The following is a 69,059-nucleotide window of genomic DNA, read 5'->3' on the forward strand; positions in this document are numbered from 1 at the left end:
CTTTCCTAGAACAGGTGCTCCCAGGTATCAGGTCCTGCTCCAGCCTGGATCACAGAGCCACTCGTCTTGGCTAGTATGGATGGACTCTTGGAGGGCCTAGAGGGATGGCAGTAAAGACTTCTGTGGCTTTGGGGGCCTGCCTGTGGAAATGACCTGAGCACCTGCCCTCATGCCCATGTGTGGCTGGCTGGGTTCCTGCACCAGACCCGCAGGGACTCCTGCTCATCCAGACTGCCACAGGCTGCATCCTTCCCTCCAGTCCTGGCCACAGCTGGCTTGGCTCCAGAGTCCTCCTCAGACCGTAGGGGGGCCCCGCCTGGTGCCTGGGAAACCTCGCCTTACCCTACCCTGCTGTCCCATCCTCTGGTGTCTTCCTAAGTGCCACTCCCTTTTCTACCTAAAAATAGGCCTCCTCCCCACTTCATGCCCTATCCCCAGGCCGCCGTGAGCACACATCTGACCCCTCTCACTTCCCCCGGCAAAGCTCAGGACCTCCCATTGCAGAGCGCCGGGCCACATAGTCCCCAATGAACTCTCCAGGCCCAGAGTGTAGTGCAGCCAGCCAGGAACGCGCGTGGTTGAGCCAGCAGGGCGGCGTCTGCGGCAGGGACAGGGACCAATCCCCACCCCGGAGGTCCGGTCACAGCGGGCCAGGACCGCTCAGGAGGGCCAGGGGCAGGCCTCCAGTCTCCCTGCCTGGGAGGAGCCCTAGACCACCACGGTCCTCGGGCACCGGCGCGCGCAGCCGGCTCCCACCGCCCTGCCGGACACACCAGGCCAATCTGGAGGGAGACCCGAGAGGACAAGCGCCTTGCCCAAGGTCACACAGCGGGTCGCAGGCCGGCCGCAGCCGCCCCTGCCAAGGTCACCGCCTGCATGCCCGACCAGCCCGGCGTACGGCCCGGGAGTGGGGACCCTAAATGACCCTTCACGCCAGCCGTGGCTAGGCACCCCCACTCCCGCCGCATCCGCAGGTCATGGTCTCTGCCAGCTTTTACCGCGAGGTACCAGGACGTCACTTCCCCTGCAAGCCAGCATGCGCGGTGGGCGGAGCTCCGACTGGGGTGGTGGTGGTCAGGCGGCGCACGCGCCCTCCGGTAGCCCACCGTGGATGCGCGCTCCCGACAGGGCCGACGGTGGGCGGAGTTGCGGGCGGGACGCCGAGAGGCCGCGCCCACGCACCGGCGCAGGGCCCGCCCCCGTGCGCGCGGCGCAGCTGAGGGGAAGGCTCGGCGAGGGCCGGCTGACGGGCGCGGTGGCGGTCGCGGCGGCCGCGGCGGCCAATGAGCGGGGCCGGAGGGGGCGGGGCGCAGGCCGCGGTTGTGTTCTGACGCTGCTGAGGCGCCCGGCTCCTCGCTGGAGGGACGCGGCCTGCGGGGCGCCCGCGCCTCCCGCGCCTCCCGCGCTCCGCCGGTCCAGCCGTGGTCGCGGCCGCTCGGCCGCCCTCAGGTACGCCGCCCGGCGTCGGCCCGTGATGCCCCGACCGGGTGCGCGTGCCCGCGCGCCCCGTGCGCGCCCTGCACGGGGCCGCGCGGGAACTGGGGCCGGACGGTCCCAGCGTCTGTCGGCGCGCGCATGAGCGCTTTCGCTGCTGGACTTGGGGGGCGCGGCGGGCGGGCGCCGCGGAGCTCGGGACTCAGCTTGGGGTGTTCCGGCCATGCCGGCTGCAGGGGCCGTGTCAGCTGGGGCTCCTGTTCTCCGGCGCGCGGCTGTCGTCCCGTGGCGGGAGCGGGCTGCCGGGCGGCCGGGCCGGACAGCCGGCGGGTCCGGGGGAGGCCGGACTTTCGCGGCTTCGGCGGGCGCGGCGCTTCTAACGGGGTTAGGGCCGGGCTCGCGGGCTCCAGGGTGCCCTTTGTGGCTCATGTGGAGCCGGCTGTAGGGCGGTCTCCGAGCGCTGCGAGCTGCGGACGGGGGTTCATAGGGCCGTGGGCTCCGTGCACGACGCTGGACACGGCGTAGATTCTGCCGTTGCCCCAGCGCTCCCGCGCCGCGCGTGTCCGGCGTGTCCCCAGGGGAGCAAGTCCGGGATTGCGTGTCCGGTCGGTGGAGGAGCAGGAGAGTGGACATATAGACGCCCTGGCTTCTCCCTCAGCTGCGTCCGTGGGTGCGGGGTCCAGACCACGGTTCGCGGAGGCAGCCCCACCTGCAGCCCCTCGTCTGGCTCTTCGTGGCTGGGCCCTGGCACCTGAGCCTGCCCCGCGGTTGTGCGGCTCGGGCCCTCTGTTGGGTTCTGGGGTGACCCCAGGAGGGTGCCACGATGGTGGTGGGAGCGAACGGTGTCAACGGGCCGTCCTAACATTCTGCCCGGGGTTCTCTCGACTGAGGTTGAGTGCGCGAGCCTTAGAAAAGAGAGCCGTTGGGATGGCTCCTGCAAGTATCGGATGGAGGAAACACCAAAGTTATCGTCGTTTTTTTTTCTTATTATTTTTTAAACGTTTACTTATTTGACAGACAAGTAGGCAGAGAGGCATGCAGAGACAGAGAGAGGAGGAAACAGGCTCCCCGCTGAGCAGAGAGCCCCGTGTGGGGCTCCATCTCAGGACCCTGGGATCATGACCTGAGCTGAAGGCAGAGGCTTCAACCCACTGAGCCACCCAGGCACCCCGAAACAAACTTTTAAAAAAGTTATTTTATTTTTGTGAAAGATTTTATTTATTTATTTGAGAGAGAGCCCAGGAGAGAGCAAGCACAAGTTGGGGGGAGCAGCAGCAGGAGAGGGAGAAGCAGACTCCCCACTCAGTAGGGAGCCCCACGGACCCCAGGATCACCACCACCACCACACCACCACCCCCCCACCCCCCGCCCAACGGCAGTTGCCCAACTGACAGAGCCACCCAAGGGCCCTCAAACGATTTTTTTAAAAAAGCAAGTTGAAATTTTTATAGAAATTCCTTTGGCTTTTTCTGCAATAATGTTTCTCGAAGGAAAGTTGACTCACAATCTTTTGAGCCTCTGTTACGAGTGGCCACCATTTTAAACGTGTCCCAGGGACCTGGGCATATTCATGTATGTTATGGTATTTGATTCCTTGTGGCCTCATGAAGTGTGTGAATCTTTACTGTTTTCAGTGTAGGAAGATAGGCCCAGGGAGGTGTGGTCCCCTGCTTGGGGGAGCCCAGCAGGGCTGAAGTCAGGCTTCCTTCCCGCCCACCAGAGCCCGCCATACATCCCTCCTCTCAGAATGAAGTTTGTTTTTCTTCAGTGTGCTATACTTTCCCCATAGTAGTTGGGGGAACAAAGATGATCTAGTTTACAATGTGAGTCTTCTTTGTTGACTTGTGGACGTGGTTTTGTTGCACCTATTTATTTATTTGAGGGGGAGAGAGAGAGAGAGGGAGTGCAAGCAATGGGGAGCGGGCCGGAGAGGGAGAGAGAGAAGCCCAAGCAGACTGCATGCTTGGCGAGGATCCGGAGGCAGGGCTTGACTTCACGACCCTGAGATCCTGACCTGAGCCAAAGCCAGGAGCCCAACACCCAACTGACTGAGCCTCCCAGGTACCCCTTCTTTGCACCTTTAAACCTCACGTGTGGCTCTCCAAACTATCTAGTTGCAGGTGTTAATATTAGCTATTGGTTCATCAGGATGGGTGATGCTGGTCTTTTTGTTTTGAAGTCTCTTCAAAAAGATGTCATGTGTTTCAGTAGCACCAGTTTTGTGGGGCCAGCACAGGGTTTTGCCTTAGGGTTTTCCAGGAGCTACTGAGTATGGCCCCTAAGCGTGCCCTGTTAGGAAAGGTACGGACCCCTCCAGTGGAGCTGGACCCCAGACTCCACCAAAGGAAAACAGTTGAGTGATTTTGGTGGTCTGCTTGTGGCTATCCCTTGTGGCTTGTACCCAGGAGTGTGCATGTAAGGACGTGGCCCCTTCCTCTTGGTCCCCAGCCTCTGTGTGTTGCAGGAATAGTGCTGAGGCCTGCCTCCTGCACGCCAGAGGGGTGTTTGGCCCCGTCTGGCTTTGTTAGTTGTGTGGCAGCATTAATGGAGCCTCCAGAAGTGGTGGCTTCAAACAACAGGAACCACTTACTGTTGCTCACAGGCTCAGAGGTCCAGAATTCTCAACAGCTGGTCTGACTGTCTTTGCTGGGGGAAAGGGGGCTTGTGCAGGTTGGTCCAGTGCTGGCTGGGGCCCGAGCGTCTCCTTGCGGGCATCCCCCTCTTTGCCTCCAGTACCTGGGCTGGGAAGGCTTGAGCAGCGGGGCCCCTGGGGCTCTTGGTCTCCATGAGTGCAGCAGCCTTGGGACGCATCCTGCAAGAGCCGGGAGGTGGGAGGGCTTCTCCCACCCAAATCTCAGAAGTCCCCGTTGAAGGGGAAGTTGAAGTCGGCCTTCTTGTGGGAGCTGTGCCAAAGAATCTGCAGTCATGTGCTCAGACCCGCACGGTACTGAGGGCTGGTTCATAACGAATGTCCAGCCAGACCATGTGGTTGCCTGGGTGCTCCTTGAGAGCTGTGTGGTGGGGAGTCCACATGGTACTCCTGGAGTCTGGAATGTGCTCTGTCTCACAGTGTTGGTGGGCCTACTTCCTATGGTTTTCTGTGGAAACCACCTTGGGCACTTGGTGGTTCTGGGCTGGGAATAGGGCCCGGCTCTGGCCTTTCATTCCTGGGGACGCTTCCTGTGACTGAGGACACCCACTGAGCGTGTGCTGTGTGGCAAGCTCTGGGCACAGCACACTGACTGGGAACTTAGAGCTGTTCTCCCGGTTCCTGCTCCGGAAAGCAGCATGGAGAAGCTGGCCTGTCTTGTCCAGGACCCAGATTTGAGCTCAGGGGTCTGACTCACGGCCAAGGCAGGGCTCCAGGTTGCGGGCCAGCCAGTCCTCTGCCTGGGACTTGGGAGGCTGAGAGGCTGCGTGTGGATCCAGCTGGATCCACACACCAGGCTCCTGGGGCTCTGGCGTCTGGCTGTCAATGCAAGCTCCTGGGTTTGCTTATTTTATACATATTGTTAAAGATTTTACTAGATAAATTTATTGGAGGGAGAGAGAGTGTAAACACCAGCGGGCGAGGGGCAGAGGGAGAGTCAAGCTGACTCCCTGCTGAGCACAGACCCGGACTTAGGGTTTGACTTCAAGGCCCTGAGGCCATAACCTGAGCCGAATCCAAGAATTGTTCGCTCATCAGACTAAGCCCCCAGGCGGCCTGTAGATTCCTTTATTCTGCAAGTTTCTGTGTGGGACAGCCTGCTGCTGCTGGCCTTCTGAGGGGGCATGGCCCTGGTCATCCCTCTGCCGTGAGACCAGGTCATGCAGAGCCCCTCTCAGCGTGAGCTGGAAGGCAGAGATGACAGGCATGGAGGAAGCCACCAGCCTGAAAGCAGAAGCCAAGATGGGCAGAGAGGACTGAGGGAGAAAGATGGTCCAGTGCAGGGAGCAGAGAAGCTGGGGCTGGGTAGCCGCAGAGGCCAGGGAGCCAGGGGAGGCTGGCACAGGCAACTCATACAGATGCGGTAGGTCCTTGTGGGTCCTCGGTGGGCACACTCCCAGGGCTTTTGAGATAAAGCATGTCCCCGGAAGGCTTGCAACATGAGGTCGGGGGCCACTCCTGGAAGCCAGTCAGTAGCAGCAGAGCGGCAGAGACTGAAGGCAAGGGAGGGTCAGCCTCGGTGTCCTGCGTCCAACCACCAGCTGGTCTAGAAACAGACCAGGGGATGTGGGTGGGCAGCCCTCCACAGTGACACCAGCAAATCCTATTAGGAAGACCCCGTCCCATGTGCCCCTGCGAGTTTTCTGACCCCTGACTTGGGGAAAAACAAAACCCTGTGAGCCCCGCAGGCATCTAGGGAGGGGGACGGGTTGTGGGCACCCCCCCAGGCAACCCCCCACACCGAAAGCTGCCAGATCAGTGCAGTTCCGGGCTGGGGGGTGGCCCCCCCTCACCTGAGTGGAGGCCGGGGGTATGGAAGGGCTGAGTTGTTTTTTGAGTTTTATTCTTCTGGGGAGGAGTTTGTATTGGGCAGGGACATGGCATGTGAGAAAAGGCGGGTTGTTAACTTTGGGGAGCGACTCTGTGCAAGCTCAGCCAGGAGTGCTATTTATGGGGACATGATAGTGTCCGTGGTGGCTCGATAGAGTGTTCAGACAGCTGTTATGGGAGGTTTGGAGGTGGAAGGTGGGGGGACTCTGGCCCTCACTGTGTTGGTTAGGGGAGGAGGGCATCCTGGGCTTGGGCGGGTCGGGTCACATAGGACTGGGTCGTGTGCAGGAGCTATAGGAAAGGTCTAGTCGTTTGTGCTCCCAGAGGTGCCCGTGAGCCCAGACACATGTCCTCTGTCAGACCTCCTGGTGGCTCCTGCGGAGTCCCCATCCCCCACCTTTCACCTCTCTGTCCCTGGGGCCGACCGGTCTTCTCACCTGGTCCCCAGCTTCTGGCCTGCCTGTGTCTGGGATCGGTGCCCAGAGTCCTGGCTTTGCCCGTTTCCTAGCGGCACCTGCTCAGTCTGTCTTGGCTTTCTTCTCTGAGCCCCCACACCGGCTGCCCTACCACTTGCACCTGCCCCCACCTGGCTTTGTTTTGCTTGTCTCTTGCCTTTGCTGCAGGCCGTGCATTCCCTCAGGGCCAGGGCACTGTCCTGAGTGGCTCCATCTCTGGCTCTCTCTGCTGTGACTGTGTGCTAGGCTTTGTGACCATGACGTTCTATCCTGATGGTTCCATGAGGAACTGGCATGGCGTTGTGGATTGAATTGTGTCCCCCAAAAGAAAGATTCAACAGGACCTGTGCATATAACCTTATTTAGAACTAGGTCTTTGCAGATATAACTAAGATATAAATTAAGGTGAGGCCACCTACTACTTTGGAGTTGGGGTGTCCTTAAAAGAAGGGATGTGGGTACAGGACAGACAGGAAGAGGGCCGTGGGAACATGTGGGGCAGCTGCAAGCCGAGGGCACCAGGCATTACTGGCCACAACCAGGAGCTGGGGGAGAGACAGGGAACCCGTCTCCTGTGGGGTGCCCAGAGGAGCTAACCCTGCCCGTATCTCGACTTCCCACCTCTGGCCTCCAGTTCCCGGCAGCCCCAGGAAGCTACTACACTCAGATTTCAGTGAATACCCAGTGGTCCCCCGAGCCGTGGCTTTGTCTTCATGGTTTCAATCGCTCACTGTCAGCGCGGTCCAGAGGGTGGTGATCCTCCTCCTGACTGGCCAGAAGGTCAACGGTAGCCTGACACTAGGTCACGACACCCATGTCATGCTCTTTCTCCATCTCACATGGGCAACTACATTAGTTCTTATTTTTTACATTTTTTAGAGAGTGGGGGGGAAGGGCAGAGAAAGAGACACTGGCGCGGACCCTCGGCTAAGCGTGGAGCCCCATGCAGCTCGATCTCAGACCCTGAGATCATGATCTGAGCTGAAACCAGGAGTCAGCTGCTCAACCGACCGAGCCCCCCAGACGCCCCTCATGATAAAATGTGGGCACTTTATCACCTCACGTTGTCACAAGAAGAAGGGTGAGTGCAGGACATTTTGAGAGAGAGAGAGACCACACTCACACTTGTAGCACAAGGGTATACATTACCCTTGTGCTAGTATATTGTTATTCTTTTTTTAAAAAAATATTTTGTTTATTTATTTGACAGAGAGAGAGATCACAAGTGGGCAGAGAGGCAGGAAGAGAGAGAAGGGGAAGCAGGCTCCCTGCTGAGCAGAGAGCCCAATGTGGGGCTTGATCCCAGGACCCTGAGATCATGACCTGAGCCGAAGGCAGAGGCTCAACTCACTGAGCCACCCAGGCACCCCATATTGTTATTCTTGTTAATCTCTTGCTGTGGCAATGTGTGAATTAACTTCATCACAGGTACACATGCGTAGGAGAAAACAGTACAATTAGCCCTTGAACAATACAGGGGCTGAGGGGTCGAAAATCCATGTAGAACTTAGGAACCTCCCCAAAACTTGCCTGCTGATGAACTCCTGGTGTCTGCAAGTGTTACTGATGGCATGAACCGTTCGGGAACACCCGTCTGTGTGTTCCCATGTCTCGCGGGCTGTGTTTTTGCAATCAAGTAAGCTGGGGAAAAGGAAATGCTACTAAAATTGTAAGGAAGAGACATTTCCAGTGCTGTCCTGTGTTTATGGATGAAAAGTCCCCCGTAAGTGGGCTTGTGCTGTTCAGACCATATTGTTCAGGGGTTGACGGCATCTGTAGGGTTTGATACCGTCTGTGGTTTCAGGCATCTCAGGGGGGCCTTGGTATCCCCTGTGGGTGCGGGGCACGCCCAAATGGCCGCCCGATACTATGCATTTCTTCTCACAGGAAATGAAACTTGCATGCACAGCACTCCTTCCCCATCTCGGTGGCCTCTGGAAGGTGCCGCCAGCTGCCCGGTGCCATCCCTTCCACACGCAGGTGCACCCTGTGCCCCACTTTGGCCTCCACTCGCCAAGGTCACGCTGGCCCGCCCTTGCATTTGGACACCGTGCACTTTGTTTTATTCTGTTCTTTTGAACCTCTGTTGAGAGTTGTGATAGAGCCGTGTTTGCTGCTCCACTGGCCTGTGCCGGCCGGGGCCCCTGCTCCTGTCTGACAGGTGCCTGAGCATGTATGGGAGCGTGTGCCGGTCTCCCCTCTGTGGGGCTCCTTCACATTGCGGTGTCTGCCCTGGAGTCCGCTCTCTGACCGGGGCAGGAGTTGGGGGAGGTCATTAGGTCCCTTCTGTCCCCTCCAGGCTGGCCCCTGCCCCACACCTGTGTTTCGTGCCCCTGACACTGTGGGAGAACAGTGACCAGTTCTTTCGTGCCCTCTATCTCGTGTGGGTCTGTCGGGCATTTCCTCAGTCCGGGTAGAACCCCTGGGTGTAGGCAGCAGCTGTGTCCCACCCGCATGCCACACGCGGTCACCTCTCCATGGGACTGCCTGTTCCACTGTTCCAGGTGCCGTCTGCCATCTCTGCAGACGCAAGACCAATTCCCTCTGTGTCATTAGTCAGTATCTTGTTGGGGGAGGCTTGGACACCATGTGAGGACACCAGGGTGGCGTTCACGATGACTCTTGCCTGAAGCAGCATGAGGTGTTGGTTATACGCTGACCTGAGTAAGGACAATTCCTCCTTCCCTCTGCACTCCTTGGTCTGCACCCTGCCTGTAGGACCAGCTTCCCTCCCCTACTTACGGATCTTTCCTAGCTGTTCATGTCAGATTCCTGGGCTCTCATTTTATTCTGTAGAGCAGAGCACTCACGTCTGGGAGCCCTGGCCCCATTCTCTGCACATATCCTGGCTTCCTGGTGCCCCAAGACCCCCGGGGCCTCTGTCCGTGCCCTAGCCCTGGAAACCAGTGGTCTTCCCAAGGGATGCGCGACCTGGTTTTCCAGTGAAAAGTTGGTCATGTTATAGTTTCTTCAAATTTTGCTGTGGCTGCTGTAGTTTTTCCAGGGTTGCACATGCCTTGTGCTGCTCAGAGGGTCAGATAGGAGGCTGGGAGAGCCCCTGAGTGCTGGGCATGGCGGGCACAGGAGTTGGAGGGTAGGGCCTTGGCCCTTGTGGGTGGGTGTAATTGCAGCAGAGTTGGTCGGCCTGGAGGGCCCCTGGTAGTGCCCCTGTCCTGTGAGGGAGGTTCTGAGTTGGGGCTCCAGGAGAATTTGTGGGGAGAGGCAGAGAGAGCCAGGCCAGTTTGCAGGCTCGGTAGGTCCTGCCCAGGGGACTGTGGGTGAGTGGTGCAGGTGTGAGGATGGGGCAGGATCTGAACTGGCTCCCTGGAGATTACCTTCTGTCACTGTTCTCATTTCTTAATTTCTTTTCATTTTTCATTTTTTAAAAATACTCTTTTCATTTTTCTTTAAATACTTAAAAAAAATTTTTTTTTTAAAATTTTATTTATTTGACAGAGATCACAAGTAGGCAGAGAGGCAGGCAGAGAGAGGGGGGAAGCAGGCTCTCCACTGAGCAGAGAGCCCTATGCTGGGCTAGATCCCAGGACCCTGGGATCATGACCTGAGCCGAAGGCAGAGGCTTTAACCCACTGAGCCACCCAGGCGTCCCTGAATACTTGTTTTTAAGGGCATTCTGATCTTATTCTGTGGACTGGGTGCCTTCTCCCTCTGAGGGCAGGCCTGATGCTGTTTCTCCTGGGTGGCTGGGGCCCTCCTGTTAGGCTGGCGCTCTCCATGGCTTCCAAGGCAGGTGGTCCTACTCACACTAAGCAGCAGGCCGTTGAGAAGGGTGAAAGCTGGGGTTCTCGAGTGGGTGGCAGGCTGCACGGGTGCGCAGGAGTCTCCTCCTGCTGGTGTCTGTGGGCAGCCACGTCCCAGGTGCAAGCTTGAGTGCCCACTCCTGGGCTTGGAGGCCCCCTCAGCTGCCCCTACAGCCTCCTCACTGTGGGCCTGGGGCGGGCCCTGCACCCCCTGTGGCCTCCCACATGGGGCCAGCTGGATGGACTGGGGGAGGACTGTGTAGTCGCTGGGGGGACCGTGGTGTGCAGGGGTTCAGTAGTTAGTTCTCATGTAGCTGGTTCTTGGGGTAGGCTGTGGCTTCCTGCTCCTGCCCAGCTTCCCCATGTCTCCCCTCCATCACCGTCTGCTCTGTCTGATGTGGTGGTTGGGGGAGGCGGGTTGGCCTTCAGGGCTGCTTCCTTGGGGCTTCAGGAGCACTGGACCTCAGCTGTGCATGTAACTTACCGTCCTTCGACCAGAACGGCGCTTTTAGTGGTTTCTGGGCACTTGTATGGTGGTTGTGAAGCAAGAGGGTTTTTATCAACCGGAGATAACAGAAATATTCTGCACACAAGGTACTCAGCGTAGAGTAGGAGCACTGACCCAGTGGTTCTGCACATAATTACTTCTCTTTCTTCCCCACAAACACAGAGTCCTGAAGACTACCTGGAAATGGATCACTCCTCTGTAAAGCGGAAATCCATCTGGAGGGTCAGCTCTGACCCAGCAGTGGCCCAGGCCTCCTGAAGCTTGCTGTTGTGCCCCCCAGGGCCCCGTGGTACCGACACAGGCCCCTGACCATGGTCACACTCATTACTGAGAAGCTGCAGAACCAGAGCCTGGATGACCTTGCCCACAAGAGCTACGATGCCAGCCCGGTAAGCTGGCTGTGACGGCCATAGGCAGGACCCTGTGCCTCGCCAGTGGTCTGGGGGTGACTGGCCGGGCTGGACTGTGCAGCCAAGGTCTATGGGGACGTGGTAGGAGGAGGCTGGAGGGGTCTGTGTCCTGGGGCCATGCTGTGCACACGCAGCCCCACATCTCAGCGCCCTCATGGTGGGTTTCTTAGCCTCATTAAAAATAAATCCCAGCTTTTAGTGAATGTCCACTCAAGTCCTGGAGGTGTACCAGTCCTGAGTGTGCAGCATGCAGCTCTCCGTACCCATCACACATCTCTGAGCACGCGGTACCCACACCCTGACACTCCTTGTGCCAGTGCCATCCCTTCCGATGTCCTCTCTCTCGATCCGCCCCACAGCTTCCTTACCTGGCTTGAGGTTCGCATAGGTGGAGCCGGTTTTCCAGGGTCGCATGAGCGCAACCTTCAGGACTATCTGGGTTGGGCTGTAGGTGCCGGTGGAGGTGGCTGGGTGTGCAGCCCACACGGTGCTCACAGGCCTTGAACAGTCTTGCTGATGCCAGGTGCCCAGAGTGCTGTTGGTGCGGCTGGGCTGAGAGTCAGGGCTCCCTGTGGTGGCAGGAATCTGGATCTCCAGGCCTCTGCTCATGGCCCACCATCACCATCACCATCACCATCACCATCACTGTCACTGTGGGTGGTTGTGAGGTTCCGAGTCTCAGTGCTGCAGACGGGACTGCCGGGGCCGGGGGCGTTGGCCTGTGTCTGCAGCCTGGGGGTTTAGGGGCACCCAGGGGCCTTTGTGGGGTGTGACTCTCCTGCCTGGAGCTTGGGGCCCTATGGGATTCTGGCGGCATGCCGTGTGCGTGTTCTCACCCTCCCCTGTGCTCAGTGCAGTGACTGTTTCCTGGACAGTGACTGAAACCCAGGCATGGTATCCAATGGCCACGTGCCCTTCAGATGGTGTGGCTGGGAGCTGGCGACCAGGTGCTATGTGGCTTTGCTGGGGAGAAGGGTGACAGATCGGGCCTGCAGGGCCCCCGTGGAGGAGTAGACATGGCTGGTCCTACCACGTTTGGGGAACATGTCACCCCTCTGGGGGAGAGAAGGGCCACTGGGAGCACCCTGCCCAGGAGGAAGGCCCACATGGTCAGCCCGTGGCGCTCCTGGCCCCGTTCTCTGCCCTTGGGGGCGATCTGTGTGTTTCCTCAAGATGTGTGTGTTTATTTTTTTTTAAAGATTTTATTTATTTATTTGACAGACAGAGATCACAGGTAGGCAGAGAGGCAAGCAGAAAGAAAGGAGGAAGCAGGCTCCCAGCTGAGCAGAGAGCCCAATGTGGGGCTCTATCCCAGGACCCTGAGATCATGACCTGAGTCGAAGGCAGAGGCTTTAACCCACTGAGCCACCCAGGTGCCCCAAGACCTGTGGTTTTGATGAGATAGCCTGTTAATTACGTGGTAGGTCTTTCTTCCTGAAACAGGAGCACAGGCCTTTCCTGTCCCCAAGACGAAATCTACAGCAGCCGTTTTGCTGTTGGAAATGGAGGTTTGGTGTGTGTGGAGTGAACTGTGGCCCAGTCAGGGCCACTGTGGGGTTGGGGCTACGAGCTGTGGGTCCACGGGGCCCGCACGCAGGTGTTCATTTAGAGAGAGGGTGACGGCAAAACAAATTTTACCTGTGAGTCTTCCCATCATGACGCAAATAGATTTACTTGGTGTCAGTTCCCAATGGAAGAGAATTGCCTCATTACCAGTGGGCCTTTGGCCGACCTCCTGGGGAGGCTGGTCCCTGCGTTTGCAGGGTTTCTGCCCACATCTGCTGACGCTTTATTTATAGAAACCTGCTGTTTTAAACTGTTCACTTTTAAAAAACCAGATGTAATTTATAGGCAGGGAAAGGCATGAGTGGTCCTGTCTTTTCGAGCCAGAAGTCTGTTGTCTCTGTCATGTTTGACGTTGGGCTTTAGTAAGGCTGGTGCGGTCAACTCTGCAGAACTTGTCAGGGTCCCTGGAGGTCAGCGACTTACCTGGGGACCATCTCCTCATGCTGCCTGCGTGCATCTCAGTACATGATACTTCTAACGTTCACGGAAACAAATCGACAGTTTTAAAAGCCAATTTGTTGTCTAGGAATAGAAATCCAAGTTTTTGAAGGTGACTAACGTTCGTATTTTCATGGCAAAATCAGAACACAGGTAAGAGTAGAGCGTTAGAGACCTTGAGGTTGTCACTGTCAGGCCCTGGCCTCTTGTCCTGTCTGTGCCGTCCCCTAATAGCCCACCTGCAGTTGTCTCACAGTGAGTTCTAGACTGTTCTTCTCGGACTGTTTCTGTGTGTGTCTCTATAGACGTCTTTTTGGGTGTCTCCTGTCCCTGGTGTGTTGCACAGATGGCTGGTAAGAGCCAGGCTGCCCCATGTGACAGCCCCTAACCTGTGTGGCTTTTTAAATTGAAATTAAAGCTAAATAAAATTAAACACATGCTATTTTTTTTTTTTTTAAAGATTTTATTTATTTACTTGAGAGAGAAACAGTGAGAGCATGAATGAGGAGAAGGTCAGAGAGAGAAGCAGACTCCCCATGGAGCTGGGAGCCCGATGCGGGACTCGATCCCGGGACTTCAGGATCATGACTTGAGCCGAAGGCAGTCGTCCAACCAACTGAGCCACCCAGGTGTCCCCCCCAACATGCTAATTTTTGTTTGCACTAGACACATGTCAGGTGCCCTGTGTCTTGATGTGGCCAGTGGCTCCCACAGCAGGCAGTGCATTGGCGGCCCCTCCTTCCAGGAGGACCTCCAGGACAGCGCTGCCGGGTGTGGCCAGAGACCTGTTGGATAGACTGCATTCTGTCTGTTACCAGCACCACTGCCTTAAATGTTTGTGTACAGACGTCTTTGTTTCTCTTGGGCGTACGTCCAGGAGTGGGACTTGTGGGATGTGTTGTGACTCTGTTTACCCTGAGAAACCGAGCTCTTTCCTGTAGTGATCACACCATTGTGCACCAAGAGTCCTCAATCTCCTCATACTCCTTAACACCTGCAGCCATCCCGCTGTCTGACTCCAGCCGCCCTGACAGCTGCTGTCTCCTTGTGGTTTGATCTGCACTTCCCTCCCAAGTAATGATGCTCATCCTTTTCTCATGCCCTCTGGCCATCGGTGGCTCGTCTTTGAAGAAATAGGTCTTCAAGTCTTTTCCCCATTGAAAAACTGGGTTGACTGTTTTTTAATTTTTGAGTTGTTAGGATTCTTTATATATTCTGATCCATAATCAGATATGTGATTTGAAAAAACATTGCTCTGTTCTGTGGATGTCTTTCTTGATAGTGTTCTCTGAAGCACAAAAGCTTTATTTCATCGAAGTCCAACTGATCTCTTTTTCCTTTTGTTGCCTGTGCTTTTCGTGTTGTATCTAAGAATCCTTGGCTAAATCCAAGGTCATGAAGATTTACTCTTCTGTTTTCCTCTCTCAGTTGTATATTTTTAGCTCTTACATTCAGGTGTTTGATCCCTTTGTGTGGTGTGTGGTGTGAGGTAGGGGTCCAGCTTCGTTCTCTTGTGTGTGGATCCTAGTTGTCCCAGTACCATCTCTTCACAGGACTCTTCCTTCCCCCTGACTGGTCCTTGGCGCCCTTGCCAAAAGTTTACATTTTTAAAAACAAAGTCCCTGAAACCTACTGTGTACTTTACACTTAAAACAGATCTCAGTTTGGACACCAGGTTCTCATTACAGAAATGTCTGATCTGTGTTTAGGTCTCATGGAATTTATCGTTGAAGAAGTAGATTTCACACACTCCAGTTGTTCTAAGGGCACTGAAAAGTTTTCCAGAAGTTGAATCATTTGTTTTAAAACTAAAATTCAAGATACTTGTAAACAAAATTGGAAATCACTAAACACTCGGTGCCTTTGTCTCTCCAGCCATGTGCTGCTCTGGTCACTCACTCATCCCTCCCCAAGTACTGCCATCTGCTGCGTGGTCAGAAGTAGGTAGTGGGAGTGGAAGGCCTAGTGGGGGCACCTTGTCCAGTCTCGAGGGCTTGATCCATTTGAGGGTCTCTGCCCTGTCAGAGAGCTGACATGTATCTCGAGGGTCAGTGCCCCTGTGTAGCATGGTTCATTCAACACAGATGTGCTGAGTGCTCTGTGTGCCTGGCCATGCTCTGCTTAGTGCCTCCTCGTGGGTGTTCTGGTCGACCCCATGGCCACTCTGTCCTCACCCATTCAGTGGGGATAGTTCCTTTTTTTTATATTCCTTTTTCTCTGGCCTCAGATGCATTCCCACTTCCCGCCAAGGCCCCTAGTCTCTTACAAAGCCTTCTGATCATGGGGGTGGGGTCAGCTCTTCTTGCTTTGCCTCTGGGACTCTTGGGGGACAGAGGCTAGTCTAACTGTGACCAAAAAGGCCTAGAAATACATGAGTTTGTGTCCGATTCCCACTGTCCCATCCCTTGCCCAGACAGGACTGTGTCTCAGGTTTCTGGTGTTTTCCGTAGTTGGTGCTCTGGGTCATGTCAGCAAATGCTGTCTGTCCCCATGAGTGTGGATGGGGGGCCTGGAGCAGTCCATCCAGGGCCACAGTCTGTGGTGATAGAATGCTCCCTGCTGGCCCAGTATGTGGCTACTTAAAGCATGGGGTTACTGAGCCCACGATGTGGCTGGGGTAATGGGGAGCTGGGAATGTTTTGTGTAATTGAAGTTCGGATTTCAGTCGCAGCCCGTGGCTGCTGGCTGTTGTGTGGGGCAGCGCAGACAGAGTGCGAACTCCATTCCCTGAGGGTCCACCGCTCTCTCCTGTGGACTCACTGTGGATACACCTGTTCCCTCCAGCCAGGCTCTTCCACCTCTGTGGCTTGTCGTTCAAGGATGGTCTGCACCAAGTCCATGACCTTTGGGGAGACGCTTGTTTTGCTCCTCATGGTGCCCAGAGTTGTGTCTGGGTGGTTTTGGGGTCCATGGGAATGAGGGGCACTCACATGAGGGTGCAGTTTGCCTGCTGTAGGGTGGTCGCAGCTCTGGTAAAAACCCCATGGTGCTTGTGGAGCCGGACCCTGCGGCTCTTGGGTGAGCTGTAGATTCTGGGCTTCATTCGTGGATGGCCTGTGGCCACGGTGGGGTCTGGGAGTACAGGGTGCTGTGTGAGGCTGCAGGGGCAGCGAGGGGGGTTGGGGGTGTGTGTTGTGGGGGATCGGGGCCAAGGAAGAGGGTCGCAAGCTGGGGTGCTGGGGGGGTGGGCATTCAGCCTTCTAGTACTGCCAGCTGTGGTGTGGGCTGTCCACAAGCCATGTGCCCAGCTGCACAGGTACGGGCTTGGATGGTGGGGAGTTTGGCTTTCAAAAACCTTTTGTGGAAAATTCATTTTTTTAGTGAGGCAGACTTTGCACATGGTGGACCGTGACTCGGGCTCTGCTGTCCTGTTGGGTGAGGTTTGCTGGCTGTGCACACGGGTAATGCCACCTCCACCACCCAGATGGGTTTCGACCTTCTGGGGGCCCATATGGTCTAGCCCGTCCTGGGTTGTCTGGGCTGTGTAGCCTGTCCTTTTGGAGTCCGGCTTCTTTCCCTGGTGGGAACTTGGGAGACTCGTCATGTGGATGGTCGTTGGTGCTTCTGTCCTTCCTCTGCAGTGCGGTCTCTGTCCTGCTGTCAGTGGACCTTTGGGCCTTTCCCAGGCTCTGGACGCTGAGACAGACATTGCTGAACAGCCCACGTGTGGTCCCCAGGGGCTTGTTTTGTCTGCAGTGCCCTGGTCACGCATGGCACCGTATCCCCAGGCTCTGCCTGCTTTCCCCAGATGACAAGGGAGATCATGCCTCTTGTTCTGCTCAGTGGCCAGTTGTGAGTGACTTAGGTCTTTGGCCATTTTCCTGTTGGGTCGTGTGCCTTTTTTTTAACTGGTCTGTGGGGGGCACCTGGGTGGCTCAGTGGGTTAAGGCCTCTGCCTTCGGCTCAGGTCATGATCCCAGGGTCCTGGGATCGAGCCCCATATCGGGCTCTCTGCTCAGCGGGGAGCCTGCTTCCTCCTCTCTCTCTCTCTGCCTGCCTCTCTGCCTACTTGTGATCTCTGTCTGTCAAATAAAATAAATAAAATCTTTAACTGGTCTGTGGGAAGTCATTGATACATTCTGCTATGAGCCTTTTCTTGGATTCCTGTTTGCAAATATTTTCTCCTGTCTTGTGGTTTGCTTTGTCTGATTTCAGTGTAGATGGAAGCATCCGTTTAAGTTAGTGTGTTTGTATCTCACTTAAGAAATCTTTGCTACCCTGAGGCTTGAAGATATCCTCGTTTTTTTCTAGAAGCATCTGTTTTCCTTTAGCTTGAAAACTGCACTCTCCCTGGAGCTGAGTAGTGTGTGCGATGAGGCCAGGCTAAGGGTGGGTTTTCTTTCTTGCACCCTTTCTGGAAATGGTAGTCCTCTCTCCACCGTCAGCTGGTAGGTTCTGTGCTCTCACATAGCCCAGGAGCTGCCCCATGTGTGCGTCCCACTCTCACCCTGGCCCAGCTGGGGAGACCAAGGCTTACACAGAGGAGCTGTCCTGCCTCTGTCAAGGATGCTCAGGGGAGTGGACTGCAGGCCACGGGCTGCATGGGCTGACCCCGGGCTCTGGTAGATGGTGTCGTGGCAGGTGTGGTGGGGCTGGGCCTGCCTCGGTGCCAGCCTGTGGTCTCGTGGCCCCTGGCGTCCTGGGAACATGTTCGGAGGTGGCCTTGTCTGGTCGAAAACATCATGAAGTAGGGTGTACAGACCCATTCTGGACGTGTAGGCCCATGCCGCTGCAGCTGTCCTGCCACAGAAAGGCCCTAGGCCAGCCCTGCCCCACTCCCCAGCACACGCGCAACCCACAAAGCCCATGCCCTCTGGCTGCCCCATGTGGTTGCTGCACCTTCACACTGGGCTGGAGCCTGGGCACCTTGTGTGAGAGCCACTGGAATCTTTCCTTGACAGACGGTGCTTCTGTTCAGGTTTCCTGTTTGTGGGGATTACAGCCCTTGAAAAGTGCTTGTGCCTGGTGCTCACCTGGGGGACAGCAGATGGCCAATCCAGCTTGTGGGGGGGTGGCATGGTGGATGGAGCCATGGAGGGTGCTGTAGGGCACAGGGGGATCTAGAATGGCCATGAGGGTAGCTGTGGGGGTGCTGGGGTGCTGGGAGGGCCTTGGAGGTGCTGGGGGGCTGGGAAGGCCTTGGGGGATACTTTGGGGGTGCTGGGTGCTGGGAGGGCCTTGGGGGTACTGTGGGGTTCTGGGGTACTGGGAGGGCCTTGGGAGCACTCTGTGGGGACCGTAGGTCCCTGGGGAGGATTTGTAGTCATAGAGAGGTATGATTCCTGATGGTGTTAATGACTGGCTTCTGTGTTGACCATTTCCTGGAAGTTAGAGAGCTGCTTCCTCCTTGTGTTGCCTGACCTAGGTCTCAGGTCTGTAGAACTGCTGGTCCCCTGGTCCTCCCCTGGTTGGCCAAGTCTCTCCAGGTCTTTAGCCCTGCTGGGTGATGGAGGCCTGGCTCCAGAACAGCCATGTGTCTTTGCCATGGCTGGCTGTTGATGAGCACTTTTTCTGGGTTCTGAATGACCTCTATCCCTTTATGAGAATCAGCAAGGATCTCCTTCTAATTTAGCACCAGTAAAAAGGTCGCAGGGCCTGACCCCTTAGGAAGCTGGCCTCAGGAGAGGTTTCCTGCTCGTGGAGGTGGAAAGGCAGAAACCGTTGAGCAGCTCTGGGACCCCACAGGATGGTTCTGTGTCCCCACAGCACCGGGGGCTTGCCCTGGGGACCGAGCCCGACGATGATGATGCCTCTGGGCCAGGTGGGGAGAGCCCAGAAGAGCAGACAGACCCAGGCGAGCATTACTGACCTGCCAGGCAGCCCCTCGGGTGCCACAGGGAAGATTGCAGCCGAGACACAGAGCTTTGCGGGTTCTAGGGTGACCCCACTGCCTTTAGGGCCTGCCCTGTGGGCTGGTATGCGTGGGAGAGGGCCTGCATGGGGAGGCCTTGAGGATGGCCCTGGCTGTGGGAGGTTGCACTATCTGCTAGAGCACATGGGGGCATGCATGTGGCTTTTGATCTTCCTCCCTCAGCTGAGTGTTGTTCGGCTTTTAAGAATCTTGATTAAGAAAAAAAGGTATTCTGGGTGCCTGGGTGGCTCAGTGGGTTAAGCCGCTGCCTTCGGCTCAGGTCATGATCTCAGGATCCTGGGATCGAGTCCCGCATCGGGCTCTCTGCTCAGCAGGGAGCCTGCTTCCCTCTCTCTCTCTCTGCCTGCCTCTCTGTCTACTGTGATCTCTCTCTGTCAAATAAATAAATAAAATCTTAAAAAAAAAAAAAAAAAAAAAAAAGAAAAAAAGGTATTCTGGGATCCATGCTTTTCTTTTTTCTTTCTTTCTTTCTTTTTTTTTTTTTAAAGATTTTATTTATTTATTTGACAGAGAAATCACAAGTAGGCAGAGAGGCAGGCAGAGGGAGGGGGAGGAAGACTCCCCGCTGAGCAGAGAGCCTGATGCGGGGCTTGATCCCAGGACCCTGAGATCATGACCTGATCCAAAGGCCGAGGCCCAACCCACCCAGGCACCCCTGCTTTTCTTTTTCATTGCCCAAAAGAGTGTTGGGGAAAGATAGAAGGGGTTTCCAAGATGAGATCATCACATTAGCTTTGACTTGGTGTTGCTGTGTACTCAGTGTCTGTGTCCACGGTGTTCATACTGGTTTTTCTTGTTATTTTCAGCATTCTGCTGGGGCACTAAGCAACTGTGGTCATTTGTTCCCTTTTGAGAGCGATGGTAAGTGTTCCAAAGCCCAGACCCGTCTTCCTGGGCTTCTGTGGCCACGGGAGGGGGACGTAGAGGGCCTACACAGGGGGCATGAGACGTGGAGCTGGGGTGTGGTGCTGACTTCCGCAGCAAAAGCCGGAGGTCACCAGCAGCAGGCCTCTCCCCACTGGGCTGTAGGTCAGGGCGCAGCCGGGTCTCTCCCTCTGCCAGGCCAGGCCCTCCTGGAGAGGCCTGCCCTCTGGGGCCCTGTGGCCACTGAAGGGAGAATAGGGCGGGATCGGGTACACCTCAGAGGGCGTGTGCATCTCCCATGTGGCCCATGCTGGGCCATCAGTGTGCGTTGGGGCTCAGCCCCCTGCAAGTGCATGCGCCCCCCGACCATCTAAAATCCACCCCATGTGACTGTGTAAGTGAGTGTGTGCAGAGCCTGTTGCCCTCTTCTCTCACTAACCTCGGCTCTGGGCTGCCGGCTGTTGCGAAGCCTGTTAGCTGGGCTCTGACTTGAGTGCCTGTCCTCCCTCGGCCGGCCCTGCTCATCATGGGTGCTGGGTGGCACTCAGAGGCCACCAGCAAGGGCGCTGTGTTATGTGACTCTCTAGACTACTGAAGTGAAGGTTATTTACCAAATTCTTTTGTGATCTGGTAGAGGTAGGAGTGTGAGCCCAGCACCAGGCCCTTGGCTCCGTGTCCTCAGTGGGAGTCCATCCTGCACACGGGGCCAGTCCTCAACAGGCATTCCCGGGGGTCTGACCTTGCCTCTTTGCTGCCTAGGGTCACTCCAGGGCTTTGGCCCCTGCTTTTCCTTGCAAGGGTCCTGGCCTACTCTCTTGGGCCCCACTGCCTCCATGTCCAGGTCCCTAGCTGGTAGTGACTGTGAGTGGCCGCAGTAGTGGGGGCTGCTGAACTGACTATTGGTCAGGTCAGTGGGAGTCAGGGTGTTGTGGTGAACCTTGCCTCCGCATGAGGAGTCCCAGGAGACCACTCACCTGACTCTGCCCCCAGTGGGGCTCAGGGAGATGCAAAGCTTGCGACTGCTGCCCTGGTGGGTGCATCTGGGCTCTGGGCCCTCAGGGTGTGTGAAGGAGAGTCTGAAGAAGGGCTGGGGTGGGTGGGCTCCTCCTGGGGCATTGGGGGCGGGTGGGCGGAGGGAGCCCCTGTGCTCGCATGGTGGGTGCTCACTTGTGGGTCTGCCAGGTGTGGAGCGCAGACCGTGGACACTCGTGTCTTGTGGGAGGCTGGTAGCTGTGGGACGTGAGCATGTGGAGGCTAGGGGTGGGGGTCTCTGGCGCCGTGCGTGGTCCCTGCTGCTGTGTGCTGTGGCCATGCCTTGAGGTCCTGGAAGCTGAGAGCTGCCTCCCGGAGAGGAGGGGAGGGGCCCGAGCTGCCAGGAAGCAGTGGCCTGGTGGATCTTGCAGGTGAGGTTGCACACAGGAGGAAGATGTTGCTGCAGAAAGGGAAGGTGACACGGGGCAAGTCTTTCCATGAAATGAAAGGACAAAAGCGTGCTCTAGTCATTTTCAGGGAATGACTAGCTGGCCTCATTGACAGGTGTCTTCCTTGGAAAAGTGAGGCCGGCTCCTGGGCTGAGCTGCCTGGAGAATGCAGGTGGGTCTGGGCCCAAGATGCCATGTCCCCTGGCGTCCACATGGCGTGAGGCTTCATGTCTCGCCACGTCCCGAACTGGGCTGGGGCCTCAAGGCCTGGCATAGACCGTGCCTGGTCCCCTGCTCACCCATCTCTTCTCTTTTGTGTTTCCTCAGAAGACAGGTGCCCCTGGAAGGTCTTAGGTGGCAGACAGCCCGTCGGGAGTCAGACGGTCACGGGCACACGGGGCCCCGACGCAGGCCTGGGAGCCGTGAGCACCACAGACCTCAGGGAGAGCACAGGGCCCCCTTTGGCCCCACCAACCAAGCGCCACTGCCGCTCGCTGTCAGAGCCGGATGGGCTGGCCCGCTGCCGCTCCCCCTGGCGCCCCGGAGGCTCCAAGGTCTGGACGCCGGTGTCCAAGAGGCGGTGCCACAGCGGCGGGAGCGCCACCCCGCAGGAAAGCCTGGGGCCTGGCCCCACCTTGCCCCCCGCACCCCAGCTGCCCTGGGCCAGCAGCGGCCACACAAACGGCTGTGAGAGCGGCCCGTGCCCCCCCTGGTGGCGCCGCCTGTCCCTGTCCCAGGAGCACCTGGCGGGACTGGGCACAGCCCTGGCGTCCACCAGCAGCAGCCGCTCGTCCACACCTGAGCTGGGCCGGCAGCTGGGCCTGCTCCGGTGTCGCTCACAGCCATGTGTGCTTGTCGGGAGGAGATGGCGGCGCCGGCGAGAGGAGCGCACTCGCTGGCCGCGCCCGTCCTTGGACTTTCTGAAAATGACCCGGGTGAGGCTCATCTTGTTTCCTGTGTGCTTGGCCGGTGGCACTGGTCCTGTAGTCTCCACCCCTCTGCGGGAGCCCAGCGGCCTGGGGACGCGCTCTGGGCCTGGTAGGGCCTGAGGCTGCTGTGTCCCCTGCATCAGCTCCTGTGGCCATGCCGTCTACCTGCCTGTGCTCAACCTGTGTGCATGTGTGTGCTTGTGTGTGCGTCTGTGCATGTGTGTGTACGTGTGTGTGTGCTTGTGCGTGTAGCTGTGTCAGGATCCTGGCCTCACCCTGTGTGCATGTGTGTGCTTGTGCGTGCGTGTGTGCATGTGTGTGTACGTGTGTGTGTGCTTGTGTGTGTGCTTGTGCGTGTAGCTGTGTCAGGATCCTGGCCTCACGTGTCCCCATGGCTCTCGGGGCCCCTGCCCTCCCTGGAGCGGGATGGCCATGACCACCTTTCGGTGTGGGGAGCCGCGGAGCAGAGCGGTGAGCTGGGGGGCAGGACGGGGCAGACCTAAGTGGGGTTCAGCAGGCAGGGGGGCAGGGCGGCTAGAAGCAGGAGGGCAGGGTACAGCATCAGGTGGGGAGCTAAATCCAGCAGCCCCAAGGAAACAAAGCCCAGGAGATGTGAAGCCTGCTTGTCTGTCCTTTTTAGAGAGCAAGCAAGATAGCATGAGCACATGAGGGGTATGAGGGCGGGTGTGGGGGGCACAGAGGGAAAAGAAGAGAGAATCTCCAGCAGATGCCCCTGCTGAGCTCAGAGCCTGACTCAGGGCTCAATCTCACACTCTGAGATCCTGACTTGAGCCAAAACTGAGAGTCAGACGCTCAACCAATGAGCCCCAGTTGCCCTGCTTGTCTTTCTAAAATATTTTCTGTCATTTTTGGTAGATTGCTGGGTGTCCCCTGCCCCCCGCATCCTCGAGGGCCCCTGTGCTGGCCCCTGGTTTGGAGAGCCCCTCTGCCCGAGTCCCCAGCCTCACCATCCTGTTGCCTTGCTTTACCTGTGTAGCAGCCCTCAAGGAGTCCATACAGCTTCATGCTCAGCGGGGCGGCTCTGTTCTGTCCCCCATTTGCTCTCGCTCCGCAGGGCTGTGTCTCCCGCCGGCTCAACGCGCCAGATGAGCCACTTCCCAGCCATCACATGCTGTTTGCTGGGGGCTCACTGGGACACCATCTGGGCCTGGGGTGTGTGTGGAGGTGAGCGGACCCGCACATGCCATGTCTCTGGGGCAGTCTGCTGGGGCTTCCTGAATTGGTGTTTCTGGGAAGTGGCATTGCATTTAAGGTGTCCATTTGGGGCACAAAGTTGCTCATTGTATCTTTTAGGGCTTTTAAAATGTTTGGTGCATTGGTAGCTTTTTTATTTCTGATGTTTTGAATAATTAAACGTAAACAGATAGAGGCGTCGTGAGCTGTTGTGGTAGCTGATGGACATGTCCCATGGTGACCTGGGGGATGGAGGCCAGCTCTGAGCCCAGCCCTCGGTCCTCCTGCAGCCCCATCCCTCCCCAGCTCCTGGCCGCCCCTGGTTATGGTCTCTCAGTGTGCTGTTCATGGTCAGGGCACACTGTCAGCCCGTGTTTCCACTTACACTGCCTCTGTGCCGGGCATGCAGCCTCCCGCCCATAGGTCTCTGGTCTGCAGATGCTGACAGGGGTCTGACAGTTGGTGCCCCTCTGACACTGGCTGCCATCAGTGCAGACCTTGCAGGCTGAGGGCTCAGCCTCACAAGACCACCCCTCCTTCAGATGCCTCCTGTACCTCCCACCCACTGTCTACAAATCAGGGTTCCCACGACCTCCTGCTCAAGCTCGCAGAACTGTGGGAAGCACCCGAACTAACTCATGACCCATTTATCATGAAGGACACGACTCAAGATCATCCAGACCAAAGGGACTCACCCTCAAAGAGGTGAGGGTCAGGAGGTGCAGAGCTCCCACCCGCCCAGTCCCCATACGTGCTCCCCAACCTGAGAGCCCTCCCGCTTCCCCCCATCCCCTGTGCGGGGGTGTTTTATGGAGGTTCCACTGCCCAGATGCGACTTTTGAGATCGCTGGCCTCTGAGATGGACCACCTCTCTATCCCCTCTCCATCCCTGGGGGTGGGGGTGGGGGACTTGAAGTCCAACCCACTAAGCCTTGGCGTGGTCATTCCGTCCACTGCCCCATCCCAAAGCTGGCTAGGAGTCCCCAGGGGTTATGTTAGTGTAAACCCAGTGTAGTTGAATGGGGCTCGTTATGAATCACAAAAGACACCGCTCACCCCATCACTCAGGAAGTTCTAAGGGTTTAGGTGGTAGGAACCAGGAATGGCCAAAGGCTAAACCCAAACCTCTTGCTGTGTCAGCAGGAATCTGGGAAGGTCAGTTGTCTTAACCGGACAAAGAGGTGGAAGCAGCAGCTGAGCTGTTAAGGGCTAAGTGGCCAGGTTTGGTGATGTTTTGGACGAGACCTATGGGTTTCTCTCGGGTGCAGTGTTCACCTAGATGTCTCCTACAAGTGGGATGGACACTCATTTGTGGTCAACATATAACGGAAGGGAGCAGAAAACTTAAAAACACTTTTGGAAGTGTGAATGTGACCCTTGAGCACTGGAGGACAGGAAGTGTGTAGGTGGCTGGGGTGGGCTACTGGGGGCTTGCGTGGAGGTAGGTAGGGGCCGCCAGGTTCTGGGGGTGGCTGGGGTTATGTGTGGGAGCAGGTGGGGGCCGCCAGGCTCTGGGGGTGCAAGTGCAGGGCAGGCAGGGGCTGCTGGGGTCTGGGGGCACAGATGGGTGGACAGGGGCCGCCAGGCTCTGTGAGGCACATGTGGGGCGGACAGGGGCTGCTGGGTTGTGGGGGGCGTGCATGGGAGGTGGGTATAGGCCGCCGGCCTCTAGCTGCTGCTGGGGGTGCAGAGGCCCCAAGCGTTGCCGGGGGCTGCATGTGTGCCCTGACATCTTGTGCACCCTGATGTGCTTTGCTGCTGGGGGCAGGGGTCCCCTCTAAGAAGCATGTTGCCAGTTGTGGGAAGTGGGCACTTCCTGTCAGGTTCGTGGCTGGAGACCCTGAATGTTCCCTTCTCTTGAGGTTTTGCAGGTACACAAGGCTTCTCAGAACCGGCCTGGGCAAAGCGCCATGGGGGAAACTGAGGCAGGACATGGCAGGGTTTGGATGGCTGTCCCCGGGGCCCGCCTTCGGACACGTCTGTTGTCCACATGAAGGTGCGGCTATGAGCAGGGACGGGAGCTTCTCGGTGGCTCTCACATCCTTCCTGTGTGTGTGTGCCATGGTCTGATGCTCCTGACATCAGCAGGCCACTTTTGTGCGCTTGAAGCCGGGGGGCGGAAGGGTTGGGGGCGGGTAAGAACGTGGGACCTTTGACTGCAGGCCGACACTGAGCAGCCCACTGCACTGCCCCCTACAGTGGCCACATGGCAGGGTCACCCAGCAGCCCCTGAGGCTTGGCTCTGGGCCACCCTCCTCTGGGCCCAGCAGGGCCTGAGGCTTGGCTTTGGTCAGCGAGGAGGGGACACTGGCTAATCCTTGTTCTGGATAAGTGACCGTTTCCACAGGAAAACATAAAGAGTTTTTAATTTTTACCGGCAAAGTTAGGTTTCAAAGTTGAAATTAAAACATCATTATAGAAAATGTGCAGATAGTCATGATTCCAACCGAGTATAGGAACAGGTGCTGTTTTTTTTGTTTGTTTTTGTTTTTGTTTTTATGAAATTGTGTGTTTTCAGGGTTTTCAGAAGCCTTTTTGATGTGTAGGACATTCTGAGCCATCTATGGCGTGATCGTAGAACTGCTCCAGCCTGTAATTCGGACGTGTGGCTCCCTGCCTCTGGGTCAGCGTGGCCTCCATGGCAGACTCAGCCCCCGAGGAGGGCAGGTGTAGTCAGGGTGGGGCAGATGGAAGAATGCACACACTTCTGCTGCCTGGAGCCATGTGCCAGTCTGTGGCACGTGGCATGTGTGGCACGTGCCGTAGCTTATTGGTCACCTTTGGCTTTCTGTTACTTTGTCATCTATGATGTTGGTTCCTGTCTTTATTTTTGTTATACCTAGTACTTTAGGGGTTTTGGCAGGGACTCTAGCTGTGACTTCGTGAGGGTCCCCTCATGAGGACAAGGGAACCAACTCGCGGCCTAAGTGGACAGCTGGGTGGTGACTCATGGCATCTTGTCTTAAAGTCCCTGGATAGGTTGTTGAACGAGACAGCTGTGAAAGAGAAAACAGCTGGCAAGCAGTGGGTGGCCTGGGTTTGAACATGCGGGGGTGTTCACGAACTTTCCATGCCCGCCTAGACAAGGGTGGGCAGAGACCAGAGCCCCTGCAGGGCGGAGGAGGGACACCCCATCCTCCGGATCAGGCAGTGTAGGGGTGGCTGGTGGGGGGCTGCCCAGGGACACGTGGGTGAGTGGGTCCTGCAGGGGGAGTGACCCCTGGTTCTTCAGGCTGTTGTGGTTACTGGAGACCTGGAACTTATTGAACAGACCGTGGCATCCACGGCCCAAGAGTCAGGGACTCAGTTGCCATCCTGTGGCTGGGGTCACATCTTGTCTGCTCCAGCAGGCTTACTGCGGCACTCCCTGGGGGCTCGCAGCAGAAGGGGCACTGGAGAATGTGTGGGTCTGCAACTGTCACTACTCTCCACGAGGCACAGCCAGCGAGGTGTGTCGGTGCATGTGTGTGCACGGGGGCAGGGGGTCCTTCCTCTGCCACCCACTGGCATTTGGGGTGGGCAGGCCGGGCTGTGTCGGGACGCCTGCAGTGTGGGGCTTGTCTTCCATCTGCTTAGGGGCTGTTCCTGCCCCATGCGCGAGTCTCAGTTTGAAAACTTGATCCTTTCATTTACGCATTAGCATCGGGGTGTCACATCTGCTGTCCTTTAACTTTTCTCCTTTCCTTGCTCCGTTAGCAGGTTATTTTGTTAATTACAGTTAGGTGGGAGGTGAGGCTATGAGCACTGCACTGCTCTATGGGCAGAGGGATGTTGTTACCCTTGTGGTGACAGCAGGCCCAGGGTCACACTCTGGTCCCGACTTTACAGTCAGTGCTGGGGTCAGAGGTGGGTGCCGGGGTTAGGTGTCAGGTGTGGGTACTGGAGTTAGGTGTGGGTGCCGGGGTCAGGTATGGGCGCCAGGGTCATGTGTCAGGTGTGGGCTGTGGGCCCAAGGGTCAGATGTCAATGGTGGGGTCAGGTGTGGGCACCAGGGTCCAGAGCAGACGCTAGGGTCAGGCATGGGTGCCAGGTCAGGCACAGTGTGGGACACACAGGCCCAATGGCTGGGGCACTGGGAGTGTGCAGCTCCTGGGCATGAGGTGGGGGGAAGGTTGTGGGAGTGGGTGCCCATCAGGCCACTGCAGGCTTCTCCTGTGGGCTCAGCACAGATCTTTGAGTGGTGACGGGAACATCCCCAGAGGCCCCAGGCAGCCCAGTTCGTGCTCTGTTGGTGGTGTGGGTGGGAGGTGTCCAGGTGTGTGTGTCGTCCAGCTCTGCACTGGCCCTCTCCACACATGTGGACACCTTTCCTTGCTGTGGTGTTATTTGGGGAAGCAGCTTCTTGGGTGGAGCCTGCCAGTGGGGGAGGTTTGGGAGACTGAGTGAATCCAAAAGTATTTCTGTCCTACTCTCCGTGGAGCAGTTCCTTTGGGCTCAGGGGGCACTGCTGGCTGCCTTCTGGGCCAGTGCTGCTGTGAGGCAGGTGGTGCGGCTCGGACTTCCTCTCTGCCCTTCGCACTCTGGGGCTTCTGGGTGACAGACCTGGTGTGTCTGTTTTATGGACGGTGCCATGTGTGGGGCTGCATCAGTTAGTTTCCTGGATTGTGGGGTGGGGGATTGGGTCGGCGTGCACATTCACCGGCCCTCCCTGCCTTGGTGCCTGCAGCCTCCAGGACCCCAGCTGTCCAGACGTCGGGGCTCCTGCAGGCCATGGGTTCCCTGCTTGTCCCGCTTCAGGGCTAGAGCCCTGTCTCCGGGGATGCTGGCAGTGGACATGGGTTTGGGGCTGTTTCTCACCCTTGTACTGCCTGCTCCTCCATACTGTCCTCTCTGGTTTCCAGCCTCACTTGTCTTCCCTGTTAGAGGCCATGGATGTTCTGTGACACTTCATGTCAGTTGGGTTTTGGACCACAGTCTCTGTCTTGTGGGTGTGGCCCTCTGGCCTGAGGTTTTTTGGGGGTGACCTGAGTCTCCCACATGCTGGGAGCGCCCATGTCCCCATCTCTCTGAGTTTGCTGTGGGGTCAGGTTCCATGGAGAACACATCTGGTCCCCACCAGGGCAGGCTGGGAGCTGAGGGGACCGGGCTCTGTGCTCAGGGTGTAGATGTCCGCCGGGCATCTGTTTGCCCATGTTGTCCCTCCCCCAGGCTGAGACCCACCAGTCCTTGGTGTCCTGGACTGTCCTCACCCCTGTGCTGGCCCGTAAATGGGGGCAGGATCGAGGGATCCCATTGCTTCCCAGCCAGCTTCCTCATTCCAGCCCTCTCATCCAACACACTCAGACACACTCAGCACCCCGCACACACATACACCTGCTGGTGTACACCCCATGTGTGATGTGGACCTTCAAAGCCCTGCAGGCCTCGGTGGCTTGAGCCAGGCCAGCCTCCTCCCTCAGCTGGCCGAGGCCGGCACTCGGGTTTGCCACGTGGGTCCACGTGGGGCGTCTTGTTGCTGGGCGTCTGTATCTCTCTCCACAGCCGGAGCCCTGGTTGGACCAGTGCTCATGGGTGCTGGGCTCCGGGTGCCTGCAGGCAGCTGGGCCCCCCCAACTGGGGCTCTTCTTCAGCCCTGGCCTTCAGGATGGCTGGGGCTCTGTGGGGCTCATGGACAGGGTCTGGTCTGGCTGAGCAAAGGTGCGAGGAGCTCCCACCCGTGGCTGAGGCTGTGCCGTCCAGGAGTGCAGGTCTGCATACTGTGGTTTGGAGATGGCTTGACACCTCAGTGGGTGCCCATGGGGCTGGCTGTTTCCTGGAAAGTCCTTGAAGGGAACTTGGGATGGCTTACGGGCGCCTCTCTGTTCCTCTTCAGAGTCTCACTGCTTAGCGGGTGCTGGGACGTTGGCTTGGGGTGGTGGAGGCACTGGGTGCCGGCTCGTACCCCCAGGAGGTCAGGGCCTGGCTCTGGGGCTGCAGCATCCCTGCAGATGGCACACAAACTGGGGGACCCTTTCAAATAGAGAATCCCTCATTTATTATTAAAGTCTTGACCTTTGACTTTGGAAAAAACATAGTTTATGTTCATCTGCTTCCGTGGGTGACCTGAAACTAGAGTGACGATAGCAGTGGCGGGACTGTCCAGGCAGAGGGTCACATGTGGCCCCAGCCACCCCGAGGGGGCCTTATAGCCTGGCTTCCCGTCGTCCCCAGTTAAGTTATGTGGGGGTGCACCCCGGGCACGCAGCTGATGCCGAATATGGGTCATAGCTCTGCGTGTGTGGCTTCATCAGCGGCCGCTACGTCTCCCAGGCAGCCTGAGTGGTCATGCACAGAGCCTGCCGCTTTCCAGCTGCCACCCGTGGGTGGGCTCCCAGCGCAGCAACAGAGGACCTCTCTGCAGCGGTCCTCCCGCCAATGTCCAGCCACTGCTGGCTCGTGTGTGTGCCATGGGGTTGGGGGCCAGGCAAGGGCCCAGCCAGGCTGCAGAGACAGGCTGTGTCCTCAAGGAGTGACCCTCATGGTCACATCCACCTCAATTTGAATAAAGAAGTTATTTCATGAGCCCTTGTTCTGTGAGCAGAGTGTATGAACAGTTGCATCTTTAAGGATTGAATCGTTAGAATTTTACTTTTCTGTGGCTTAAATATTATAGAACAACAAGGAAAGTCTGACTGTTTCCTAGAGCCAAATAGTTTCCTTTTTTTTCTTAAAGATTTTATTTATTTATTTGACAGACAGAGATCACAAGTAGACAGAGAGGCAGGCAGAGGGGGAGAGAGGAGGAAGCAGGCTCGCCGCTGAGCAGAGAGCCCAATGCGGGGCTTGATCTCAGGACCCTGAGATCATGACCTGAGCTGAAGGCAGAGGCTTTAATCCACTGGGCCACCCAGGCACCCCCAAATAGTTTCCTTAAAAGTGCTGATTTCAAAGAGGATTTCTACTCTCCTAAGGGGCAAGTGTTTATTTACTTGAATTCATGGTGGGACCGTTTCTAGGAAATTTTCTAGCCAAGGAGATGGTCTGTTAGGAGGCAGGTCCCGGCTCTGGAAGGTTTGGGACTTGGCTGCGTGGCATTGTTTCGGCTTATGCTCTGGGCTCCCAGAAGTAGGTGCCAGGGCCCCGGTGAGAGTGCGGGAACAGCTGTGTCCCCAGGACCCACCCCCCTCTGTGTCCTGCAGGTGACCTTCAGGGACCCTGAACCACGTGCTGACCCCTGTGTGGGGGCGGCCCAGAGGGGAGCCTTACTCCAGAGTCGCTGAGGTTACAGCTGGGCAGATGGGAGGCTTCTCCAGCCTAGGGGTTGGCACACGGTAGACCCCATACAGGTTCTGCAGGGCTGGGAGTTCGGGGCGAGGCCAGGGAGTGGTGGTGGTGTTGGGGAGACGGGGGCCTGACTGGACCAAGGGGGCTGCTGTTGTGTGTGGTCTGGAGGTGGGCCGTGGCTAGGTGTGAAGGGGAGGAGGCCAGTACATGCTCCCAGTTCCTGGGTCAGAAACCCTTAGCAGGGCTGGGTGGCCTGCTGGATCTTAGGGCCCTTGTGGAGTAGCTGAGGTGTGTGTGGGGGGTGTGCCACTTGAGTGGCAGGGCTCTATTTGCAGCTGGGGGAGAGTGCTGATGTTGGACAGGATGGCTCTGGGTGCCTCCATCTCTAACAGCATGGGGAAGATTTGGTTGGAGATTCGAGGCAGTGCCGGCCCATCTGGGGAGTGGGTCTCAGTGGTGCAGCTTCCTGGGTCAGCGCTTGAGGCCTGTCACTCTGGGCAGGCTTGAATGTGGTGTGTGGGTGACATGCAGGGAACCCAAGATGCTTTATGTGAATGGGGGGATCTGTTCCTGGGTCACTGGGACACTGCCTCCTGTGTAACCCTGTGGAAATGCTTTTAAGCCTGTATCTTTTCTGTTGCAGACTTTAAAAAATTCAAAAAGCCTTTGCTCCCTTGATTATGAAGATGAAGAGGAGGATGACAGCCAGGGGAAGCTGGCCCCGTATGACCCACATGGCCTCATGGGTGTCGTCACGCCTGGCTCCAGCCCATGGAGCGTGCACCCCAGCCCCCACTGCACTGGCCCTGGCCCTTGGGCCTCTTGGGAGCCCGTGGCTGCTGAGGGTGAGGGCGGCAGCGGCGGGGACCCCAGTGATGGGGATAGCGCGGGGGAGGAGGGCGCCTTTCCTCCTGGCCGCGGTGAGCTGGACCTGGGGCAGATTGAGAGCAACTGACCCCAGGTGGGCGGGCGGGGGTCTGGGCTGGCAACGGACAGGAGCTGGGCTACGCAGAACTTTGAACAATAGGTTTAATTTTTATCTAGTCTTTCCTAAAGAAGTATTTTGGATTTTTATGGCTATTACAGTTCCGGAGAAAGCTGCTCTATTGTGAATGAGTTTTTGGAAGGGCGTTCTATGAAATCGGAGCTGCGGGGTGATGGTAGAGTGGGCGGGTGTCCCTTTTCTGAAACCCCTGCCATGCAGGGCACGGGGGGCCGTGGGTGCTGCCTGGCCCACCACGGCCAGATTCCTGCCGGCTCTTCAGAGCTTGGACGGTAGTCTGATTTCAATAAAAGGAGTTTGCTTCCCCACGTTTGTTTCTGGCTGAAAGCCGTCGGGCCTCGAGCCTGTGGGTCTCACACAGCACAGGGATTTCATTTAATGAAATGGGGGATTTCTGCCCAAGACACTGACCTCAGGAGGTTTGAGTAGGAGGGTATGGTTTGTGGTAGTGAAAGAAAACACTGATAACCTTTGGAGACATTTTCTTGATTTATTCACGCCAAAGAACATTCACAGCGGCCACCGTCCCTGGTGCAGATGTAGATGGAAGGTGCCGGTCTGCAGGACGCTGAGCTTTCTGGGGCCTGCCCGCCAGCCCATTTTCTGCAGGATGGGGGGACCTTTGGCCCACTGACCTGGCTGCGTGGATATGTCCCACCGTACCGGGGCTGACACGTGCATTCGCGGAAGTCGGAAGTGGCCATTATGGCTTCTCCAATGACTGTGGAAGAACTCTTTTCCTCCCACCCTGGGTTGCAGTCTGAGGGTCCCTGAGACTCTGGGAGTGCTCAGTTCATCCTGCCTCCTGAGGGAGCAGGCACTCTGAGTCTCAGCAGTTGTGCTCTGGGTGCAGAAAGCTGCCCGTGTTTTGTTCTAGAACAGTCCACTTGTCCAGTTAGTGGCTCTCAACCATGGGGGAGTTTAGAAAACACTAGCACCTGGGCTCCTCTGGGGTGTTGCCTGCACGGGATGGGGACGGGAGCTGTTGGGAGGTATCCAGGTTTAACCCAAAGAGGAGAGAGAGATGATGCAGATGTGGCAGAGCTGTCCCCCCTGCCCTGGGACAACGAGTCACCCTTGGTCCTCAGTGGTCTCTGGGGCTGGCAGACCTTTGGCCACGTGTGGTCTGGAGTGGGATCAGAGCCAGCAGGACACCTGCAATGCCAAGTAACTTTTGGGGCCATGCTGGTGCCCACGGGTGTCATTGGCGTCCCCAGAGCCAGCACCTTGCCAGGCAGGAGGGGGAGGGGCCCAGAGAGCCCCCGGGACCCGTAGGCAGGCCCTTGGTGGGCATGTGACTTGGTCTCAGGTTCACTGCACTGGATTCCCAGCACAGCTGCCAGATTCTACCCTGGGAGGTTGTGTTTGGGTTGAGTTTCTGGAGATGGGCTCTGTGTACTTACCTGCTTAGAGCCAGCAGTCCCCACTCAGAACTTTGCTCCAGGGTTGACCCATGGATCTGGTGGGGCAGGGTCCCTGTGCTGGCAGAGCCTGGCCACAGGGATATGGGGAGCAATGGGTGGGGGGAGATGGGAGGGGGCCTCCGGGGACAGCATGGAAGGGTACTGGGCTGCTAGAGGGGTCTCCCAGATGAGTCCTTGGCTGCTGCTGGCTGGGGGTCCTGGGCTGGGAAAGGACAAGAGAGCATCAGAGACAGAAGGTATGGACTGTGGGTGGGAGCAGGTCCAGGTGGCCCCCAAACTGGGGACTTTTGGGACAGGCAGGGCGGGGGTGGAGGGCTCCTCACATCTAGCAGGCTGGGAGTGTGCCAATCGCTTGTCAGTGTCTAACTCTGTGGAGGGGCAGTTGGGATTGAGTGGGCAGGGGAGGGCTGGATCAGGTAAGGTCCTGCAGTGGCATGAGTGTGGACATGGCAGGGCCATTCATCCCCTGCGCCATGGAGAAAGCTTGCTATCCCTGATGCTGACCCTCCCAGAGTACAACTCTGGATCAGCCCAGTGTCCCCTCCTGTGGGGAGGTGGGCTGGCTTGGAGGGGCTCCCCAGCTCATTCCCCCTGGAAGCAGCCCCTCATCTGGGGTTGCCCCCACCCCTGGGCTCCTGCTCTTCCCCTGAACCCTGTTCCCTCTCCTGGGCCCTTTCCCACTCCAGGCCTCCTAGGGCAGGGGGTGTTGGCTTCTAATAGGGTGCTAAGGCTGGAAGATGGGAGATGGGGCCTCTTGGCTGAGAAGCTGGACAGCAGCCCCCCTCCACTTGCCCTCACAGCCCAGGCTCCCTGTACCCTCTGTCCAAGGCCTCATCCATCACCCTCCACACTCCCCCAGAGACCCCCCCCCCCCAACCTTGAGGGTTGGCCTCACTCTTGGGGCCAGTGCCTGCCCCCTCCCATTGGCCTCAGTATGTCCCTGCTGAGCGACCTCCAGAAACCAGGCCAGGGAAGGCAGCCATTGGGGATAGGTGGGCCCTGAGCCCCCTGTCCACAGCCTCAGCCACCTGTCTGCTGGCCTGTGCACGGGGCCCTCATGGCCGTGGTCCTGGCCAACTATGCACCTGCCCACCAGGCATCTCAGGGGGCTCTGAGGGAGGAGGCATGGCCAGGGGCCTTGGCCATGATGGGCAGTACTGGGGCCAATGGGGGCAGCGCTCTCATCCCTTGTTCTGGGTTTTCCCTGGCCACCTCTGCCTGAGTGCCAGTGCCCAGAACCTGCAGACCTTCTGCCTCCCTGCTGGCTGGAGCCAGGTGACAGAGGGCAGTGGTGGCCGGGGGCGGTGTCTGCAGCACTTGCCTTTCTACCCAGCGGGAGAGATGATGCTTTCACCTTCTGTGAAGGCATGGGTTGTGACCCCTTGCCTGTCTGACCTCTGGGTGGAAGAGGACCCCCCCAGAGGACCCTGCACCCCATGCTGGTCCCAATGGCCTCCTGACACCTGGCCAGGGACACAAATGCAGACCCCTCTGTGGAAACATCAGAGAACCAGGTCTCGGGGCCCCCGTCTTGCTTGTTTGGCAGATGTTGCTAAATGACTGCTGGGCGCCAATACAGGCCTGGGGAGGCAAGGGACAGGTGCTGGTGTGGGCCTGGGGAGGAGGGATGGGTGCTGGCATGGGCCTGGAGAGATGAGGAATGGGCGCTGGCGCGGACCTGGGGAGGCAAAGGACCAGCACTGTCAGGAAGTCGGTTCCACCGCACGCACAGCTCTGGGAGGGGAGCAGCCTCGGGGCTCCAGGGTGGCCAGGGACTTGGGGGGAACAAGGGTCCAGATGCCCTGCCTAATGCACTATCTGAAGGTGGACAAAGACAGCCCATGAGCCGAAGGGAAACCTACAAACTATTTCCAGAAGTTATATGCTACAACAAAACCTGACAAAATTCCAAGCAGAAATCCACAAATCCAACCTAGCTGGAGGGTTTTATTCATCCCCTTGTAGCAATTAAGGGGACCCCAGGGGAAACAGTATGGACATACAGGATTTGATCACCCAGTGGGTGAGCCCCAGCCCGTCAGCGGAGCCTCTAGCAAGGAGGTGGGTGCTGCCGGGACTCGGCCCTGGGGAGGCCAGAAAGAAAATATCTGTGTAGTTCCAGGCACCGGTATCACACAGACTGTGTTTTCTTGCCCCAACAACAAAAAGCAAACAAAACCTTGTGTGTTTGGGAAATTTAAAAATGCACTTTATATAACTCATTGACCAAAGAAGGAATCAACGTACGGGTTAGACAATACTTAGAACTGAATGATCCTGAAAATGGTACACATACCAAAACTTGTTAAATATATCTTAAGTTGTAGAAGGAAGAACATCTAAAGCCTACATGATTATATTAGAAAAAATAAGAGTGGGAAGTGAGCCAGCCTAGCTTCCAACTGAAGAACGAGGCAGAGGTCAGCAAATGTCCTTGAAGGAAGTAAGTATTTTGGATTTTGAGGAGCGCAGGTGGTGTCTGTCCTTACCCCACTCCCTGGTTTCATCCCTGCACTGTCATCTGCTGACCCCCAGTTGTGGGGAATGAAAGAGAAAAGCCAAAGGGAAAAGCGGGAGTGCGATCCTGAGAGCAGGCGATGAGAAGGCAGCTTGAGGAGACTGCTTTGCCAGACCGGATGCGGGGAGCTGCACCAGGAAGGGCTGGGGGCCAGATAGGTAGTCCTCGGTAGGTGGAGGAGCTGCTCAGGCCATGAGGAGAATGGGGCTGGTATGAGTGACGTGGAAGGAATGGACATGTTCCTAGAAGAAGGGCATCAACAGGTGAGTGGAGAAGAGAGGGACGCCAGGGCTGGTCCCGGGCCATGCTGTGTGATGAGAAGCTGTGCTTCAACACCTTCCTGTGTGGAAAGCACCAGCACAGGCTGACTTTTAAGGCCAGTCTCGAGAAATATGCAAGTGTGACCCTGACATGGAATTGGACACGGGCAGGGATGAGGGTGGTGGGGCTGCTGATGGCTGACCACTGACCACTGTGACCACAATGGTGGAGAAGCCCCGGGGTGGGCCTCTGAGAGCCTCCTCTCCCTGCTCCCCTGCCGGCCCTTCTAGGTGGCTGGAGGGGACTGGGGCACCAGGGATGGAGCCCACAGGGCCCTGGGGAGCCTCAGCTGGGCCCGCCTAGGTAGTGGGCCCTGAGGGCACCCTTCCCACTTGCTCTCCTGCCGCCTGCACAGCCTCCCTTGTGTGTGAAGAAGTTCAGGGCACTCCCACTGTGCCCCAAGTTCAAGGTCATGGGCAAGCAGGGTCTGGCTCCTGCAGCCTTGATCCCCACCCTCTAGACAGTGGGGGAGGAGGCCCTGGTCCACTCACAGGGGTGTCAGCCTGTGGAGCCAAGCTCCTCACTCCCTCTCCCTGTGCCTGTGACCTTGGACCCCAGCAGGGGCCAAGTCCTCTTGATTTCAGCCCTGGCGTCATGTCAGACAGGAAGCCTGACCCAATCCCCCAACGTCCAGTCACATGCTTTTTCTAATTGTCTGCAGCTGTGGATATGGCTTATTTAAGCCTTGTTAAGTTACTTTTGTTAATTTATATTGTCCTAGAAAATGGTCCATTTCATCGAGATCTGACGTGTTGGCTTGTCACTCTGCGCCTCTGCCCCCCTCCCCCTCCCTGTGCGTGGCCCTCGAGGCCCCACTTCTCCCACTCTGTGGCTGGAGGTTGCTTTATTTTGTTTCTTTATTTTGAGGACCGGCTCTTAGATTTACTGATGAGTTCTTCCATTTTTCTTGTTTCCAATTCATTAATTCGCCTTTATCTTTACCCCTCCTGCTCCCGTGGATTTACTTTATTGTTCTGTTTTCCCTCCTCATGTCGAATGTTTACGGTGTTTATTATCAGTCTTGCTTGCTCAGTAGTAAAAGCATTTAGGGTTGTGAATTCTCCACCAGGCCCTCCTGAAGCCAGCTCCACGGGTGTGTGGCCTCTCTCTCCTGGATGGCTGTAAATCCCACCCCGGCAACTTCTACTTACTCTCTGACCTGGGAGTTATTTAGGGGAGTGCTTCTGAATTCCCAGCTCCTCCTGCTTCTTTCTTAGCTCCTTGGATTAATTTTTGGGCTGGTGGCATTGGTTTAGGTAGCGAGGGCTGCAGACCTTCTGATGGTTTGGGTTGTAGTGAGGCACACGCAGGCACGTGCACACACGCCCGGCCTGCTGCTCTGCCCTTGTGACCGCACACACACGCATGTGCATGTAGCCTGTAGCGTGTTCTGTGGTTCCCGACCAGGCTGCTGCTCCCCGGTCAAGGGTGTTCATGGGTGGACCGCAGGCCCTTGTCCTCACTCCAGTTTTGCCCTCGCTCCTGGGTCTCCAGTGTGGTCTGGGCCGCGCACGGTGGTCTGGCAGGCCGGCATCCTCATGGTGGAGCTGGGATCTTTGCTGTGCTCACTACAGACACTACTGACCCCACACAGCAAGCTCGGGGCCGGATGGCCAGGTCCGCTGCGGATAGGGCCCTGTGGCATCTGAAAGGCCTGGCACCCGCAGGCCCGTCTGGGGCTCACATCGTCCCTCCCACCTTGAGGAGTGGCCAGAACAGGTGCGAGGAGTGCTGGAGAGGCCCCAGGCAGTTTTCATAAGAAAGTTCCATTTAATTCCTAGTTTGCTAATTACACGAAATTGTGAGTAGATGCTAACTTTATTATTATTATTATTATTAAATATATCGTTTTTTTTTTTTTAAAGATTTTATTTATTTATTTGTCAGAGAGAGAGCGAGCGAGAGCGAGCATAGGCAGACAGAGTGGAAGGCAGAGTCAGAGGGAGAAGCAGGCTCTCTGCAGAGCAAGGAGCCCGATGTGGGACTCGATCCCAGGACACTGGGATCATGACCTGAGCCGAAGGCAGCTGCTTAACCAACTGAGCCACCCAGGCGTCCCTAACTTTATTATTTTTATCCATCTATTGAGATGATCATATGATAGTTCCTCTTCAATCTGTATATGAGTTTTCTAGGACTGCTGAAACAATGGCCATGGCCACAGGGGACATGGGTTCTCTCAGAGCCCTGGGGGCTGGGGGGTCTGAGATCTAGGTATGGGTAGGTGGGTTCCCTCTGAGGCCTCTCCCTGTGCTGTGGAGACAGCCATCCTCTCCCCTGTCCTTAGGTGGTCATCTTTCTGTGTGTGTGTGTAATCTTTTCTTAAAGGGACAGCAGTCAGATTGGATTAGCGCCCACCCCAGTGTCCTCATTTTACTTGAACCACTGCTTTAAAACCCTACCTCCAATGTTTACATTGTAGCAACATACACACAATATGAAATTTACCACTGTGACCTTTTTAAGTGAGCAATTCAGCTGCATCAGGATGTTCACAATGTTGTGAACAGCCTCCCCCCACCTCCAGAACTTTTTCCTCTTCCCAAACTGCCCCCAAGAAATACGAGCTCCCCATCTCTTCCCGTCCCCCAGCCTGACATCCACCATCCACACTGTCTCTATCATCTGACTCCTCTGGGGACTGACACAAGTGGGGTCACATAGTGTTGTCCCTTTGTGGTTGCTCATGGCACTGAGCACAAGTGTCCTCGGGGTCTATCCCGGTTGGGGCAGGTGTCAATGTCCCTCTTGTTTAAGGCTGGAGAATGTTCTATTGTGTGGGTTGTGTGTCTGTTTTGTTTATCCATCTGTCCATCCATCCTTTTATCTGTCCAACTGTCTGTCTTCCATCTGTCCATCTCTCCATCCTTCCATCCATCCATCCATCCATCCTTTTTTTTTAAAGATTTTAAAAAAGATTAAAAAAAAGATTTTATTCATTTATTTGACAGAGATCACAAGTAGGCAGAGAAGCAGGCAGAGAGAGAGAGAGGGAAGCAGGCTCCCTGCTGAGCAGATCCCGATGTGGGGCTCGATCCCAGGACTCTGGGATCATAACCTGAGCCAAAGGCAGAGACTAACCCACTGAGCCGCCCAGGCGCTCCCACCCATCCGTCCTTCTATCTCTCTATCCATCCACCCATCTGTCCATCCATCCATCTGTCCATCCATTTGTCTCTCTATCCATCCTTCCATATGTCCATAATCCATCCATCCATCTACTGTCCATCTGTCTGTCCATCCATCCATCCAGCCATCCTTCTATCTCTATCCATCCACCCATCCATCCTTCCATATGTCCATCATTTATCCATCCATCCATCTACTGTCCATCCATCCATCCATCTGCCCGTGGACACTCAGGTGCCTCCCTGTCTCAGCTGTGGGGCCTAACACTGCCATGATCGTGGGGGTGCCAGCATCTCATTGAGACCTGCTCTCCGTTCTCCAGGGAACATGCCCAGATATGGAACAGCTGGACCATGGACTCATCCTGGATCCTCCATACTGTTTTCCATGGCGGCCGCAGCCCACAGTGCACGGGGCTCCTGTCTGCCCACATCCTCGCCACGGCTTGTTGGTGTTTGCTCCTCCGAGAGCAGCCGTCCTGCGGGCTGTGACGTGGGGGTCTGTGGAGTTTTTTTACTGTTTATACTGAACACCTGTGTTATAGTAAGAAATTTATTGAGACTTTATGTCCTAACGTGACCAATTTTTATAGATATTCCACTTGTGCTCAAAAAGAAAGTATATTCTGGAAATGTGTGCAGCATTGCGCATGTGTCTATTAGGTCTGGATTTACCATGCAGATCTATACCCTTACAGAATGTTCTGTCTACCGGATGCATCGAGTCCTCATGCCTGGTAGGCTCTGGGGGCTGATTCGTCTGTCTCTCTTGGCGGTTTGTGCTTGCGCTTGAGTTTAGAATTATTACACGTCTCTCCTGCATCGAGCTTTCATAAGTACATGCTGACGCTGTGTGTCTGTAGCTGTACTTCGGCTCACATTCTCCTCGGCCTCGTGGTGTAGATGCCCCACCTATCTTTTGGCCCCTTATTTGCCAGCCCTTCCTTCCTGCCAGTGGCTCTGAGTTTCCTTCAGGCATCATTTGTCTTCAGCCTGGAAATTTTTCTTTTTTTTCCTTTCTTAAAGATGTTTTTAAGTCTTCTCTACACCCAGTATGGGGCTCAAACTTAACGACTCTGAGACCATAAGTCTCATGCTCCACCAACTGAGCCAGCCAGGTGCCCCTGAAAATTTTTCTTTACCATTTGTTGTAATCAGGAATGCTGTCTCAGCCTTCACGTACCTGAAAATACATTCCTTTTCCCCTAATTTTTGAAGGCTCGTTCTCCCAGATCCAGGATTCTGGCTTGTCTCTTCCTTCCTGTCCTTTGAAGAAACCATCCATTGCCTCCTGGCTTGGCTGGCTTTCCACGAGAAATCAGAGTGGTTTCACTGTTTTCCCTGTCTGTAACGTGTCCTGTTTTGTTTTGTTTTTCCTGGAATTTTTTGAGATTTTCTCTTTATTTTTGGTTTCTAGCAAGTTGGCCCCGACATATGTAAAAACGACCTTCTTGTGTCAGTTCAGGTAGCTTCTGCCGCAGCCGCTTTTGCCCTCTGAGCTCCAGCTTCACGTGTATCCCTCCGTGGGGTAGTTCATCCCGGGCCCAAGCCTGGTCAGCTCTCCAGTCCCTGCAGGTGGGACCCCTGCTGGAGGAGCTCCCCAACTGCCTCGTCGCACACTCAGGGAGCAGAAAGCCACGATGCTAAGTGGCAGGTGAGACCCCATGGCCCTGTCCCTGACCTGCAGAGGATGTAGTCATGTCGCTGGTGCCTGGGGTGAACTCGAAGGCTTGGGCATCAGGTGTCACCTGTGGGCAGGGATGATGGCCACACTTGCCGTGGCCCGCAGGGGTGTGGCCATGCAGGGAGGCACATGCTGCGGGCACATGGGCACCACTGGTCAGCGGGCTGAGGACAGCGGGCCAGGGTGGATGTGGCAGCCTCAGGGCACAAGCCATCCTGTCTGTTACATTATTGTGATTTTATTTTATTTTATTTTAAATTTTTCTTTTTTTGAAAGATTTTATTTATTTGACAGACAGAGATCACAAGTAGGCAGCAAGGCAGGCAGAGAGAGAGAGCCCGATGCGGGGCTCAATCCCAGGACCCTGGAATCACGACCTGAGCTGAAGACAGAGGCTTTAACCCGCTGAGCCACCCAGGCACCCCCATTATCGTGGTTTTAAAGTGATGCGATCTTTCACTGGAGATGGGTACTTCCAAACTTGTTGTCTTCTTCTAATCTCTGAGGTGCTGCTCTCACAGTAAGAGCAGCTGTGGCCGTTTGAAGGCGGCCTGTAGTGCGCTTGCCTGGCCTGCGGGCACCCCCGTGTCCCCCTGCCCTTGGCGGTCACACCGGCCCCCCTCAGTGTGCCCTGACAGCGAGGTCGGTGTGGATTTGCGTGTTCTGGACACTTTACAGGAAGGGACTCTTGAGCGTGGCCCCCTGGGTCTGGAGAGTCAGCGGAGATGGGGAGCCTCGGGGCAGCGGCCTGGTGCCACTGCCGGTTCTGGCCCGAGCTTGGCCCGCGGTGTGTATTCCTAAAGCTCGTTCCTGCGGTGTGCACACATGCTCCAGGTGGGGGGCTGTGGCCCAGGGGCCAAACCCAGCCCACTAGTGTTGAAGATGGAGACCTCTGTGGGACATGCCTGTCTGGGGCTCGCGACAGAGACCATCTGACCCAGGAAATGGAAGTAGTGGCTCTGCCCTTTACCAACCCTGCAGTCCGCACTGTGCCCTTTAGGCGCCCAGCCTCTGTTGCCAACAGGCCCAACTGCTTCCCCAGACGCGCGTCCCTGAGGCTGCATGTTCAGGACCAGAGCCACTGTGGCGTCATGGCTGGGCCTGTACTAGCTGAGGCTTGGGGCCTGAGAGCCTACTGCTATGTCAGGGTTTGCCAGCTAACAGTGCCAAGGGCACGCCGTCACGGTGGCGCCTGCGTGGTGCTGGAGGCTCTCCGGGGACTCTTGGGGTTTCCTGTGCTCCAGGGCCGGCCAGAACCCCCCCTGCAGGAGCTGGATGGTGGACACCTGGGATGGCGGGAGGCTTCCCTTCTCTTGCTGGACCTGGTGGAGCCAGCATGGCCCCAGGCAGTCCCGGGAGAGTGCTGTCCTGTTCTGCCCAGAACTGGTTGACCCCCAGCCCCCACCGTCCCCAGTTGCCCTTGGGCATGGCCCGAGGTGCACAGTCCAGCCAGGGGCGACTATCGAGGTCCAGTGCTCTGTCCCCCTGCGGGCTGGTCCCTGGAGGCCTCCGTTGTCTCCCACCCTGTGGCTGGGTGGCCCTGCGGTGGCCTGCAGCCCCAGCCGTGCTGCCCCTGGCAGCCGCTGGGTGGCAGCAAAGATCACCCCTGGCTGGGCCTGCTCCCTCAGTCTGCTGGGGGTGGGAGGTGGGGGGGTGCTGGAGCCCAGAGGCTGGGGGTGCAGACCCTCTGGGGCCGCAGGAAAGGTGGCAGTGGGGATCTTGGTCAGTCCCGCCAGCCCCACTACCCCAGGCCCTCTGGTGGCTCCTTCTACATCCTAGCCAGTGCTAGTCCAAGGAAGGGACTACAGTGCTGTCCCCGCGGAGTGTTTGGCATCTAGGGGGACATAGATGGGGAAGAGACAGCCCTCCCCACCGCCCCCAGTGAAGCCCAGCCTTCCAAGGGGATTGTTGAGTGCACCAGCTCTGGGTGGGGGTGAGCTGTGGCTGTGGGTGTGGACCCAGGTGAGTGTGTTGTTCCAGGTGGGTTGTGAGTGTGGTCCTGTGTGGTTGTGTAGAATTTATGGAGGGGACCCTGAGCCCAGAGAGTTGGGGTGACTTGCCTGAGGCCACATAGCTCATAGTGGAGCTGGACTCTTCCAGGGATCACTCCATGGTTGGTGGGGAGCCCCGTGGGTTCTGGGGAAATTGAGTTTCAAGCCCTAGGCCCCCACTGACTTGCCCTCTGACCTTGGGAAGAGTCCCTCACTGAGGGGAGACCCTGGGAGGACCTGCTCCTGGGACCACAGGGGAGGATACCAGTAAGGGTGCGAGAGCCCCCTCCCCTGGGTTCCCTTCCCACTCCATGCTGGCCTCAGCTGCATGTCCAGGCCCCCTGGACTAGCATGCACACTGGTTCTGGTCATGGGGGAGCACAAGTAGGGTCAGACCCAGGCTGCACGGTGGTTGGGCTCAGAGGGTAGTAGGCTGGGCACCCCCAGTCTCCCTGGTCCTGAGGCTGTTGGAGAAGTGGTCATGACACCTAAGGGTCCTGGGAAGTGTGCCCTACATGAGGGATCCCAGCTGTCACTAAAGGGTCAGAGCCACCAGCCAATCAGTCCCTGTGGCTCGGGCATGGTCAGGTCTGGCCAGACCAGATGCAGCACTGTGTGGGGGATACCCCTCTGCCTTCTGGACCAGGTGGGGTCCTACGTCCCCTGTGCAGGGAAGCCGTGGGGACTCAAGGCCAGGTGGGGGCAGGGGCAGGTGGGCACTAGGCAAGGAAGACCTGGTGGGGGCCAGAGGCAATGCCCAGTTCATGTGCACATGTGACCCCCAAGTCCTCCTGGCCTAGCACCAGACACCAAGCCCTCATGTGTCCTTCGATGACCCTCTCTGGAGCCTCTGGGGTCGCCCTCAGGCCCTGGGTCCCGCAAAAGCAGCAGGCCTTTCCTTTGGAAGATGGGCTGTGTGTGTGTGTGTGCAGGGGGTACTGCCCAAGGCCCACCTGGGACCCCAGCCCCAACCACAACAGTAGTGCCAGTGCTGACTCAAATCCCCAGCTGAGCCTGAACGCCAGCCACAACCCCCACCCATCCTAAATCCCACGGCCACCCTGATGCCTTACCCTGACCCCACACCACCCTCCATTTAACTCACTGGGACTTACCACTGCTGGGATTAGGCACCCAGGGCCCTCCTGCCCTCCCCAAGCCTTCCAAATGGAGGCAGCCCACACCCAACTGGCTGCAACCCGTGGAAATGGAGCGAGACAGGTTGGGTGGGCTGGTGGGCTGGGTGGGGGGCTGGGTAGGTGCTGCCCCAACCCCCTCTCCTGTTCCTGTTCCTCCAGCTCTTCTCTCAGTGGGGGCCTCGCTCTGTTCTCTGGGGCCACTCCATGCCAAGCCTGGATACCGGTCCTATCCACCCACTTAGGGGCCTGGTGGGGGGGCTGGTTCCTCTCTCTTGGACAGGTGCACAGGGACCCCATCCCAGCCCCTGTGACCAGGACATTGTCTCTGGGTCTCTGGGGGACCCCCTCCCCAATCCTGTGGCAGGGTTTTCCTGCTGGGTCCGCCCAGGAGGCCTCTCTGGATGGGTCAGGTTTCTGTCCTGCTGCTGCTGAGGGGCTAGTGGCATTGATCTCTCACGGAAGCACAGGCTCGGCCCATGTGGATTCTCCTGGGCCAGTGCGTCATGGCCCCTTGTGTCCTGTGGGTCAAGTCAGCTGTGATGGCCGGACCCAGGGCCAGCGGGTCTCTGGTACTGAAAGGCCGTGGCTGTGGGGTCCTGGATCAGGGATGGGCATTGGGAGTGTGGCTCCCTGGATTTCCCCTGGCCATCCGGACTTGCCCCTCTGGCCACGGCCACTCTGTCCAGGCCATGCCGGCACTGAGCACGCCGGCTAGAGCCTGGGCTAAGCTGCCTCCCATGCCATGGCTGACGTCCATGAGTGACCCCTTCAGGACGGCGCTGCCTGCCTCTGACCCGAGGGGCAGCTCCACTCGGACAGAGTTCTCTGCTGGCTTTCTTGGAAAGATCCAGCAGCTGGCCTGTGCCCTGCAGGGGTGTGGGGGGCCGGGGCTGCCCTGCTGCCATCATCTCTCCCCTTTGGTTCTTGTGGAGGAGGGCTTCTGAGGGCGGGAAGCATTTCCTGGAGGGCCCTGGGTGGGAATCTGTTGGTGGGCTTTCCTGGGTCCCCCTCGGGCCCCCTGGACTGTCACATCTGGGACTCAGAGTGGGTGGTCTCGCTGCCTCGTGAGCTCTGTGTCCTCCTTGGGCAGTGGGGGGCCTGGACCTGCCTGGTACCCTGCTCTCCTGTCACCCGGGGCTCATGGAGAGTTTTCCCAGTGCCACGTGGCTGCAGGGGACACCGGCTACCCACAGGCTCCTGGCGTTGCCGTATTGAGGCTGTGCTCTGGGGCCCCGCCCTCCCTCTCTGCATGTTGAAGACCATCTCTGGACCCTCCCAAGGGGACCCTGGAGTGCCCAACCTTGGAAGTCCCTGCAGGAGCCCTCCCATGGCCTCCTGCCCACCCCCTGCCAGGCCCTGGGGGTGGAGGCCACTGTCCCCTCTGCGGACGAGGAGCTGAGGCCTGGCTGGGGTGGGCAGGCCTCCTTGAGGGGACCAGTGTCCTGCCAGCCCCTGCCAGTCCTGCGGGCTAAGTGGCTTTTCCACTGCGTGGCTTTGGGAGGGGACTTGGCAGGAGGCAGCTGGCTCTCCCCACGGATGCGGGGAGCTGGATTGTGGGACAGGCCACCGGAACCCTGCCTGGAGCTGCCGAGGCGGGACGCAGGGCCCCATGCCTGTGCACCTGCTGGGGTCTCTGCAGAGGGGATGCCCTGTTCCCCGGCCCAGGGGCTGTGCCCGGCCAGGCATCGAGCTTCTCGCCGCCTGCCCGAGACGCAGCCCGTCAACGCTACCCCCTCGACTTTTTTCTCCTCCCCAATTAATTAATTTAAATTGACCATTAAGTCAGCCGAGTTTTTGATTGATATTTTCATTAGCAGCCCTGTCCGACGCCCCAGGAATGTATGGTAATGTCCAATCTGCGGGCGGGCCGCGCTCCTCCTGCCGTGCTGAGTTATGGCAGGCTCCGGCGTGCGGCTCCCGGGGTAATTTGAATTCAGATGAGCTGCCGCAGTGTTCCGGAGCCTGGCGGCCGGCCGCTGACGGATGGCACTCGGGTTATCACAAGGTCACCGGCGCAGCCGCCACCCGCCGCAGGAGGGGCTGGCCGGGCCTCCAGCGCCAGGGAAGGTGCGCGACTGAGTGGACTCCCGAAGCAGCCCGGCCAGTGGCAGATGGAACGGAGCTGTCCCCGGCAAACATGGCGAGTAAGCCCTGGGGCCCATAGAGCCCGCAGCCGTGGCTCTACGGGAACTGGGCTGGGCTTCTGCTTGACGGCTGCTCCTCTGTAGAAGTGGCTGGGGCAGGACGGGGGAGCTTTGTCCCTGGGGAAGGGCTGACTGGCACGGAGCAGCTGTCCCCACAGGGGCATAGCAGTGATGGAGGCTGGGATCTGGCTATAGCCAAGTGACTCTGTCCTGGGAGGGGAGCTCCGGGGACCTGGGCATGGCCAGGGTGCCAGTTCTCAGCATGGAGACTGGCCAGGCAGATGGCCACCATGGGGGGGCTGCCCACCTGAGTGACCATGCAGGTAGCTTTTGTGTTCTCTGTCTCAGTTTCCCCACGTGTATGATGGAAGAACATGGTGCCTCCCCTTTGTAGGAGGTCAGCATGGGCAAAGCACGAGGTTGTCTCTGGACACTCCTGAGCCCCTACAGGGGACCTCTCCTTTGGCCTTGTACTATCCAGGCCCCTCCCACTGCATGCTGATTGGTGGGGGCAGATGGCTGCTCCTGTCCCACCCCTGCCCTGGGAGCCTCGAGGGGCAGGTGTGCTGCCCCCTGACCTCAGGCCAGAGGCAGAGTTCCTAGAGATTCTCAGCCTGTTTAGAAATGTGGAACCCTGAGGCCTGGTCCTGTGTAGGTGGCCCTGGGGGCTCAGTGGGGGGAAGGGCAGAGCTCGGAGGTGGGGGAAGCCCAGGGGAAGAGGCAGTGGGGTGCCAGCCCTTGAGGGCCCAGCTGGGGGCCATGGGCCTGGAGGGTGTTAGTCCAGGCATCTAGGCCCGAGCTTTGACTGCCCCATGGCTGAGCAGGGTGACTCAAGAGTGGGCCTGTGTCCTGAGCTGACTGCAGGGTCCCAAACCGTGGAGCTGGGGGGACATCAGCCCTGAGTGCCATGTTAAGGATGGTGCAAGCCCAGATGTTTGCCCGATTGGTGGGCCCTCCTGGGGTCTCAGACCTGGAGCCGGGGTGGGGGCGTGGGTCAGTGAGGGAGAGGGCATGGGGGTTGATCAAGTTCCACAGGGTGGGGCTGGTGCCAGCCCTATGTCCTTGGCAGGGACCCTGTCCTTGCTCCTACAGCTGGCAGGACAGACTTGTGCCTCGGGACCCCCAATCCCCAGCTGCTGGGGCCCTTGCTTGTCAGGATCAAGCCAGGTACCCTCACAGGACTGCATTCCCAAGTCTTCCTTAAAGCTGAAGGTGGGGTCCTTTGACTCTTCTGGCCCATGGGAGTACAAGTGCTGGGCAGAACTTCGGGGAAAGCCCCATACAAGTGGCTGACCTGGCTGGGAAAAGGCCCCCTACCCTTTGTATTTCATTTTTCCTGCTTCTTTTTCTTTTCTTTCTTTTTTTTTTTTTTTAAGATTTTATTTATTTATCTGATAGAGAAAGATCACAAGTAGGCAAAGAGGCAGGCAGAGAGAGGGGGGGGAAGCAGGCCTCCTGCTGAGCAGAGAGCCCGATGCGGGACTTGATCCCAGGACGCTGAGATCATGACCTGAGCCAAAGGCAGAGGCTTTAACCCACTGAGCCACCCAGGCAGCCTTTCCTGCTTCTTGAACAGAGGTGTGATGGCTGGGGCTCTGGCAGCTGTTTGCACCAAGAGGTGACCTCGAGGCAAGAGGCCACATGCAAGGTGATAGAGCAGAAAGACTGAGGCTCCTGGCTCTCTGATGCCCATGGGACCTAAACCAACCCTGGTTTGGCCACCCCCAGCTCTTGTCTCCTCCATGATAAATGAACTCCTAACTTACTAAACCTACTTTTGTTGGTGGTGTTTCTGGGGTTGGTGTTTTGGTGGGTAGGTCAGTCAGCACCATCGTCAACCAAGGCAGGAATCTGTCCCACATGGACACAGCTCCCTGGAGCCTGACAAGCCTGACTTGTCGGGCTCAGAGGGAAAGGAATGTGCTTGGGGTGGGTCCTCTTGTTCAGTGGCAGTGGCCAAAGATGCTTGGACTGCTCTCCCTTGAGAAAATGAAACCACGTGTATGAGGCATTACTGGGTTTTTAACTTATTGTTAGGAAATGTGGAGATGAGACAAAACATGGAGATAAGGTGGCTGCATGAGACATTGGAGGGGAGCCACTCGGGTCCTAGGGATTCCATGCGCTGTGGGACCCGTGGGACCACTGAGGCCCCCCTCCCTTGCCTGTCTGCACTCCTGGCTCAGGGCCCTTTGCTGCCTCCTGGCCCCCAGTGGACATGTGGCTTCCCTGGCCTGTGGGCGGTCCCAGGGCCCTCCTGCCTGAGCCCCAGAGATGGTGGTGCGGTGAGGGGGAGGCGGTAGAGGAAGGGGTGACTGCTGCAGCTTTAGGAAAGGGGGGTCTAGGAGGCCTGGAGGAGAGCAGGGTTTCAGAGGTGGGCAGGGCTGACGGCCCAGGTGATGGAAGAAGCAGAGGTGGCAAGTGGTGGCCCAGAAGAGGACCGGGTCCTGGAGGGCACAGCCCCTGTGTGCACAGGCCAGAGGGCACACGAAGGTCAAGAGCAGCCTCCCCCTAACCTGCACTCGGCTGGACCCTGGGGTCCTGCAGGCACCACATGCCCTCCAGTGGTTACAGGGGCCTGGGGCAGCCAGGGTCGGGGGTAGGCAGTGGCCACTGCACAACGGTCTCAGCCCCCCACCTCATTCCACATGCTGGGAGGGGCGAGGGGGGCCACCCGCTCGGGGAGGGTGCCACAGCTGAACAGCACCCTGGCTAGTCCCTCACTGGCACTTATTTGTGAGGTGGGGGGGAATAGCCCCCTCACCGTGTGCTAGGACCGCTGAGCTGTTCTGTGTAGAAGGTGCCAGAGCCCAGGAGGGCGGTCGTGCACCCCTGAAGCCTCAAGAGAGGATGAAGACACAGGCCCCCGTGTAGCTGCTCTGATGCTGTGTCTACCTACAGGCTGGGTGTGGCTGGGGGGTCCCCAGAGGCACCCCTGAAGCCTCCCACGTGTCTGCAGCTCAGGTCGGGGCGTCCTGAGTTTGAATAACCTGCTTATGTATTGGGTTAATTCATGGTGCACTTCACAGCTGCTGTGGACAGCCCCTGAGGCCTCGGGGCCACCACGAGTCTGGGCTTGTTTCTCCTCTCGGCATGCCTAGGGATGGGGTTCCTTCCATTGCCAATAGGAGACTCCCAAGGTCCTGCCCGAGGGGGACACAGGGAGGTGTGCACAGCTGGTCCTGGGGCTGGATCAGTGGTCCTGGGATATTCCCCTGTCCACACCCAATGGCAAGTGTCGCTCTGTGAGGGGGGCAAGGGAAGGACGGGGTGACCGCTTAGCTGCTGGCTGGTCTTCCGTGAAGCCATCTTGGTGCACACCAGGCCCCGCTCCCTGCCAGCACTGGGCAGATCCCCAGCCGGGCTCACTGGTCGGGGTTGCCTCTGGTGGGCAGCAGGGGACACTGGGGTGCAGAGCTGGGGCTCACATGGTCAGCGGTTTGCACCCTGGGGCCCCACCTTGGCCCAGTGCTCCCTTGCCACCAAGCCCCTCTGCACACATGCCCATAGCAGCCACCGCTTTGAGACCCCAGTCAGGTGGGAGGCACCCCTGGCATGTGCTTCTTGAGGGGCTGGGGCTGCAAGCCTGCAGGGCTCCTGGGCCTCCCTCCCCACCTCCAGTCCTGAGCCAGCCGCGCTCCCTCCTGCAGCTGCCTGCCGCTGAGCCACAATGCGGTCCTGTGATTCTGGATGGGGAAGCTGGTGCAGTGTAGACGCAAGCAAACTGAGGAGCCACTACTAAATGAAAACCTCAAAAGCCCTACAGATAAACCCCCAAACGACCCCGCCCGAAGACATGAAGATATTCTCTGGTGACTTTTTCCTGGAAGATTAATAGTTTTTTTTTTTTTTTTTTTTTTTTTTTAAAGATTTTTATTTATTTATTTATTTGACAGAGAGAGATCACAAGTAGGCAGAGAGGCAGGCAGAGAGAGGAGAGGAGGAAGCAGGCTCCCCGCTGAGCAGAGAGCCCGATGTGGGACTCGATCCCAGGACCCTGAGATCATGACCTGAGCCGAAGGCAGCGGCTTAACCCACTGAGCCACCCAGGCGCCCCGGAAGATTAATAGTTTTGCTTATAGATTTGGATCTGCACTCTATCGTGACTTAATTTGGGGAGTGTGTGAGGGAGCGGACATATTCACCTGCTGTCCCAGCACTGTTTTCGGAGAAGACCTGCTTTGCACCATTAACGAGCATCAGTGTCTCGTCGGAGTAAATTGGCCATGTGCATTCATGGGCCTGTTTTGTTGCCTTGACCTATGGTCGAAGATGGTGCTGGCCTGTCTCAATGCCCTGTCACATCGCCGGGACTCCTGTGGCTTTAGAGTAAGCTTTGAATCTGATGGGGCCGTCCTCCAGTCTTTTCCTTTCTTTCAAAAATTTTGGGCCGTTTTCGTCTTTCTGTGTTTCCAGATGACTCAGCAAGTTTTACCAAAAAAGGCTATTGGTAGTTTGATGGGGATTGTGTTAAATCTATGTGCCAGTTTAGGGAAGGATTTCTGTCCCAACCTGACTGAGTTTTCTGGACACAGTTTGTGTCTCTGTGTATTTGTCTCTGATTTGTCAGTTATCCACATGAGATCTTTCACACATTCTGTTGGGTTTATTCTCATGCATTTCATTTTTGGTGCTGATTTAAACAGATTTTTAAAAAATATATATTATTTATTTTAGAGAGAGAGCACAAGTTGTGGGGAGGGCAAAGGGAGATGGAGAATCTCTAGCAGACTCCCCACTGAGGACAGAACCCAACATGGGGCTCAATCCCATGACCCTGAGATGGTAACCTGAGCTATAACCAAGAGTCAGAGGCTTAACCAATTGAGCGCTCCAGGTGCCCCTAAATAGATTTTTAAAAATTCATTTTTCTGATTGTTAACTATCAACTTTCAGAAATTAAACTGAATTTTGTGCATTGACCTTGAGCTTGTGATCTCACTAGAGCTGTTTGTCAGTAGTCGTTTTGTGGATTCCTCAGGGTATTAGTTATCATTCCCAGAAGTTATTTGCTTAAAACAATAGCTATTTACAATTTCAGTTTCTAAGGGTCAGTAGTGGGTGTGGCTTAACTGGGGGACTCAGGTTCATGGTCTCCCAAGTCACGCTGTTGGCTGGGGTCGTGGTCTTAACCAATGGCTTCCTGGGGTGGGTGGGGATCCACTTGAAACTCACCCACCTGAGGCCCATCCTCGGCTGTCCCTTGATGTGGCTGCTGTTCCCCCAGGTGAGTGGCCCAAGAGAGGGGAGGGAGGGGATGTGCGCAGAAAGGAAGCCACAGCCTTTCATGGCTAAATCCCAGAAGCGACACCCATCCCCGCATGATTCCACGCATTACATGCGAGTCACTGGGTCCAGGGCACATGGAGGGAGGCAGGTGAGTTGTGAGCACCATGACGTCCTCCAGTCCGCCCGCCAGGTCAGGGGTTCCCACGTGAACAATAGTGTCATCAGTGAATAAGTGATAAGATTTTGAAACAAGATTATGATCTAATCATTTCCATAATGTGTAAAGATATTGAAATACACTCTCCAAGATGAAAGGACTCAGAATATCCCATCATGTAGCCTTCTTTTAAAAATTACTAAAGATGTTCTCCTGGAAGATGAATCTAAATAAGGGTAATGGTAAACTGAGAAATGGAGTTCAAGTTCGTGGTTTTGATACAAACATAACCATAGGTAAATTTTACACTTGATCTTAGCCAAAAGGCCGAGAAGCAATTCCATATGTAAATTTTAAAACACAGAATGCATGTTTACTCTTAAAATCACTAATGGGAAAAAAGCAACCAAAACGTAAGTCTTCAGCTGATGGCAGAAGTGGAGGGAGCGGGAAGCATGAAGACCAGCCTTGCAAGAACCCTGCGGTTGTGGGACAAACATGGGGAAGTGGGACGCCATATGACCACATGATGACTGTGTCTGTGTCCAGGCAGCGGGTGTCTGCCCCTGGGCAGGGTGCTGCATGCTTGCGTCCGCTCGTCTGTCCGTTCGCCCTGCCACTCCTTGTGCTTGCGCATGTGCCCTTCCACCTTAGCCTGAAACTTCCTCTTTGAGGCTGGTTGTCTCTCCTCCTGCCAGGACCCCGCCACCTGCGCCCAACACAGAATCGAGCCACCGAGCTGTAGAGGGAAATGAGGTATGAGTGTCACCAAACTGGGTCAGTTATCCTTTGCTGTGCGGTAAATTAACCCAAAACCTAGCAGTTCAAACAGTAAACACGCTTGTCTCACAGTTTCTTCAGGGCAGGAATTGGGGGGCAGTGTGGCTGGGGGGCTTTGGTTGGGGGTCTTTCACTGGGTGATGGGTGAGCGGTCGGCTGTGTCATCCAAAGCCTCAGCTGGGACTTGGGCCGGTTCGGGTCCTCTGAGTGCAGCCTTGCTGGAGGGGAAACTGCGATGCCTTTGTGACCTCTAAAGTCACACACACGCTTGTCCTTTGCTCTGTGAGAAGCTGGTCACTGTGTCCCATTCGCCTGCCCTTGGGGGACAGGAATTATCCGCCTTGTCCTGAGTGGAAGAGTGCTGAGACATCTATGGGCATTTAAGACCAAGCATAGTTCAAGGTAGGAAGCATTAAAATAGAGACAAAGTCCGTTCATACTGATAAGAGGTAAACTCCACAGTGAGGACACAGGAGGTGTAAACTCTGTGATGCACAACACAGCATTTTAAAGAACAACTAACTGCAGGGAGAGTGCCAGAAGGGACCCGGGGGGGAGCGGCCAGATGAAAATGGGTTCGTGTGGATGTCTCAAGCCTCATACTGTACCCTCGGATTACCTTTATTTTAAGCATTTAAGGAACATTAATTAAAAAGAAGGATCGGTGGGCTCCTGGGTGGCTCAGTGGGTTAAGCCTCTGCCTTCTGCTCGGGTCATGATCTCAGGGTCCTGTGATTGAGTCCCGCGTCGGGCTCTCTGCTCAGCAGGGAGCCTGCTTCCTCCTCTCACTCTGCCTGTCTGCCTACTTGTGATCTCTGTCAAATAAACAAATTAAAAAAAAAAATCTAAAAAAAAAAAAAAAAAAAGAGGGATCGGGGCACATGAGTGGCTCTGTCTGTTCAGAGTCCGACTCTGGGTTTTGGCTCAGGTCCCGATCTCAGGGTGGCGCGATGGAGTCCCGCTTGGGGCTCTGTGCCCAGTGGGGAGTCCGCTAGAGAGTCTCTCTTCCCCTCTCCCATCCCGCACACGCGTGCTCTCTCAAATACATTAATGAAATCTTTTAAAAATTAAAAAAAGAGGTATCTAATGGTCCACAAAGAAAATCTGAATCAATTTCTCAAACAGAAGTGACCCCATTTATATTCTCCGGCTACAATATAATAACACTCAGAATCAATAACAAAAGCCGGACCAACTAAGCATCCTCACAGCCTGCTAAAAATGTAATCTCTTTCTTTATTCCCTAAATAACAATTGATTCAAAGGGGAAACAAAAGCTCAGCCATTAAGGGCAATTTAGAAACTAGTGATACCGAGAACATCACACATCAAAACTCACGTGCTCTGGGGTTAAGTCTGGATATGAAATGAAACGAACAAGGACTATCGTGAATGGTCTTTGAACCACAGCCTGGGCAGGCGCCCTCTTGGCCGCATGCCCCAGGCACACGTTCCCATGCCTTGTTCTATGTTACGTTTTGTTTCACTGTGGCTCACTGTCCTCTGCGTCTGCGCTCCCCTTGCCTTTCAAAATGGAACCCCCCAGGTTGGCCTGTGGTGCGTTTCGTGGTCTGCGACCGAGTATGGGCAGGAGGCATTTGGTGGGGGTTCTCCCTCCCAGGGAGGGGGGATGACTGGTGTGGGCAAGGCCAGCTGTCCTCTGTCAAAACGACCAACCGGTATCCCCACAGCATTTGCACCCACGGCTCCTCTCCTGCCCCCACCGACTGCAGACATAGTGCCTTCACTGTGTGCGTGGCTCTCTGGAACGGTGCATGTGCTGTTTCTGTAGCCAATATTCAGTATTCACAGATCCTGGAATCGCGAATTCACCTGCTTGCTAAATCCTGTTTGTAAGCCCATGGTGTCCACAGTCGTTCGGGGACATGGCCAGAGCAGCGAGGACGGAGCAGGACCCGACATCCCTGGCAGAGACAGGAGGAGGCAGCGCCCAGCCTTCTTGGTTTGGCTCGCCCTCGAAGTCAGTGTCCTGTCTGTTGTCTGTCTAGTGCCCCATGTCCTGCGTTTTCGTGATTTTGGCTGTGACTCCATGGCTGAAAACGTGCCCTCCCCCCTCCATGGTGCTGGGGTCCCATCCGGGGCTCCACACACCAGAGGCTGCGAAGGGCCCACGGAGGAAACTGCAAGCGGGGTGGGTTTGCCAGGTGCGGTGCAGCGATGCCAGCAGCTGGTTCCTTGATGAGCCAACAGCAAAGTCAATAAGGTGCCTTCAGACAGAAGCCGCATGGCACACGGTTCTATTGTGACCAGAGGCTCCCAGGAAGCTGACCCTGCCTTCCCCCAGGAGCCTGGGCTGTGTGTTCGTGGCTCCAGCAGCCCTGCATGGCGAGAACAGACTGCAGCCTTGGAGCTTATGTTGGCACCAGGCCTCCCTTGCTCCCTCCCACGTGACCTTCCAGTTAAGATCCACGTGTGGACGTGTCTTCCGCCCCCCTCTTCCCTCTCTTGATGGCCGATACTGGGTGGCCTGGCCACGTGGGCCTGGTGTGGGGTCTGCGCACATCCTGTCTCCCTGGGGCTTGGGGCGGTACCAGTTCTTGGGCAACACGTATCTGGTGTTGAATCCGGTTCCTGTCGGGGCGACCACATCACTGATGGGTTCTCCTCCCTCTGTGAGTTCCTGGCTCACTTAGTCTGTTCAGTCTTTCAGCTTCTCCGTATCCGCTTCCAGAACTTGCTAGCGTGGACTCCATCTGTGTGCACGGCCCGAGCTCAGAGGACAGCTCCATGTTCTCCGTGTAATGATCCCATCTCCCTTTGCCCCTGGTGTGGGAGAGATTAAAAAACTAGAAAGCTATGTTTACCAAGTGTCCTTTCTGCATGGTTTTGAGCTGATGGTGTGTTTTCCTGGTAGAGCCGAGTCACACGGATGAACTTTCTGAGGCTCGTCCTGCTGGTCACGAGGAGCACATCACTGCTCAGAAGTCAGAAGTTAGAGTATTTCACTTAAAATGCGTGCGTCTGTACCTGTGAGCACACACGCGTGGACACACACACATCCACACACATCTCTGGGTTCTGCTGTTCCGTCCTGTGCTGCCTGCCTGGGCTTTGTTTCGGCATCAGGGTTGCCCCAACTGGGGAGCTGCGGTGGAAGTCCCCCTTGTTTTTGGGAGCCGCTCAATCTGGGCAGGGAGATGGGAGGCCCCGGAGAAGCCGAGGGACCAGCCGGCTCTGGCTCTGGCGTGGGGGAGGGTGGACGTTTCAAACCCCTGCTTTGATGCATTTCTGGGTGGCCTTTTGCGTACGTGCTCTGGGCACCGTGCAGCAGACCTGGATAGAGGGCTGGGGCAAGAGGCTGAGGTGAGTGGTGAGGAGTGTGAGCTGGTGAGCTCTGGGTGTGAGGACACCAGAGCTGGGGTCTGAGGGGGCTGGGCTCAGCCTAGGGGCTCGGGGCAGAGGATCAGCCTGGGCTGGGGGCACAGGTTTGGGGTGCTAGCTAGACATGGTGGGGGTTCTGGGCCCCCTGGGTGTACGCAGCTGAGCCTGGGAGTGGGAGGCCCAGGCGCTGGGGGGACCCTGAGTCAGCAGGGGGGACTGGGTGGAGGGGCTCAGGAGACAGAAGGACAGATGCTCCTGCTCTCTGCCCCCAAGCCAAGGTGGGGAGACCACTCACGCTCTGGGCTCAGTGTTGGCATCACCTCCCCCAGGAAGCTTTCCTGGGTGTCCAGCTGGCATCTCTAACGATTTGATGGTTCCTGGTCTGGCCTCTCTCTTCCCAGCGGACTCGTTGGCTTGTGCAAGGGTGGGTCCCACGGGCAGCTGGGGGACACGTGTGTGTAGGTCCCACCTGGCATGAGCAGTGGGGCAGCTTGGTACTGGGGTGGTGGGGCTCCTTCTGGCCCCTAGGAGCCCAGGCAGGTGTGGGTGGAGCCCATGGCACAGAGAAGGGGCCGTGCGCAAGGGGAGGCTCGCTTAGCGGAGGGAGTGCCCATGGGGCCTGGTTTCTGCGGAGAGCTGGGTGTGTGTGCACATGTATGCACCTGGCCATCTGCTGTGTGTGTGTGTCAATGAGTGTACACAGGAGGGCACGCTTGTATGACCTACACGTGTACACACGTTTGTACAAATTGGAGCACCGTGACGTGCACGTCTGCAGGTCTGTGTGGGCACGCGTGTGCCTGTGTGTGCACACAGGAGCTATGGGAGTGTGCATGCGTGTGCACACACAAGCGTGTGTGTAGTATGTGCTCACAAGGGGGGACCCAGCTGGGGGCCCATCTGGACGCCCAGGCTTGGCCTCACCTGGCCCCTGCGGGTTTCTCGGCAGGGTCTTGAGGGTGGGATCCCACAGGCATGGCCACTGTCCCCTTCCCCAGGCAGCACCCGCAGAGTTCCCCATGGGACCTGGTGTAAATACAGCAATCCCAACTTCAGATAAATACAAGATGCATCAAAAGATTTAAGGCACCTGTTGTGTATTAAAAGAATTATATCTTGTTTATGGTTCGGTATAAAACGCAGGGCTGATTTATATAGCGGCTGGCCCATCACAGAGGAAATCTCATTTCAATCATAAATGGCAGGGTTTGATTTAAGAATTCATTCTTTAATGGGTCTGCAATGTTCAAATTTAAACCCATTCAATTCATCAGCCAAATATTCAATATGGGGCACAGGGAACTCATTTAGGCAAACAGAGACTTTTAATATAAATTTTCCGGGAGATTTCTCCATCGATTCCGCAGTTTAGTGCAAAATGATTTGTGCGATACATTCTGGGGGATCAATGCTGCCGGTCAATGGCTCCTGTACAGCCATTCCCCCGCCCGGCGCGGGTCAAGGCACTTTGGCTCTCGGGGAGCTGCGGGCCCAGGCGGGGATCACCGGCCTCTGCGTGTGCAGCAGCCCACTGTGGGAGGGTGGGGGTGCTGCTGCCCTGGCCCGCGGAGCATCTCGGGCTTAGGGACCTCTTCGTGTTGGCATGTTGTCTGCTGAGTAGATGAGACCCTGGGGCTCCCCAGCCAGGCTGACACTGCAGGGCCAGGCACGGTGTCTGGCTGTGTGTCGGGGCCATCTCGGGGACACTCCCGACTGTTTAGTCTGGAGCCACCTGTCTTCCCTGGAGCCGGAGGTAGCCCAGGAGGGGCCCTGTCAGCTGCGCTGTCCTGGCCCGGAGGTGTCGGGGAGCTGGTAGACAGCATTTGGGGCCAGGCCAGAGCTGCCCCTGACGGCTGGGGCCTGCGTGGAGGGCTGGTCTCTAGACAGGTGGGGAGTCGGATGACTGCAGACATCCAAGCATCAGACTGGGGTCTTTTGGCAGGAGGGTCTCCAGGGTCCCGGGCACTGGAGCCCACAGCCTCCTGTACCCCAGCCGGAGCAGAGGAAGTGATGTGGGGAGGGGGAGCTGCTGCCCAAGTGAGGACAGAAATGTCTGCCCCCACCATGCCCTCCCTGCCCCTGGGCTGGGGTGAAACCCATCAGCAGGGCAGCCTGAGGCCTCTGTCCTGAGCCCCTGTTTCCCAGGCCTGGTGGCTGGGGCCTCAGGGACCTACCCAAGGTCACCAGGCAGGTGAAAGTCATGAGGTCTAGACTAACACCGTGCAGCTGGAACACACGGGGGAGGCTGGGCTGTGGAGGCAGCCCCAGCGCCTAAAGCCCCAGCAGCCCCAGCGGAGGCCCACACCTCCAACATAGCGCTTTGGAGAGGGGCCAGCTGGACACTTGCTGCCACAGGGGGATGGCCCCAGGGCTGGGGTACAGGGCTTACCTGCCCCAGGCGGCTGGGGGGACATGACCAGGAGGGATTCTGGGGCGTATGGTGCGGTGGCCTGGGGAACTGTGAACCCCAAAGGGCCCTCTCTCTGGAGCAGGTGCAGTGGCCCCAGCATCCCAGCCCTGGAGTAGGGGGTGGGGTGACCTTCACGCTGGTGCTCCCTTCTTCATCCCAGGACCTGCCCCACCTTCCTCTGGGCCCCACCTCCCACCTCCTCTGTATTCTCTGTGGTCCCCCACACCCCTCCCTCAGCCTCGCCATGGGTTTGTTTTCTCATTAGTCCATTCATTCATTCATTCGTTTGTCCGTTCATTCACACACCCGTCCTCTGCTCCCACTAAGATGAACCTGCAGGTTTTCTCTCATGCAGCTGTGGGTCTGGGGGCTGGATCTACAGGAGTTGAGTGTGAGCAGGAGGATCGAGGTGTGGGGGCTCCAGCCCTGTGGGCCCTAGTGGGGTGAATGCAGTGGGAGGGAGTGCGGTGGCCCTGCAGGCGGGTCCTGGAGTGGGGGAGGAGCTAGTGCCACCATGAGGAGGGCAGGGGGCTCTGCAGCGACCCTCCAGGGTCACAGATGACCTCAGGGAACCAGGCTGAGCCACCATCTCCCGGGCCTCCATGGAAGCCCAGGTTTTGAGAGATTCCCATGGAGGTAACCTTGGGGCCTCCCCATGACTTGAGGGACACAGGGGGGAGGAGGGAATGCAGGTGGAGGCTCGAGGTCACCAAAGCTGCCCACTGCAGTCTGGACAGCCACCCTTTCCCAAGGCCAGGTGCTGGGCTCTGCAGTGGAGAAAAGGCAACCATGAGTTTGGCCGGCAGATCTTGGCCACCCAGCCCTGCCTGGTGGCCCCTGTCTGAGCACGCCAGCTGGCTTGGCAGTGTCCCTGTGCACGAGGATACTCCAGGAATGGAAAGCAGAGCCCATATTGATTTCATTTCCAAATTATTAATCAAGTTCACAGCTCAACAGAAATATTGTATTGTTCAGCTTGGGCAGGTCCAAACGGCTCTCCCTCAGGCGAGGAGCAGGGGGCCAGTGAAGGACAGTGGGTGATAAACATCCCAACCTCCATAGAGGCCAATAGGCGCCCAAGGGGTGCTCAGAGCACCAGGCCTTGCCCCCCCGCAGTGCTCCCACCTGGCCAGCTGAGCACCAGGAGGGGCCTAGGGTCCAGATCCCTTGTGGGTGGTGGCCCTGCTGACTAGGCAGGGACCTCGGGTGTGGGACCACAGCTAGGGACTTCTGCTGGCCCCTGGGAGGCTGGGAGAGCAATTGGGGGGAGCAGAGTGCCGCTCAAGGCTGCATCAAACGCTGGGGCCCGGCCCCGAGGTGCTCCCACTCCCGGTGGACCAGGCCTTCTGGCACCACCTGTTTGCCCAGCCACCTTCTGCCGCCTGCCCTGGGTTCAAGGGCCTCCCCGTTTACCTGTCCATCTGTCCAGGGAGCTGACCCCCCCCCCCCCACACACACACCCCGCCAGCAGACTGGCTGCATCTGAGCCTGGTGCTCAGAGGTTTGGAACTTTTCAAGGCACCATGGGGGCCTTCACTGAGCACCTACTGTGTGTTGCTCTGAGGCCAGAGCACCCTTGGAGTTTTGGTGGGTTCTGACCTGCAGTATTGAGTCTCCCCCTGACCCTGCCCTTGAGGTCAGATGGGCAGATGGATGGATGTATGGATGGATGGACGGGTGGACAGATGGACAGACGGATGGCTGAATGGAAGAATGGATAGATGGATGGACAGATAGAAGAATGGATGGACAGATAGAAGGATGAATGGATGGATGGATGGACAGATAGACAGACAGACAGATAGATAAACAAAACGGACATATGATCCACACAATGGAATGTTTTCCAGGAGGACATTCTGACTCTTGCCCCCACCAGGATGGACCCCAAGAGCACTGTGCTCAGTGCCATGAGCAGCCACAAAGGGACAACACTGTGTGACCCCAGAGGAGTCAGAACATAGAGACAGAATGTGGACAGTGGGTGTCGGGCTGGGGGATGGGAAGAGATGGGGAGCTAGTGTTTCTTGGGGGCAGTTTGGGAAGAGGAGAAAGTTCTGAAGGTGGGGGAGGCTGTTCACAACATTGTGAACGTGCCTGATGCTGCTGAATGTTCACTTAAAAATGGTTACATTTTATGTAAAATATATATGTATTATTTTTATTATTAAAAATTTTTTATTATAAATTTTTTTATTATTAAAAAATATTACATATATTTTACCACAATTAAAAAATATAATTTACCAAAACCCAATGGTTGATGTATTTTTATTTTTTTTTAAGATTTTATTTATTTATTTGACAGAGAGAGGGAACACAGGCAGGGAGAGTGGGAGAGGGAGATGCAGGCTCCCCACTGAGCAGGGAGCCTGATGCGGGACTCGATCCCACGACTCTGGGATAATGACCTGAGCTAAAGGCAGATGCTCAATGACTGAACCACCCAGGCACCTAATGATGTACTTTTAGTGGGAGAATTGCACGGTATGTGAATTACATCACATGCGTGAATGTTTGTGCGCTTGTTAACACGTGTGCCCGGGTTCCGTGCCAATGGTCCTAGGGGTGGTGCTAGTGTCCCCCAGCCCTGGGAACTCAGGAGGGGACAGGACCTGGGGCTCCTGATGGAGGGGGCTGAGGAACTTGCTTTGGGAGGAGGCTGGGAGCAGTGGTCTGGGACACTGGGACCGGGAGCCCAAATGCCCAGCAAAGCGGCTCAGACACGATAAAGCTCTTTCTTTCAGTTTGGAGCGAAAGGGGCAGAGATGGCACAGAATGAAGACTGTTGTGGCCCTTGAACCCTTCAGTAGCCAACTTGGGTTATGATTTAGGAAACAGGAGGGCCACTCGGAGGCTGACCAAGAGCCTGAGAGCCAAGAAGGAGTGGGTCCCAGGAAGCCATGTGCCCACCATGTGCCAGCTATGTGCCTGCCAGGTGGCCATCTTGTCAGGAAGGACTTGAGCTCACGGAGGAACCACTGCAGGGAGCCCCACTCCTACCTGGACACCATGAGTTGAGGTGCTGTGGGCTGGAGCCTGGCCTGTGGGGGCAGTGGGGTGAGCCGTTGGGGGAGCTGAGACCTGAGGGGGAGGCCATGGGCTGAGGGGAGCTCTCCGCCCCACATGCAATCTTTCCATGGGCCTGACCCCCTCCTCCGGGTCAGGGAAGGCAAGACCACTCTTCCTCCTTCTCTTGAGACAGGGCTCCCGGGATGTGGCCCGTGCTGGGGGACACCCTGGTGCCCTGAGACAGTGTTGGGAGTGGTGACTGGCCCTGCCCGAGGCCCCAGCCGCAGCCGCATGATTTGGGCTTGTCCAGATGCTAAGCTTCCCCAGGTGAGGCTCAGACATGGTTGGGGGAGGCCAGCCCCGCTGGGTCTCATCCAGGCTCCCAACCATGCGCTGCCAGGCACCAGAGTGGTTTGTTGGCTCCAGCAGAGCAGGGAAGGGGACAGGATGGAGTCTGGTCTACACCTGCGGGGGACAGGAGAGAAGGAACTGGCGCCACTATAGCTGAGAGGAGGGGATCCACTGAGGTGGCTGCAGCCCACGCTGCAGGGAGGCCACCAGGCTGTGTAGACAGGACACAGTGAGGGTGAGCTGTCTGGGGCAGGGCTGGAGGCTGCAGGTTCTGGAGCCCGTCACAGCCAGCTCTGTCTAGGGGGAGGTGGCAGCCCCAGGGGGGAGGGTCCCTGGAGGAGGACAGCCAATGTGCCAGAGTTCAGCTGCCAGTGCGTGGCCTTCTGGGGGCTCCAGGGCGAGGGGTCCATGATAGGGGCACTCTCTGGAATCTAGGGGGGACTTGCTGACCACTGCAGGCTGTCGCCCCTGCCCTACGGCCCCGAGCTCACTCACTCCTCCCGCCCTTTCCCAAGCCCTGCAGTGACCTCCACGCCCTTGTCTGTGTGGCTTTGGGCCCCCTCCCCGCAGGAAGCCTGTGACCATGCGGGGCCCTGTCCCCTGCGGGAATCCTCAGTGCATGGCAGCCCTGCATACCTCTTTCCTTTCGCAAGGAGCCCAACCTGGTGCCCTCTTCTGACAGCCCCTCTTGGTCACGTTTTGAAGTGGCCAGAAGTGTCTGCCAAGCCCACTGGACACCAGCCATGTGGGCCCTGCTGATGGACAGCGGGGCTGAGGAGATACCCGCCTGGCATCCTGGGAGCTGGGCATCCCGAGCCGGCCCCAGGACCACTGCTGTGGGGTGGGGGGCCCACCATCAGGACTCCCGAAGCCATACCTGGGACCTGGGTCGGGGGCTCTGAGTGTGGGCCCTGCCGTGGGGCTGCTCAGGCCTCACAGTGGGGAGCTCCAAGGGTCTCTTGGGTGGAGGACAGACACACCCTGCGGGCCTGGCCACGAGGCCAGTGGCCATGGAACTATGTTGGTGGGCGGCTGCTCATCCTGGTCCTGGCTCTCGGGGTCTCAGAGGGCCGCTGGCAGTGGTCTCACGTTCATATAGGCCCCGGGTTGTAGCCACTGCCCACAGGAGCCCTGCCCTCGGCCAGGGAAGGTTGGGCAACCAGCCATGTGCTGAGTGGCTGCGCAGGGGAGGCCTGTCCATGGAGAGGACCCCAAGAGCCACTGGTGGGATTAGGCTCTGCAGGGCAGAGGGGCGCAGAGGTCCTGTGGGCAGAGATCACTTGGGCGGGCCCATCTCTGTCTAGCAGGGTAGATGGAGGGCCTGGGGGCTGCCAATTCTGCAGAGCCCGCCAGATAGGTATGGGATGACCTCAGGGCATCCAATGGCTCTGGGGGAGCGTTTCCCCACACTGAGCCACCACAGGCCTCCCTCCACACTGAGGCCTAGTTGGGAGTGGGGGCTCCCTTGGCAGGCCCATCAGGACTGGGGTAGCAGGTCAGAACCAGTTCGCTGAGAGTAGGGGGCCTACAGGGGGAATGTCAGCAGTCATGGGTAGATGACATGGGCTGCAAGGGTTGGAGGGCTGTACCACTAGGATCAGAGACCTTGGGAGGTGGGGGGCTACCTGCATCAGAGCAGCCAGATGGGACCTGTCTGGGGCCAGATCTGGGGCTAACGTGGGGAACCAGGTTCTTTCCAGGAAGGTATGGGCCAGGGGATGCCCTGAGGGCACCTGAGGCAGAAGGGTACTGAGCTGTGCTCTGGCCTGGGTCCCTCTCGGTGCCTGGGGGGCCTCAGGTGGACACCTGGCTAGCCCACCGTCAGGGCCCCAGCACCTGCCTTGGCCTTCCCTGCTCTGACCATATGCTTGGTCAACGCAGCTCTGCCTCCCTCCCCCGTGCCGAGGGCACCTGACCTCGTGGAGGCCTTTGCTCACCTGGGAGGGCTGTCCTCACCCCAATTGCTGGCCTGCAGGGTGCCCATAGGGGCGGCAGGCCTGGGTTCCAGCTGGTTCTGCCTCCAGGTGTGTGACCGGCGGCTGAGCTCTCTGCTCTGAGTCGCTCCACTTGCCCACGCCTGTGTCTTAGTCATGGACAGGGCCGCACACAGGGTCTCCTTGCCTCCTCGGCTTACCCCGAGGAGAGACTCGGGGGACTGGGCTGTGACCTGCGCAGGAGAAGCCAGTGCCAGCTCCCAGGGGTCCTCTGCCCTCAGAGTCTCTGCCTGTGACTGGGAGCCTGTCCAGGAAGGTGTCTCCCCAGGATCCATGGCTGCCTGTAAGCCCGGCCCTCTGACCCCTCCTTCCCATGCAGGGCTGGCCAATGCCCTGGGGCCCGGGGGGCCGGGGCCCAGTAGGGTCTCTGGCCAGCCAGCCTAGCTGCTGCCTGGAGGGGAGGTCCCAGCTGCGGGCTCTGAGCCGCGGCTGAAGTCATTCACTAGCCAGCTCCCCCTGCCCCCCACCCCGTGTTGGAGTGAGTCAATTCTTTCCAACCACATTTGCTGTCTTATTGTTTATTTTCGGGCCGCAGTGGCAATTTTCGATACCCACCTCAGATATGGCTCGGGTCACCTGTCATTCCAGAAAGGTCAGCGACTCATTTAAAGTTTCATCACTGCACATAAGCAGGCGAACACCATTTCATTTGTGGCCTTTGTGTGGGCCAGAGGCCCGGCCTGTCATCTCCTTCCCGGCCTCGACGCCGACAGCGAGGCCGTCACCCCCGGGGGTGGGCTGCAACCCCCCGCCCACCCTGGCTCCCCCGGCCCCCCCCCTTGGCCCTTCCTGTGCCTGGACTCTAAAGATGGAATTCTCCGGTTATGCACCTGGCCCTGGGCCAGCCCATTCTCCCCTTGGCCCAGGTGTGTTGGGAGGCTGGAGGTTCTGAGGGATGGGGGAGCTCTGGCTGCCATGCTTGGTTGGGGTCGTGACTCTGTGTGACTGGTGCAAGGCTGGGCAGACAGCCCCGCAAGCAAACCATGGAGAGGGAAGAGTCTTGGGTCCCAGAGGATGGCCAGCCCCAAGACCAGGTGACCCTTGTTTTGCAAACCCCAAGCGGGGCACTGGGGGGTATCTGGGGCATTTGGGGTTTGCACTTGCTGGTGTGGGAGCGTCACAGCCCCTTCCCACCTCCCTCTGGACATGGGCTCTCAAGGGCAGGGCTGGGTCCTGGAGTTCCCGATGTCCAATGTTCTGCATGGCCTGAATGCAATGGGTCTATCTGTCTTTACAGCACCTCTGCTCTGGAGAGGACTTACAGCAGCTTGTACAGATGCTTCTGAGACAGCTTCTGAGACAGGAAGATGGCATGGGTGTGGTGGCCCCAGGCAAGATCGCTGACTGGCCGCGTGTGGTGGGGCCACGGGGCACCATGGTCCCCATGCTCCAAGAGCAGGACAGTAGGCTGCTCACCTGCCCGGCCCAACGGACTGGTCCCTGAGGGTTACCGGCTGATGGGAGGGGCAGTGGGTGGGAAGGGCAGTGGGCGGGGGAGCATCGGGTGGGAAGGGTAGTGGGCGGGGATCCCTGGGGATGGGGAGTACGGGGCTGGACGTCCCCAGGAAGAAGGTTGGAGTTGGATAGAGCCATCGAGCTTTGTTCCTCTCTGCCCCACCTGCCAGCAGATGTGGTGTTTCTAGCTCCTTCTGGCCTTGCTGGCTGCCGTGCCCACCTGTTCCCCCAGAGGTCTGCTTCCACGGGCTCCTGGGTGCACACAGGGCTCCTGCCTGCTCCACTGGGGCCACAGTCTTTCCCTGCAGAGATCCCCCTCCCAGACTCCCACCCCTCACCCCTGGGTAGCATGCTCTGCCCGTCCCCTCCTGTCTGTCCTACCCCTGAACACCCTAGCAGTGTGCGGCTCCCCGGGCCCCAGCTCAGAGGCTTTCTGCCATCAGGGAACCAGCCTGCCCCCCAACCCTGTGGGGTGACCCCCGCTGTGTTGTCCCTACATGGTCCCCGCAGTCTCAGCCACCACACCAGGCCCGTTGATGTCAGCCAGAGAGGTAATGACTGGGCCTGGTCCCCTGGGGCAAGGAGAGTCCCTCTCCGCCACCTGGACTGCCTGGTGCCTGGGAGTCTGCCATCTGTCCCTGGAGGTCAGCCCTGGGGAGAGCCTGCTCTAAGATGTGGGTTCTACCTACAGTTCCTGGGTGACCCCGGGTGGTGAACAGCCCTCTCAGCCATGGCCTTGTCCTTGCATGGCCTCCCCAACCTGGGCCCCCACCTGCCAGGCGCACGAAGGGCTGGCCGGGCCAGAGCCCCCTGCTTCTTTAAACCTGGAGGGACCCTGCCCACCTGCCCTGCGACCTGAAGTGATGTTAGCAAGCCTTGCTCGGTGCTGGCCTGCCTCTGCCTCGTGCACACATGTACACACACACAGAGACGCACATGTGCGCACACAGTCACACACACACATGCACATACATGCATAGACACATGCACGCGTGCACACACACACACACATGTGCACGCACACACAAGGGCAGCAGTAGGTCTCATGCATCTCCAGAGCTGGAGGGCTGGGCTGGGGTTCTGGGTGCACTGTGTGCCTCGCGTGCCCGCTGGCCTGGGTTAAGGAGGCCGAGGGGGCCCCCAGCGGTGCCCAGGTTGGCTCTCTGCCTGCTGTCCTCCCAGTCTGGCCCCACTCAGCTCCTTCTGCCCCAGGGACCCTAGGACGCTTCTCCTGGGGGAAACTGTCGGAGGCCACGGGGCTCCATGTTGGCTAAAGAAGAGGGCGTGAGGCACCAGTCCCCAGGGGTGGGGTGTGAATGTTTGCGTGGGAGGTGGGCCTGGGCGCTGTGGGGGCTGTGTGTGTGGGGGTGGGGAGGCCCAGGTGAGAGTTGCTGGGTGTGCGTGGTGGGGTGGAGCCACTGCCTGCTGTGAGGGGGCAGTGTGCGTGTGTGCATCTGTCTGTCTGTCTGTGGGGTAGGGTGTGCCAGGGAAGGAGTGTGGCCTCCTGGCCGGCTAGGCTGCATGCATTGCTCTGGCTCTTGCCGAGATGCAGTGGGGTCGCGGGGCCCTAGGTCACCCAGGTGGAGGCCAGCGTTCACCTTTTTCAGCCCGTTCTGCCATCTGCATGGTAGTTTTTCATTCAGAGCCCGTCTGCTGCTGGGTGAGCTGGCAGCTCCGGGGGCCTGCGTGGCCCTCACGCAGAGCTCACTCACTTGGCCTCGCCTCCTTGTCTGTGAAAGAGGCCAAACATGTGGACCGTGTGTTTTCCTCTGTGGCCCAGGGAACAGTCCAGGCAGTGGGCTCCCAGCTGCCTGCCTCGCCTCTGAGGGCTGCAGCTTCTAGAACATTCCAAATGCCTTCAAGGGGCCAGGGTTGAGCTGGTCTCTGCTGGTCTCCGCTGGGGGAGCGTGGCCCTTTCTCTCCGCCTGCCTCACTGTCCAGGGGCCCCTTCTCCACCAAGCTGGCTCTGAGACCCCGGTCTCTTGCGGGTGCCCAAGCTGGTCTTGCCAGTCTCTACCCCATCTTGGGGCTCCCATGTCTGCTTCCTCAGAGACGGGAGGACAGGGGGTCTGCTGGGAGCAAGACCAGAGCAGAAACAGGGAGGGAGTGAGCTGGGAACACTGGCTTCAGGGACCGGGCTGCTGGGGGGCAGGGTGGAACCCCTTCTGGTCTGAATCAAGGCCCCTCACACTCTCTGGCCTCCACAGAGGAGCTCCTGATCTCACCCACGGCTCTGCATTGACACTAGGGGCTTCATAGCACTGCGTGATAGGCACCCATAGTCCCTCCCTCCACCACCACTGCCTACCTACCCACTCAAATAGCCGTCCACCCATTTCCCGCCATTCCTTCTTCCCTCCCTCCATCATTCATCTGTCCATCCATCCATCCGTCTGTCCATCTATTAATTCATCTACCCATCTGTCCACCCATTCCCCCACCATTCCTTCTTCCCTCCCTCCATCATCCATCTGTCCATCTATCCATCTGTCCATCCATCCGTCCATCTGTCTGTCCATCTATTAATCCATCCACCCATCTGCCCAGCCATTCATTTGTCCATCCATCCCCCCACCATTCTTTCCCCCTCCATCATCTGTCCATCCATCCATTCATCTGTCTATTAATCTATTAATCCATCTACCTATCTGTCCATCCATCCCTCCAACATTCCTTCTTCCCTTCCTCCATCATCCACTAGCCACCCATCTGTCTGCCCATCCAGCCATCTGATCAGGGAGTCCACAGACATGCACAGGACCCTGCTGGGGCCAGGCCGTGGTCTGGGCACTGGGAATCCCGAGGGTGAGTTCCAGGGTCTCAGCTACCAAGGAGAACACACTGCTGTTTCATGACTCCACCTCTGCCAGCAGGAACAGGTGACAAGTGGGGTGAAAGGGCCAGGCTGCCCCTGGTGGTCCCACAATGGGGCCACTGGGGTCCATCCTGGGGTCCCATCTGAGCCCCTCAATTCAGCTTCAATGTGTCTCCCTTAACCCCTGCTCAGTGCAGAGCCCAGTCCTCCCAAGCATGGGGCCTTGCTCCTGCCCAGGCTGCCCCTCAGAGCAGAGATGAAAGGCCCCTTGCTCCCTGCCCTGCCTGCCACTCCTGCCTTGCCAGGTCTCCAGCCGGGTCCCACCTCTTGACAGCCCAGTGTTGGGGCTGGGTGAGGAAGGCCCGGTTCTGAGACCTCACAGCCCATGAGCAGGGTATTTACCACAAGTCTGGGGGTCACGGGGAGGGCACCCTGCTCTCCCACCTGAGGACAGCAGGTCCATGAGTCCTGTTGTGCGGCGGCTCCCACTGAGGGCCCGGCCTGGCTTGGGGCACGCCTCTGCCCTCCAGCACCCCTGGATGGCCTCACCACGGCATCAGAGGGCCTGCCAGGCAGGGATGGGTGGAGGGACGCAGGAGGGAAACAGGACAGGGGTGGGACGGAGCGGCGCCCACACGCACCCCTGCGCATGCCACAGAGAGGAGAAAGAAAGGTAACTGATGGGCAGTATTTTAAGGCATATTAACTCAATTACAAGTATATTTTTACAATCGTGGCTCCAACATTTATCACACAGCGTTTATTAGCCCCCGGAGCTGGGCTGTGTCAAATGAAGACTGCGAAGCAGGAGCATTTCATTACGCTCTGCCCGTGCCGGGCGCTCCTTCCCGAGTCTCTTAAACCGCACGATTTTATCAAAATCTTCGGAAATTGAAGCAATCACTAAAAGGTGTCGGGGAATTAAAATGTTCTGTCTCGGTGAAAGAGATACACTTCTTGTAACATATATCAGTGGTTCTTGTTTTTTTAAAGACACATTACTATGCAGAGAAAAGTCCCCCGCACGGGAAGGGGGCCTTCCAGAAGGATCCGGCAGCGGTAATTCTTCACGCTTAAAAATTGTCTCCGGGAGACGTGCTGCCCGTGAGGGCGCCTTCTGCGCCTCCCTCCCTCCCTCTCTCTGTGTGTTTTCTGGTTTTGTTCTTACCCTCGTGGTTTGGGGTCTCCACACTCCAGACCAGCCTCAGGTCTGGGGACAGAGTGAAGCCCATGGGAAGGGCCGTGTCCGGAGTCGGCCCCCCGACTTCTCCGGGTGTCGCCTTCCTGCCGCTGCCTGTGGGCATGCAGTGATGGTCTCAGCGCCTATGGGGAGTGCTTCCCTTGGCCCCCTCGCTCTGTGGCCCCAGCTTGGTGGGCTCCTAGGGCCCAGGCTGTGGGGCTGCCTGTAGTTTCCCCTTTCACTAAGACCCTCACTGTTTTGGGGGACCACCAGCTGCACCTGGCCCCCAGTCACCTCTGAAGCCTTGAGGGGCTGCGTGGGGTCTCGCCTGAAGGGGCAGCCGGAGCAAAGGCTTTGGAGGCTGACAACCCCCAAGGAGGTTTGACCATTTCTGCCACGTCACCTGACCTGCCCGCCGTTTGTGTGCGGTTGTTCTGAGGGAGAGGC

The 69,059-nt window shown here is 57.6% G+C and overlaps 1 protein-coding gene across 5 annotated transcripts; it reads left to right on the forward strand.

Moving 5' to 3' along the window:
- Positions 1–574: 574 nt before the first annotated feature.
- Positions 575–31,846, forward strand: FAM53A (family with sequence similarity 53 member A). Of its 5 annotated transcripts, none has more exons than XM_059167255.1 (6): positions 575–1,004; positions 10,801–11,027; positions 19,731–19,785; positions 21,537–22,144; positions 26,680–26,781; positions 31,179–31,846. In XM_059167255.1, the coding sequence occupies exons 2-6, from the start codon at positions 10,950–10,952 to the stop codon at positions 31,488–31,490; spliced, it is 1,155 nt and encodes a 384-aa protein (XP_059023238.1). In that variant the 5' UTR covers positions 575–1,004; positions 10,801–10,949; the 3' UTR covers positions 31,491–31,846. The 5 variants fall into 5 exon arrangements, with proteins under 5 accessions (XP_059023238.1, XP_059023229.1, XP_059023253.1 ...); XM_059167246.1 differs by lacking the exon at positions 575–1,004 and adding an exon at positions 1,267–1,449; XM_059167270.1 differs by lacking the exon at positions 575–1,004 and adding an exon at positions 1,267–1,449 and having other exon boundaries at positions 26,683–26,781.
- Positions 31,847–69,059: the final 37,213 nt, after the last annotated feature.

This window comes from Mustela lutreola, chromosome 1 (assembly GCF_030435805.1).
Source record: "Mustela lutreola isolate mMusLut2 chromosome 1, mMusLut2.pri, whole genome shotgun sequence".
NCBI lineage: Eukaryota > Metazoa > Chordata > Mammalia > Carnivora > Mustelidae > Mustela > Mustela lutreola.

Excerpts from the sequence above, each read along its gene's own strand:
- FAM53A (XM_059167255.1), top strand. The coding sequence starts at position 10,950 with ATGGTCACACTCATTACTGAGAAGCTGCAGAACCAGAGCCTGGATGAC. Across the intron at positions 19,786-21,536 it reads GTTCCCTTTTGAGAGCGATG|AAGACAGGTGCCCCTGGAAG; the intron begins GTAAGTGTTCCA and ends GTGTTTCCTCAG. Across the intron at positions 22,145-26,679 it reads ACTTTCTGAAAATGACCCGG|CAGGCTTACTGCGGCACTCC; the intron begins GTGAGGCTCATC and ends TGTCTGCTCCAG.